The 71,839-nt window shown below is 43.3% G+C and overlaps 4 protein-coding genes and 1 pseudogene across 5 annotated transcripts in view; 1 reads left to right on the forward strand and 4 right to left on the reverse strand.

Moving 5' to 3' along the window:
* Positions 1-12,634, reverse strand: part of LOC143527643 (transcription factor COE1-A-like) — a 17,729-nt gene extending 5,095 nt beyond the window's left edge. The window contains exons 1-4 of the mRNA XM_077022950.1: positions 11,736-12,634; positions 10,695-10,851; positions 9,671-9,734; positions 8,296-8,351 (exon numbers count right to left, since the gene is read on the reverse strand). Of these exons, the coding sequence (XP_076879065.1) occupies positions 8,296-8,351; positions 9,671-9,734; positions 10,695-10,851; positions 11,736-11,869 (411 nt within the window). The 5' untranslated portion in view covers positions 11,870-12,634. The remainder of the gene's footprint in view (positions 1-8,295; positions 8,352-9,670; positions 9,735-10,694; positions 10,852-11,735) is intronic.
* Positions 12,635-17,502: 4,868 nt separating this feature from the next.
* On the reverse strand, positions 17,503-33,013 carry LOC143527033 (RING finger protein 145-like). Its single transcript, XM_077021931.1, has 11 exons — positions 32,723-33,013; positions 31,371-31,583; positions 27,106-27,214; positions 24,167-24,258; positions 22,162-22,397; positions 21,627-21,802; positions 21,259-21,399; positions 20,898-21,080; positions 20,450-20,597; positions 19,224-19,580; positions 17,503-19,120 (listed from the first exon to the last, which is right to left on the reverse strand). The coding sequence occupies exons 2-11, from the start codon at positions 31,552-31,554 to the stop codon at positions 18,788-18,790; spliced, it is 1,959 nt and encodes a 652-aa protein (XP_076878046.1). The 5' UTR covers positions 31,555-31,583; positions 32,723-33,013; the 3' UTR covers positions 17,503-18,787.
* Positions 33,014-35,153: 2,140 nt separating this feature from the next.
* On the reverse strand, positions 35,154-39,042 carry il12ba (interleukin 12Ba). The gene is made up of 8 exons (XM_077021932.1): positions 38,997-39,042; positions 38,749-38,845; positions 38,116-38,385; positions 37,829-37,931; positions 37,198-37,376; positions 36,827-36,990; positions 36,570-36,679; positions 35,154-36,443 (listed from the first exon to the last, which is right to left on the reverse strand). Exons 2-8 carry the CDS (start codon positions 38,843-38,845, stop codon positions 36,389-36,391), a joined length of 978 nt encoding a protein of 325 aa, XP_076878047.1. The 5' UTR covers positions 38,997-39,042; the 3' UTR covers positions 35,154-36,388.
* Positions 39,043-59,610: 20,568 nt separating this feature from the next.
* Positions 59,611-67,432, forward strand: LOC143527614 (integrin alpha-6-like; annotated as a pseudogene). The gene is made up of 23 exons (XR_013134194.1): positions 59,611-59,931; positions 60,126-60,227; positions 60,326-60,414; positions 60,601-60,826; positions 61,006-61,115; positions 61,430-61,648; positions 61,861-62,042; positions 62,236-62,340; positions 62,680-62,791; positions 62,867-62,956; positions 63,065-63,129; positions 63,240-63,385; positions 63,534-63,653; positions 63,957-64,036; positions 64,136-64,215; positions 64,433-64,507; positions 65,116-65,218; positions 65,625-65,804; positions 66,034-66,136; positions 66,383-66,484; positions 66,655-66,760; positions 66,888-67,006; positions 67,316-67,432. The product of XR_013134194.1 is annotated as an integrin alpha-6-like (transcript).
* On the reverse strand, positions 66,918-71,364 carry chrnb3b (cholinergic receptor nicotinic beta 3 subunit b). Its single transcript, XM_077021933.1, has 6 exons — positions 71,083-71,364; positions 70,451-70,602; positions 69,814-69,858; positions 69,488-69,597; positions 68,503-69,379; positions 66,918-67,760 (listed from the first exon to the last, which is right to left on the reverse strand). The coding sequence occupies exons 1-6, from the start codon at positions 71,144-71,146 to the stop codon at positions 67,614-67,616; spliced, it is 1,395 nt and encodes a 464-aa protein (XP_076878048.1). The 5' UTR covers positions 71,147-71,364; the 3' UTR covers positions 66,918-67,613.
* Positions 71,365-71,839: the final 475 nt, after the last annotated feature.

Here is a 71,839-nt window from a genome sequence, read left to right on the forward strand (position 1 = left end):
GAATATTTGCAGTTTCACTCAGTCTGAAATGGTTCATTGAAAGAGATGGGCTAATGCAAACTGTATGGGGTAAAGCTTGTGCGTGTGTGTGCGTGCGTGTGTGTGTGTGTGTGTGTGTGTGTGTGTGTGTGTGTGTGTGTGTGTGTGTGTGTGTGTGTGTGTGTGTGTGTGTGTGTGTGTGAGTGTGTGTGGCTGTGTGTGTGTGTGTGTGTGTGTGTGTGTGAGTCAGCACATGCATGTGCTAGCGTGTGTGTGTGTGCGTGTGTGTGTGGTGAGCAGTTGGGCTGCCAGACTGGAACATAGCAAGCCATCTGGCCAAGTCAACACTTCATCCAAAAAACCTCAGCTTATTTCCAGCCGCCCATTCCACACAACATGTCTTCCCAAGCCGTGAATCACTTACCCTAGTCCAAACATACACACACACACACACACACACACACACATACACACACACACACACACACACACACACACACACACACCTCCACAGTGCTGCCCATTACCACCATCCCCACAGCATACACACACTCGCAGACACCCGTACACACATTCACACACATACACTCGCAGAAACAAACTGACAGTCATTAACAAGAAATGGTTCCAATCACAAGTGCACAAGCTTTTTTCACTTAGCCACAGAACACTTGTTTGAAAACAGAACGGGCCACAAGATTTTTAATCTATCAAAAGAAGCTTCATTCGTATGTGAATGTTTTCCATGTGCCATTGCTATGGTTGGAGGACACTGGTGATCAAGAACATGTGTTTGTTTAGTTCCCCATTGCGGAAATGAGGGTCAAGGTCCTCTAAAAGTGTGCTAGCATGCATCACTGTCTGAGCCCAGAGCCCCAACCCTCAGGCTCTGAGAAAAGGGGGGGGGGGGGGGGGGGGGGGGGAGAGTTAGAGAGTTGTGAGGGGGGAGAGAGGAGGAGAGGTGGAGATAGAGAGAGGGGGGGGAGAAAGGAGGGAGAGAAGAGAGGAAGAGAAAGAGGGAGAGAATGAAAGACAGAGAGGGTAGAGAGAGGGAGAAAGGAAGATAGAGAAAGAGAGAGATGGAGAGAGATAGAGAGGGTAGAGAGAGTGGGGTAGAGAGAGAGAGAGAGAGAGAGAGAGAGAGAGAGAGAGAGCAGGACAGGATACACTGAAATGTCCTCTACCCCACATACATTAGTTTCATATGTAAGGTCTGCCATTTATCACACATTGCCTTTCCCAGGCTCTGAATAACACTACAGAACACATAGTACTCTAGTGCTGGACACAGCTCCGAAAATAGTTCCACAATTTTTCCTTGTAGGTCCAGTTCGGGCAACTGAAACAATGGCTGCGTAACCTTCTGTAGGGAGACAGCAGTGTGCGGTGAGCTCCACAGACAAGCACATTATTCAGCCCTTTACTGACAACACCTCTGACACTCTCCTCCACTGAAAACTAATCACTGTGAAACCAAACTTGGGAAGAGTATTACAGCACGATCCTTACAGCCTAAAGCACCATCAACGTGACTTTTTCTTTAGTTTCTTATTCTTGTTCATAAAACTTTTAAGTTTGGTTAGGTATAAACCAACAACCCTCTCTCTCTCTCTCTCTCTCTCTCTCTCTCTCTCTCTCTCTTTCTCTCTGTCTCATTCTCAATTCAATTCAATTCAGTTAAATTCAATGGTGCTTCATTGGTATGACAAATATGCACATTTGTATTGCCTAAGCTATTCATATATATATATATATATATATATATATATATCATAACTGTACTTCTAATAACATTATTAGTTCCACCATTGCCTCTATAACTGATATTTATAGTAATAATAAAAGTATTACTAATAACAATAATAATAGCATTAATTGTGGTAGTAAAAAAAATTACAAGAGTAACAACAACAACAATAATGACTAATGATAACACCAATAATAATAATAATGATGAAACTCTATGGTGTCTGACATGGTTCCTCACTGTCCCTTAGACTATAGCAGGAGTGGACGCACAGCACTGTGTTATATGGTCTATGTTGAGCATGTGTAGAGGTAGTGTGTGTTAGTGTGTGTTAGTGTGTGTTAGAGTAGTGTTAGTGTATGTTAGTGCTGAACTGTGTGTGAAGACTGGATGAGTGAGGGAACTGTTCTCTTTTTTGTGTGTTAGTGTGTGTTAGAGTGTGTTAGAGTGTGTTAATGTGTGTTAGAGTGTGTTAATGTGTGTTAGAGTGTGTTGGTGCTGAACTGTGTGTGAGGACCAGCTGAGTGAGGGGCCTGTTCTGGTCTTGTGTGTTAGTGTGTGTTAATGTGTGTTAGAGTGTGTTGGTGCTGAACTGTGTGTGAGGACCAGCTAAGTGAGGGGCCTGTTCTGGTCTTGTGTGTTAGTGTGTGTTAGTGTGTGTTAGAGTGTGTTAATGTGTGTTAGAGTGTGTTGGTGCTGAACTGTGTGTGAGGACCAGCTGAGTGAGGGGCCTGTTCTGGTCTTGTGTGTTAGTGTGTGTTAATGTGTGTTAGAGTGTGTTAATGTGTGTTAGAGTGTGTTGGTGCTGAACTGTGTGTGAGGACCAGCTGAGTGACGGGCCTCTCCTGCCAGTCTTGCTACTGCAGAGCATTAGACTGATATGAGTGGCGGTCACTGTGTTGTTAATGTATCCAGAGTTTGAATGCCCTTTATGTATCTTCATTACTAATGTTTATCTGCCTAAATCTGCCTGGCATGCGTTATTAGTGGTGCTCCTGTGTGCCTTTAAAATAGTTTTACAAAACTCTGCATGCACTTAATTGTATGTTTGTCCCATTTGCTGAGTTCCTGATTGGTATGTGGGCAGATTCTAATATTTGTAGCCATATTTTGATTGGGATTTCTATCGACATGTGTTGTTTAAGGGCACTGAAATCCCTGCATGCTATTCCTCTCAGTTAATTCACTGCCAAGTTCAAATGTCCAGAAGAACTCATTTTGATCCCTAAATAATTGTACTTGTTTTAGTATTCATTATTGTTGGATCCTAATGCAAATGTGGGTTGATCTTCTGGAATCTTTCTTTGTTGGGACTGCTCTAGCAGGTCCAGTTTCTGCTGTAGACCCTGTGCAGTGATGTACAGCAGAACCAGGTCATCTGTGTATAGCAGGAATTTAATCTCATACAGAGTGAGAGCAGGAGTTGTAGACTCGTCTAGTATTGTTCCCAATTAATTAGATATTAAAAAGTGTTGGACTTAGAAAGCAGCCTTGTGTCACTCCACGTTCCTGAGAGGAAATTTGTTTATAGCCAGTTTTTTTCTGCACCTATTTCCAGTGTACATTGACAGATCAGATCATATGTTTTACCCCTACACCATTTTCCATAATATTGTAAAATAAACCTTGGTGCCAGATGCCTTTTTAAGTCTATAAAGTATTTTATTTTGGACTACATATTTATTAATTAGGTTGTGTAGGGTGAAAACGTGCAACTGTGGTGTGGTAATTTGGAAGGAATCCAACTTGACTTCTTCTAAGGACATTGTGCTTAGTAAGGAAGTTCATAAATCTAGAATTTAAAATGATACACATGAACTTCCCAAGATTACTATTCATACAGATGCCCTCTGTATTTGTTAGGGTTGAATTTATCTCCAGATTTAAAGATTGGTGTTATTAGTCCTTGATTCCAGATTTTAGGGAAGAAACCTCCACTCAGAACTAGGTTAAACAGTTCTAGAATAGCCAAATGAACTTTAGAGCTTGAGATTTTGATCAATTTCATTCAGTGCACCATCAGGACGGCATTCTTTCTTTGATCTCTGTTAATTTTCTCCTTGAGTTCCTGTTCAGTAATTGAGAAGTCTAACGTGTTCTGATAATCTTTAATTGCCATTTTGAGCTCCTCCAGTTTTGTGTTCATGTTTTTGTTGAGGATTTGGTAATGTTTTTTGGAAGAGGGTTTAGAAATGCATTGTCCAGATATCCTTATTTTGTATCGTTAGTTTTTCCGGTCTCTTTTTTTAAGCTTGTTCCAATTGTCCCAAAATTGGTTTGTTTTGAATGACTTCTCAAATAGAGTCTGCTGCTTGAAAGTGTCGGCTACTGTGTGTTTTTGGTTCTGAGTGAATGCTGATATTCCTTTATTGCCTCACAGTAGAGAAGAAGCATGTTGGTGTTGTTTGGATCACTATGTTTTTGATTTGATAATTTCCTAATTTCCTTCCATATTAATATTATTCTGTATTATCTCTCTCTCTTTCTTTCTCTCTCTATCTCATTCTCTCTTACTTTATCTCTCTCTATGTTTCTCTCTCTCATCCTCTCTCTCTCTCTCTCTCTCTCTCTCTAACACACACACCCACAAACCTACCCACCCACCCACCTACACACACACACACACACACACAACACACACACACACACACACACACACACACACACGTTACAAAGTAACCCTTTTGTTTGGGGCCCCATAAGTGCATGTGTATAAATATTTGCATACGAGTGGTGTTAAGTGTTCAGATGGCTACAGGGCGTGAAAACACGGAGACACTCAGACACTCTGAGACTCTCAGTCAGACATCACCGATGTCTCCAAACAGCTCCTGAAATGTCTTATATTGGAGATGTATCGCTTTGTCGTGATGTGTTGACTTTGGTCAAGTGTTTCTGGTGCCCAAGCTCCACGGTGGCATGCTGTCCACCGCCCTGTCCACTACTGAGTAGGAAGACAACACACAGGCGGGGAAGAACCTTAAATCTCCGAGACGTTGCTGTCCAGAGAGGACACTTTCAACTTCCTTCCTACACACGCTCACTGAGGGGCACTGCCTCTGGCCTGGCTCTCAACACACAAACACACACACCCCCCCCCCCCCCCCCCCCCCCCCCCCCCCACACACACACACACACACTCACACACACACACCTACATTCAACAAGCAACAGGGCAGTCGGGGTATACCTGCCAACTCCTGCTCAATGCCTTGTGAACAAAGAGGTCCTTAAGGAAGGCTAGCGAGATCATGAAACATGCATGCCGTGTCCTCGCCGAGCCCTCTGTCAAGCTTTCATTAGGCCCCAACGCAGCTTTTAATACATATTTCATTCGGCTAGAGCTGAGCTTCATAGCTCGTTTGGGACCTGCCGTCGCCACCTTGAAGTGACAACTGCATCTGAAACATGTAAACAAACCACTCTAAATACATGAGAGCACGTTTCCCTCTGTGTTAGTGTCACCAGCCAACGTGTCAGGCACGGGGCGCCGCTCTATGTGTGTGGATGTCTGTGTGTGATTTGTCTTTGTTCTGTAACTCAGCTGTTGTACAACAGTGAGAGTGAGAAAAAGGTAGAGACAGAGAGACAGAGAGAGAGAGAGAGAGAGAGAGAGAGAGAGGCATTTTTTGCACTGCCTTTATCAGATATGTCTCAGACTATGGCACTGATCACAGATAGGGTTTGTCAGCCTGACACCCAGGTCCCACTCTCCTCTCCTCCCCTCTCCGCTCTTCTCCTCCCCTATCCTCTCCTCTCTCCTTTTCCCCTCCCTCCTCCCGTCTCCTCTCTTCTCCTCCCCTATCCTCTCCTCTCTCCTCTTCCCCTCCCTCCTCCCGTCTCCTCTCTTCTCCTCTCCTCTCCTTCAGCGGCTCACTGGGAGTGCGTTTGGGAGCCAGTATAAGACACGGTACACTGGGTCAAGTCTTGATCAGGTTTATAGTGTGTGTTATCATCCACATTCCCGTGCTAATGTTTCCCTCATTCACACCTTTCACGTCTCTCTTCCTAACGCTGCCTGTTTCCCACTTCCATATGCAGTCCCACACGTTCCCTCCGCTCCCAGGAGTCAGGACTCCCCCATTGCTAATGAGAAGTGTGTGTCGAACAACTCCATAAACCTGCTCTGGAGCACCGGCGTGCCGCTGGGTCCAAGCCAGCCTGCATGGGCCCGGTGCTGCAGTAGCCCTTCTGTGCCGAGTTACGGGCTTTTAATGGGAAATCTTACACATGTCCCAAGCACTGGGCAGCCGGAGTAGGCACGATCCTCACCACAGTGAGGTTTAGAGGGTTTGGTGAACCTGGCTTAAAGACGCGCCTCACCGCTACCCAAAGCACGTCTGCTCCTTGGGCCAATGGGGATGAATGGGGATGATTTCAACACCATCCTTTAGGGGGAGAATAGAAATGGTATTATATGGAAATCTGTGGAGTTGATGGGGTTCAGCTTGCTGAAAGGAATACTGGGAAATGTAGTGAAAGGCTCTTTGTTGCAAAGAGACCTGAGGGTCTTGAGCCTCCACGACTCCACGAGTCTCCACGAGGGAGAGCAGTGTACTACTGTATTATGCCAGCGTGTCTACATGTGTGCCAAACTACCCAGACTCCCTCCCTCTCTCCCTCCTTCTCTCTCTCCCTCCATCTCTCCCTCCCTCCCTCTCTCCCTCCCTCTCTCTCTCCCTCCATCTCTCCCTCCCTCCCTCTCTCCCTCACCCTCTCTCCTTCCCTCTTTTTTTCGTTGCCCTCCACATCATTAAGAGGTAATGCCATGGCCTTTGCTGTGGTTCACAGAAATAGCCTGTAAATCACACGGTGAAATATGCGTTTGTGGGGGGACAGTGCTGGCGAGATAAACGGCCTGTTATTGAGGCGCAGTTCTGACAACGCAATCGTTGGGCCTGTCCTCCAACCACTGTGTTTCCTCCTCCAGCGTAACACCCCTGCCTTTCACCCGCCTTCCTAAATCTGCCTCGCCACACACCACCCAAACTGCTCTGTGCAGTGACAACCACAGCTGGCATCAGCAGCTCCACAGAACTAGTGCAACACACACACACACACACACACACACACACACACACACACACACACACACACAGAGCAGAGGCACAGACATGTGGTTCACACAGCTGAGGAACACTATGGACTTGTGCCTGTGACCCTGACACAGCTAAATGACTACATCGCCGAACCCTTCCATTATGACTTTCTAGAGTGGCACGCAAAGGCCTCTATTGCGGCTTGCAAGCACAATTTAGCACGTTAAAGTGACAGGCGTGCGTGGTGATTTAGTAGTAATCGAGAATGGCAGTGTAAAGGGGAAAACAAACAAGCATCACTGCAGTTTGTGACGTGTGAAATAAAAGATGACACGTGCAGCTACAGAGCTGTACAACATGCGGATCTCACGAACGTGCACGTGCACTTTGCTGGCATCACGATACAGTAAGGGTTGGCTACTCCCCGAGTGTCACGGGGCTGTGACACTTAACGCCGTCACCTGCTCGTTCCCTGACATCTTTACACGCTTCACCCGGCACTGCTAGACATGTAACACCTACCCCACACCGCGAGTAGCAAAGGATTCATGTTTGGCATCATTACGCTGCAAAAGTCCTTTACCTAATTTCACCTCTAATATAACGATAATCAAAGTGTTCTAGTAACGTGTTCACATTCTAGTGATGTTCCAAAAACTCACTTTTACACATTCAAACTTGAGTTCCTCCAGATGGGCATTCATGCTGGAATAAACCACAACACGGAAACCAATAAGAAGGGAAAGCAGCCTATCACAGAGAGTCCCACAGCGATCAGATGGAAAAATAAGTGAGAGGTCCTGGTGCCCGAGCACATTGGGAAACACGGGTCCTTCTTCCACTCACTCAGCTGTTAGTGGTTTAAGGCCTCACTTTCCCGGCTGCTCCAGTTTCCAGTAGGACACGCACTTTAACACACACAGAGATGTTGCTGATTGGCTGACACAGAGAGTGAAGCTCGGGCAATTCAAACGACTGCCTGGAACCCTGCATGCATTCCGTGGTAAAGAACCCAACATGGAAAACATGGATATTGCATTGATTCTCCATGGAAAACCTACCAGTGCAACCACACTTCCTACCAAACATGCACTTCCTGAATAAACCCAACTGCACGCACACAAACAGGTATACAAGGTATGCAGGCTCACACACGCTCCTTGTACAGGACACTACACACACTCACACACGCCAATCAAAATTGTTTAAACATCTTAAATGCTTAATCATGGACTCAATGTCATATTTAGATATTAGCATGCCACATGCCCCAAAGCACACTGTACAACATGACCCCAAAGTCAATAGGTTCAAGGAAACATACATAGCAACCCCTAACACACACACACACAGGCACGCAGCACACAGTCCTGAATGCACGCACGTGCACGCATGTGCATGTACGCACACACACACACACACACACACACACACACAAAACACAAATCTGGCAGAACAATATGAATAATATTTATTACTATTATTCAAGTAATTGTAGTTACTATATTAGCTTTTAATACAAGGCCTTACCTGTTTAGTCATAGAATCAATCAAGCGTACGTAGAAATCTTGTTCTGTCCTTATGCCTGTGGTAAAGAAAATGTTTATTTACTAAAATCAAGAATTCACAATTACAGAGTTAAAGCAGATGCTTTTCCAAATGTGTTCTGATATTGGACGAACACCCAGTAGAAGTCACCAGAGCGCCTAGTCACGCATAATATAGTAATCATTTATCCAGTTTCAAAAGAACACACTGAGACACCTGAATGACAACAAGTATCTTTAATTCACCTAGATTCATAGGTTATACGTATCCAAATAACTTTAATCGGCTTTGTGAAATTATTTTAATTTCGTCGTTTTAAAAACCAAACTTTGGCAACTGTGGGGAGGCCGCGCGTTACGAAACAAACAAGCAAATAAACAAAATTAACACTTTAATTTTATTTTGTAAGCTGAGTTAATTCAGCAAACGGAGCGTGCATTTATTTGTACACTATTTCAAATACGTATAGTGACAAACAGGAAATAGCGACATACATTAAAAAATTCCAGCTTTTGCTTCGCATTAACAGCCTACTAAACAGAAAACGTCACTAGGGAGCGCAATAAAATTTAAACTCATCTGACCACGTTAGGAAGCAGTAACAAATAATAAGGTTAGGCCATTAACTTCCTCATCTAGAACGAGGAACATCATTTTCATGACAGCTCTAAACCGGAAATATTTATTGATGTCGCTTTTAAAACTGAACGTCTATAACACCTAATGCGTTTGTAAATTGTTTTAAACAGTGCTTTTTAACGATTCGAGAAAAGGTTCTTATATGTGTTTGCTGTTCGACAATTAGTCTATGTAAAGGGCATGTTTGCGGAATTATTATTATTATTGTTATTATTATTATTATTATTATTATTATTATTATTATTATTATTATTATTATTCGTAGTAGTAGTAGTAGTAGTAACAGTATTAACAATAAAAGCAACAAGAACAATAATAATAACAATAATTCTAATAATAATAATAATAATAATAAAGCTGTTTATATTGTATTAAAAGTTTAGAAAAACTAGACGCATATACTTAAAATTTTGAAAATGTGTATTGTACTGATATATTGATCATTACCTCATAAAATAATAACAACAATACTATTCCTATAGTACTACTACAACTACTACTGCTACAAATAATAAATATAATAATAATAATAATAATAATAATAATAATTAGCATTTTTTTATAACAACAACAGCAATAATAATAACTCCACAGTGTGACATATTTCAAGTCAGCTATCTGTCTCCTTATCTCAGATGCTGGTTGTAGCTCAATTCCCCAGAGAGATATTTTCCTTGCAAAGTTAAACCGCTTTAAAATGAATGTGAGGAAACTTACCATTGCTGTAGAGAAGCTGCAATCTGTAATGTATCCCATTGTTTGTCTTTTCCCCGGTAGGTTCCTACAAAAATAAATGTACACATTAGCAAAACTCCGGTCCCCCCCCCCTTCTGCAGGCCCAGCGCGGCCGCACACGGGACAATTCCCCTGTGGAATAACGGAAGGCCAAAGTTAAACTCTCGGACGCACAACATATGACAGAGTAAATCAAGGCAACTCCCAGCTGTGTTCAAGTAAATAAACGTTTTTTTTAGTTCATTTATTTATTTTTGCTATAGCGATATTGCAGTGTAGACTAATTATTGGCTGTCACCTCTTACTAATTACTCTGTGTCACGTCTGTGTTGCACAGTCTGATAACAAGCAAAGGCAAGACACAGGTGCATATGGACGAGTATTCAAAACACAGGTGTATATGGAAGAAGAATCGGATACAGACTCATAAAATAAATCTTTGAGCGCATATGAACATTTACTTTTCTATGACTTTTTAATCGTTGTAATTAACCAGAGTAGGTCTATACTGCCTAATAGTCATATAACAGTATAGGGGCATAAACACACGTTTTATTGTTAATTAATTGAGGAAATATATCATAATTAAAAAGTGAATTGGAGATTTTAAACTTTGATCTTCCGCAACAACTGTGCCTTCATTTACTTTTTTTTCTATGCACAGAAACTTACAGAAATTTACAGAACGCTGGGCGGTATGTGACAAACAGCTAAAACAGCTTTGATGAAAGCTACATTTTGCGCTTGGCTAATAAATCATTAATATGGCAAAAAGAATCAAATTACAGCTCTGACAGCAAACCTTCAGCAAAGGGAGCCCAAAATAATTGGAGGAAAGACTGTTTTACAGCACTGTCTGTGGACACGTAGCGCGTTTGAAGTGGGTGCAATACAAACTTTTTGTTTTATCTGTTGTTATGCCTTTTCCTCGTGTAAAATTACTCATCGAAATTAAGAATGATCTTGCACACTCGCCAAAGTGCCGGGCCTACGGAACCACACTTGCCTTTTCCTTCTCCACAAATCCAACAAAAGACGTTCTTTCGATTTCCACTGGCTGTCCTTGTCTGTCGTATAGAGCCAAAACGAAATGGAAGAAATTGGATTTCCGTAGATTTGAAGGGGGTTGCTTCTCGAAGTGTGCCCGGGCAAGACCGACACCACTACATGGGGATGACAGAAAGACACGGAGAGGGTCATGGGGTGTAATAGCAAAGCCCATTTGAAAACTGTAAGAAATATTTATATAAAATGTAGGTCTATGAATTCACAATTTTATCATAAAAATATATATTTGAAGCTTTTGATTTAAATACATGTTATGCAGATTACAGTGTTTTGTCTATTACGTTTTAGAATAAGTTATTCTAAAATATTAATACTAAATCCAAATTTCAAAAAAAAAATCTCAAGTCAGAACAGTTATAAGTAATCAATGTTTACAGCTGTGTGGAAGCTGTAGGTGTTTTGATGTGTGTGTAAATGCATGTTCTAGTTTGCAATGATATATAATCATCCCAATTTGAGTTGTGTTTTTATTAATAAAAGCAATTAAACACGTTCATGTTTTAGAGAGAACGAGTAAAACGAACGAGCAGTCAGGTTTGGATATAACCAAGTGTGGCACATATTGATATAACACGCAAAACATGTATTTTAAATTATGATATGATCTCATTAGGATGGCTGCTGAAATGTCATTTTAAGTTTAAATCAAAACGTGGGTGGGTTGTGACCCTAGTGGATGTTCTCATTTTAATTTATTTATTTCATATTTAAACAATTGAACTCTATTCTGTTTTGAAACATCGAGAAAAGACACGAGGGAAAAATCAGCATTTGGTTGATCGCGACTCTAAATCTATTTCATCTTTAGGTCTTCATCTTTTATCACCAGAATCTCAAAAAACGCTTGATAGTTTACGGATTACGGTGTCCAACAATCGTATGAGCCACTTTTGTGTCCTCTTGCGATGATGAGATGGGAAGTAGCGGTTCGGGTTTTCTATAAGGTAACGTGGTGATCTGGATGCTGTCTCCGTCTTACCTCTGAGCGGCTGTGTTCGCATCCAACACCCCGGCACCCTGCATCCATGTCCGGACAGCGTTCATCCCAGCACCGATGGGCTCCTCTTTCATACTACTCCCACTCCTTTGAATACTCTCTTGAATCCCAAACATGAAAACGGACTTTTCCTGTCACTCTCGCAGTTTGCCTCAAGTCTTTTCTTCTTTAGATCGCTCGGTACAAAAAAAAGACAGTCAGAGAGGTCTGCGATGGGCAGGTGTCTCTGCGTTTGACTGTATTACCGCTTCCTTTATGAAATAGAAAACAAAAAAATCAACGTGTCACAAGAAACGCAAGGTGTCAACATCCAGATCTGGGAGCAGCGCGCAGCAAACAGCGGAGCTGAGAGAGAGGCGCGTTCACTCGGTCGGTCTCTTCTGGAGAGCGCAGCTTGTCAAAAAACACTCTAATGTCACGTTAAGTAACAATAGGATCAAAACAGCCTTTGCAGCCGGCTAGATCAAATGTCATTATCCAAAGACTTCCTTTTTCTTTATTTGCTTTTCTTTTCTTTTTCCCCCCCACACAAAGCTTTTTTTCTCTGATCAAATCAAATGAATGAGCAATATGAAATCAAGAAAGAGAGGTGGACCCTTGTGGCGGCGGATCGCTCGTTGCTCCCCTTGTTCAAACGGGAGTGATTTGTGTTCTTTCCCAAAGGAATCCGATTTGACTATCTCTGGGAACTAAACACAAGCAAACTAACCCCAAAGGGAAGAGGGAGTGACTGTGTGTACGTAGGGCCGCCCCCAAACACAGACGAGCCCGCACTCCCATTAGCTGTCCACCCAACCACGGAGGACGCGGCCTAATTACATATCACAGCCCGCCCTCGCCACTTAGTGCGCGGCGCGTTCGGAGAGGAAACCCACGAGAAGTTCGAGGTGTAACCCGCCAGCGCGCGCAGGATGCAGCTCCGCGCTCCGCTCCGTGTCTGCTTCGATTGAGGACGCTATCTTGTTGACAAATAACCAAAAGCACAACCGGTTCGAGTCTTTGAAACGTTCCTTGCAGATGCAGAAAACAAACACGTCTCGCAACACTGTATAATCATACAGAATATATTCATACAGAGATCTGATTGCCCGCAAAGATCAATCTGACAGCACAATTCAGCTCAAATGTGCGGAATAGATAGTTGGCTACACTGATAGTCGAAGATGATATATCCAGTAACGTCGATAATGAGTAAAATAAATAATAACTAATCACTCCCCACGTTCAGGAGTGAGTTAAGTAACGTTGGAAATAATGTTAATAATACATAGTGCTATAACACTACAAAATATTTCATAGCGAGTATAGAAACCTTTACCAGGTTTAATTTTGCCTAGGGAGAAATAGATTACAAGTTAATTTTAGTTATGGATACAGCTTTAGTTAGTTCTCTTTAGTTACGCAGAGAACGCGAGAAATAAGTTGTATTTTTCTAGCGCTTCTAAAAACTGACCATAAATGGCACTTAACTCTTGAAAAGGGGGAAATATAGCCTTTAAGAAAACATCGTGTTTCTGGTCATCAGTTCAAAAGCAATAAGACAAGAGATTTTATAAATCAATAGTCTTTTCCTCTGCTTAGACCAACAATCAAGTTTTCTCTCAAGCCCTGTCGTTTTACAATATTACAGAGCAAGTTTCCCCCGTGAGTCACAATTACGCACAACCTATAATCTATTTTCAAAGCAAATGATTTACATACACAATCTCCCTCTCTCTCTCTCTCTCTCTCTCTCTCTCTCTCTCTCTCTCTCTCTCTCTCTCTCTCTCTCTCTCTCTCTCTCTCTCTCTCTCTCAATGTGTGTGTTTACCTGTTTACCATATTCAATATGATGAATTCTGAAACCATGTTGGTTCCAGTTTTGTTAACCTATATGACATGTATGTCTGCGGCCTGGTCCGTGTATTCGCTGTCAGTAACGTTAGCGGTCAGTGGCGCTCTTCTGCACGGCACCACGTGCACTTACACACCTGCAAGATCAGCCATGCTCGTTTTTATATACTGCACATTTTACTACCTGTTATTTTTTAGTTATTTGCCATTCGTTTAGTATAGTTTGTACGTACGTGCGCATGTGTGTGTGTGTGTGTGTGTGTGTGTGTGTGTGTGTGTGTGTGTGTGTGTGTGGTTGTGTGTGTGCGTGAGTATGTCTGTAAGCGCGTACGTGCGATTGTGGGTATTAGAAGTATTTCCAGAGGACTTGAAAAATAATTTTAAATATCCTGAATTGGATGAGTTAATGTTTTAGAAATTGTCTTTGTGCTCATGCGATTCTAAACGGCGCTTCAGATTAAATAGGCAATGTCTATCTGGCAACGTTATTCAGTGTTTATCAAACATATATTAATAAAAAATATGTTTTTAAACGGAATATTATAGGCCTGGGTCCAAATATAAACTTAACTATAAATGTAAATGAATTGATGATTCGTAACGCGAATAATAAGAAACAGAAAACAATATTTCATACTATCATACAATACATTTTGGTGGTTTATGAACAGTTCAGCGTGTATAAAGATCTTGAACATGGTGACAGTGGTAACGAAACACCCGAGGCTACAACCCCGTAACCGGGTAACCCGTTAGCGCTGGGATCCTTTGTGTTCTCACAATGTCTTGTCTTTTACAAAAAAATCTGAGTTTACAGAAAATCTGATTTTACCACCTGTTCATTAATGCTGGTTGCAATTACACTGATGCAGAAAATGAGGTTATTATATCTTACCTTTGGAAAGCCAGCGTGCTTTCAAACGGGGGTTTGTTGTTTCATAAAATGCAAACATGTACTTGATTAGTTCTTTATAGCCTTCAGAGGACATTATTCAAACTCTTGTTTACATGTAAAAATATCTAAGACGTCAAGTCTTTGGCCGACCAAGAACAAGTTCTATGGGGAAACAAAATGTGTGCATGCTTGAAAACACCACATTGCCATCTTGTGGTCACTGCTGGAAACGTACATTGAACTAATATGGTTCATTGGTCTGTCAAATGCATGTAAAAGCAGGTATATTGCTTAGTTTGTGGCTAGACAGCTCTTGACATATTATCAGTCTATCAAGAATATTTATTACACATTAATCTAAATGTGATATTATATGTGATATTAATGATGCGTTTTGAAAGTTAAATATAAACCAGCAAACATTTTTCTCCATTGTTGAATTCAGTGTTGGAAAAACTCAGACTGCAACATATGCAATAACACAGCAAAGTAGTTTGTTAGCTGTTTTCTGCAAGAGAGAGAGGAAGAGAGAGCGGTGTGGGGGGTGGAGTCATGGAGAGAGACAGGAAGAGAGAGCAGTGTGGGGGTGGAGTCATGGAGAGAGACAGGAAGAGAGAGCGGTGTGGGGGGGTGGAGTCATGGAGAGAGACAGGAAGAGAGAGCGGTGTGGGGGTTGGAGTCGTGGAGAGAGACAGGAAGAGAGAGCGGTGTGGGGGGTGGAGTCGTGGAGAGAGACAGGAAGAGAGAGCGGTGTGGGGGGTGGAGTCCTGGAGAGAGACAGGAAGAGAGAGCGGTGTGGGGGGTGGAGTCGTGGAGAGAGACAGGAAGAGAGAGCGGTGTGGGGGGTGGAGTCATGGAGAGAGACAGGAAGAGAGAGCGGTGTGGGGGGGGTGGAGTCATGGAGAGAGACAGGAAGAGAGAGCGGTGTGGGGGGCTGGAGTCATGGAGAGAGACAGGAAGAGAGAGCGGTGTGGGGGGTGGAGTCGTGGAGAGAGACAGGAAGAGAGAGCGGTGTGGGGGGTGGAGTCGTGGAGAGAGACAGGAAGAGAGAGCGGTGTGGGGGTGGAGTCGTGGAGAGAGACAGGAAGAGAGAGCGGTGTGGGGGGTGGAGTCGTGGAGAGAGACAGGAAGAGAGAGCGGTGTGGGGGGGTGGAGTCATGGAGAGAGACAGGAAGAGAGAGCGGTGTGGGGGGTGGAGTCATGGAGAGAGACAGGAAGAGAGAGCGGTGTGGGGGGTGGAGTCGTGGAGAGAGACAGGAAGAGAGAGCGGTGTGGGGGGTGGAGTCGTGGAGAGAGACAGGAAGAAAGAGCGGTGTGGGGGGGGGGGGGTGGAGTCATGGAGAGAGACAGGAAGAGAGAGCGGTGTGGGGGGGGTGGAGTCATGGAGAGAGACAGGAAGAGAGAGCGGTGTGGGGGGTGGAGTCGTGGAGAGAGACAGGAAGAGAGAGCGGTGTGGGGGGTGGAGTCATGAAGAGAGACAGGAAGAGAGAGCGGTGTGGGGGGGTGGAGTCATGGAGAGAGACAGGAAGAGAGAGCGGTGTGGGGGGTGGAGTCGTGGAGAGAGACAGGAAGAGAGAGCGGTGTGGGGGGTGGAGTCATGGAGAGAGACAGGAAGAGAGAGCGGTGTGGGGGGGTGGAGTCATGGAGAGAGACAGGAAGAGAGAGCGGTGTGGGGGGGTGGAGTCATGGAGAGAGACAGGAAGAGAGAGCGGTGTGGGGGGTGGAGTCGTGGAGAGAGACAGGAAGAGAGAGCGGTGTGGGGGGGTGGAGTCGTGGAGAGAGACAGGAAGAGAGAGCGGTGTGGGGGGTGGAGTCGTGGAGAGACACAGGAAGAGAGAGCGGTGTGGGGGGTGGAGTCGTGGAGAGAGAGAGAAAGAGAAGGAGAGTGGGAAGGGGGTAGATACCCCAGAGAAGACCCCAGACTGTGAGGACAACATAATTTATATGCTGTTTCCGTGAGAAACAAAACAGACATTGGGAATATCTGTCCTAGCCAGATTGAGAGATGGCTTTGTTCGTCTCCTTCACATATTTTGACTTTTTTTTTACAGAGGTCAGAGTTCAAGGCTACCCTTGATCATGTGGACGGAGCAGGGTGAAGGGGGCCTGCACTGCTTTGATTTGCTAATGTTTCCTCCATTCTCTTTTCCTGCCCCACACTAAAGGGACTTCAAGCAATCACACAGGAAGACCTGCTCCACACACTCCCTGCTCCTGCCATCGAGACCACACTCGCGTGCACACACACACACACACACACACACACACACACACACACACACACACACACACACACACGCACACACACGCACATGCACACACACACACACACACACACACACACACACACACACACACACACACACACACACACACACACACACACATACACACTTCCGTACTCAAGTGCATGCAAAAAATATATAGGTGGAGATTGAAAACATGATTCTGTAAGTAATCAGTCAGGGGATTGTGAGATGCTATATTACATATCATTATATATATATATATATATATATATATATATATATATATATATATATATATATATATATATATATATATATATATATATATATAGAGAGAGAGAGAGAGAGAGAGAGAGAGAGAGAGAGAGGGGGAGCTAGAGTGAGAGAGAGAGAGAGGGAGATTCCCTGCCGTTTGAAGGATGGTGACGGGTCATATCAGGAAATGAGTGCATATATCCTGTCTTCTTCTCTCCATTAGATGGTTTTGATGGTTTCTACAGACTGACATTACCTCAACACTTGGGGGTAGAAGGTGTGTGTGTGTGTGTGTGTGTGTGTGTGTGTGTGTGTGTGTGTGTGTGTGTGTGTGTGTGTGTGTGTGTGTGTGTGTGTGTGTGTGTGTGACAGAGTCTGCTCAATTCATCACTCATGCAGGTTAAAGTGTCCACTAGGACCTGTTATACTTTCAAAATGCCTTTCTAAGAGACATAAGAGCTTTCTAAGATATGCACAAGCTTTCGAAGCACATAAAGAAGGCTGTAGAATAAAAAGGTTTCACACAGTAGGCTTTGATTTATTCTGACATTCAGTTATAGTTATATCAAACTTCAGGCAACTTTTACTGAGCTCAGCTGTGGTACAAACAGCACACAGCTTTCTCAGGACATCATTTCACATGTTCATGTAGTAAAAGAGTTGAACAAGGGAACCAAACCAGAATGCTGCAACAATCAGGCTCGTCATTCTCAGTCAAAGTTAGATTCAAATGGCAAAATATATTGAAAACATTCTGTTAAAAAATCGCCCCAACAATAAATGTAAAAATTATGTTTCCACTAAAGCCAAGCATCTTTTCCTTAAGTAAATATGTGAAAATTCATTCAGTTGCTAAATAAATAAATAAAAATAGGCATTTGCCAAGTTTGTTCATACATTGTTAAATGTATTCATGCTTACAAATGCAGTAAATGCCAAGTAATACTGATGAGAGATGTTTGATCTTCTACCAGCACCAGTACAAATCCATGGCCATCAGCTGTTCCCACTCTTACCATTAGAGGTCACTAAAGTGTTCATACAAGCTTAAGGCCACTTCACGCAAAGTCTGGTGCTGCATTACACTGTATTTCAGCATATCAAAACCTTTTTGTACACAGCTATAATTAGTATTTATGACTTGTTTCAATGCATACACACCAAAATATTTGGTACCTGACAAGACAACTTTGGAGCATTGCTTTATGTTACATTAGTGCAAATGCAGTGGCATATACATATAAGAAATAACAAATAAATATGAATAATTGGGAGAAAAATCTGGCTACCACAGAAACGTGCTGGGGGCTTACAGAGCCCCCAAGTGCTGTCATTATGGGTCACATGATTCATGAATTCAGGTGGGTCTAGACTGATCTAGACCTTAAGATCTTGCAGTCCAATGCTGAGGAAGGGTGTAGACTTGCGTTGAGCTGGTGGAGGTGTGCAGGCTGATGTTAACAGGCGTGTTGAGTTCAGTGTTCCTTCATTCAGCTAAGGCATCCACGTAAGCCAAACGCCCGTGTAATGCACCGCAACGGAAATGATGAACGCACGACACAGCAGCTGGGAAGGTCACAGAGTGGGACAGAGGGCCTAGTGTTTGGTGGTGGGTTGATTGTAATTGTGCCTGATGATTATAGAGTTCCTACAGCAGGATGTACGTCACCCAGCGAGTGACACGGCGGCCCGCCATAGGCCAGTCCGTGTCACCTTGGCCAGCATTGGGTAAGGTGAGTATGACATCACAGAAGGGTGGTTCCCACGGGAGGCCGGGCAGGGGCCAGTCGGGGGGGCAGGTGCTACCCAGTGGAAGTGGAGAGGGGGACCCCTCCGTTGCTCGTGGGAGGGCAGACCCCCTTCGTTTGCAGCTCAGCTGTGCACTCGGCGCTCGAGCCCCAGATAGATGCCTTTGCCTGGGCTTCCCGGGGGCCGCCCCCTGGCTGTGGGGGCGTGTGGTCCGGGCTGACCTCTGTGCTTGCGGGCGTCTGGGGGCCCGGCGGGTCCTGGGCTGTGCCCGAGCCCTTCAGTTGGCTGTGGCACAGAGGACAGGTCTCCTGCACATACAGCCACTTCTTCAGGCAACCGGCGTGGAAAAGGTGACTGCAGGGCGTGATGACGGCTGACGACATATCCTACAGGCAAGGCGGGGGGCATTAAGGAGGGATCGAGCAGACACGGGGAAACACACAACAATAAGAGCAACCGTGATTCGCCCCCACCTCCCACTACACTCACCTGGTAGCAGATGGAGCAGACGTCGTTGTGCTGCTGCAGCTGCAGGGCGGAGGCCGTGGGCAGGTTCTTGATCTTGTTTACGGCATCCCGCCGCAGCAGGAAGCTCTGCCAGCCCAGCTGGGCCCGCAGCCACACGTTGTAGTAGGAGTGCACCAGCACGATGGTGGAGCCCATCACCGTCCACTCGCCGAACACCGTCTCCGACACGCCGTAGGCCACCACGCACAGCGCCACCAGGAACTCCAGCAGGCGGTAGGTGCCGTTCACGCAGTAGATCACGTCGTCCATGTTCTCCACCGGAGCCTTACGTAGCTCCTCCACCATGAAGAGCACATAGATGAGCAGAGTGCCCAGGACCTGAGAGAGAAAGAGGGAGGGGGGTGAATAATGAGGGAGACAGAAAATGAGTGTGAGAGAGGAAGAGAGAACGAGTGGGTGAGAAAAGAGAGAAAAGAGGGAGAAAGAGGGTGAGAGAGATAATTCCCGGCCATTTTTGCGCCTCTAAATGTCAGCAAATGTCAGTCAAACATGTTGGTATGTGGTGGCATTACTATGGGAGCCAATTTGCAAGTATTACACCCTCAAACAGAGAAGCCTGTAAGCAGATGTGCATTCAGAAACAACGTAGCATAGTGAACAGTGCAAACAGCCAATCAGCTGTTTTACATTCCCAATATCCAAAATCTCATTACTAATGATGAGTTTGATGGTAAGGAGAGGGAATTTTTATTTTTTTACTTTAAAGCTCACTAAACAAGGCATTGTGGAACAAAACATTATAAATAAAAATATCAAAAAGAAAGAAAAGAGACCAATGAGGCACCAAACAGTTGACAAACTATATTCTTCCTGCTCGTCTAAAGCATCTAATACAGGTCTGCTAAGGCACCTAATGAACACTGTTAAGGTTACGGATGTAGTCTGAGTAGGTTAATGATCTATAACCTGCCAAACGCGGGCGAGGAAGATTTATATTAATCCTCAGTGTCACCGGGAGCAGGCAGTACAGTAATGGTTGGACTGTAGCCAGGGGAGGCTGTTTCTGCCTGAGGTCAGCAGGAACATCTCAAAGTACCACTGCAACACAGTCTTTCTATAAATGTACTTCTAGTCTTCTGTGCAACACTGGCCACCCTAAATGTGTTTAATATATACTTACGATACTGTGTGTGTGTGTGTGTGTGTGTGTGTGTGTGTGTGTGTGTGTGTGTGTGTGTGTAGGACACCTGCAGAGAGGTGAGGATGCTGGAAGAGATGATGATGAGGAGCCAGAAGTCCATGTGAAAGAACTGGCAGATCATGTAGGACATGTAGGCGGGGAAGACGAGCAGGAAGAGACACAGGCTCACGGCCCGGAAGTGCTTCCATAAGCTCCTGCACGGCAGAGGAAACACAGCAGTCCACGAAGAATGAGAGATTCCCAGGAGATCCGTGCGCCACCATATACGTGATTGGCAGAAGAACAAAGTGGAAGTGATTTATTAAAGTGCCTTGATAATAATAGACTCGCCTGGTAGTGGAAATACAGGCTCGTCAAAACCATGTTGACAAAATCTGAAATCTATGAACGCTTGTTCACAATGCGTTACTGAGTTTTGATCTCTTTGACAAAAAGATTTTAAATGGACACATTCAAAGAAATGGTGGAGTGCGGAAGAGCTGATAGGCTCTCACTTGTCCCTGGACGCCCCCAGTGCCAGCACGATGGGGTCAGCGATCTCCAGCATGGACTGCAGGATGGAGGCCACCACGATGAAGAGGATGATGCTGAGGAGGAAGGCTCGGTGGATGACCTGCAGCTCGATCAGACCCGTCTGGACAGCCAGGATCAACAGAGTGATGCCTTCGGTCATTCCCCTGAAGAGAGAGGGAGACAGTGAAAGAGAAAAAGCAGACATGTCATTACGATTATTGATAGATGAGTCAGTTAGAACAAAAGAGGTTTGAGAGAAAAAGAGAGGAAGAGATGGAGGAACAGAGAGAAAGAGAGAGAAAGAGAGAGGGAAAGAGAAAGATATAGCAGAGGGCTCTTTACCTGTGCATGGTGTTGTCATTCATGAATGCCCTGTAACCCTGGAGATAGAACTTACAGAGTGTGAGCACCCCAAGTGCCACAAACGATACGGTGAACACCAGTCCCAGCAGAGAGTACGGAGTACTGCAACACTCCGCAATACTGGAACACACACACACACACACACACACACACACACACACACACACACACACACACACACACACACACACACACACACACACACACACACACACACACCAAGACACCTGCCCTAAAATAACACGCACTGGTTCCTTTCACGCTTTCTTAACAACCCCGTAAAATGCCAAGAGTTAACCCTCTTTTAACTTTAAAAGTCGCACGGCTTGTCGGTCGAGCCCGTTCACCTGGTGAGGAAGAGGAAGAGCAGTCTCTCCCTGGACGTCGGCTGGTCTCGCGTGCTGAAGTAGGTGTAGATCTGCAGGGCGAAGAGCACCAGCCAGAAGCTCATGAACAGCACGGGCAGCACCAGCTGGTTCCAGAGGGACATCCCCAACGCCAGCAGCCCGTACACCTCCACCACCTAAAGGGCCCGCACAGAGCACAGGGGCCACACACGTCCCACTTCACTGACAGCAGAGCCCGCACGTCCGACCGCACAGCATGCTGGGGAGGTAGGCGGCACCAAACTGGGACCGCGAGTAAGTTCTCTACGCTGTTCTCGGCAGATTGAAGGGTTGACTTACACCTGAATGCGACGTGTTAGTGCAGAAATAACAGTAAACGGTGAAGGGCTGTTGCAGAATGGGACAATATGTTATTAGGTGTGAGGTGTGAATGTAAGTGTGAGGTCACCAGAGCAAAGTCTAAAGTGGAAGAAGACTGAATTAATACTTCAGTCTGTGAAGACAGACAAGCACGTTGGTGTACGTGTTTCCTGACCTGAGCTAGTTCCCTGTATGCAGTCTTGGCCAGGTTGAAGGGCACCAGCAGATTGGAGGCGAGGAAGTAAATGACTTCAAGGCCAGTGAAGATCATGGCAAAGCGGTTCACAAACACAATGGTCTCAAGGGGGACGAGGCACAGCCTGGCCACCAGAGGGAGCAAGTGAGCTGAAAATAGCCAGATGCGTTTTGTCTGCATAACACAGGAACACAGAGTGCACACCACCAACTGGCCTACATGCCCACAAACACACACACACACACACACACACACACACACACACACACACACACACACAGAAATTAAGGATGATGACTGAATCATCAATCATTTGTACATTTATCAATAAAGTACCAATAATCAAACAGATAAAGATTTATGAAGGAAGCAATGAAATTGCACAATAGCTCTGAAATTGTTGGTATAACTGCTAAAGTCTCACACAAACCAGTGAGACCTCAGAGCCCAACTAAAGAGATCAAGAAAGCATTAGAGAGCAAGAGAGGGAAAGAGAGAGAGAGGGAGAGATAGAGAGAGATGCAGAGCTTGCATCTGTGTTTGAGTGCGGCTGCAGTTGGTGTCCAGGACCTGAGGGTTGGGTGTAATTTTCTAGGGAGGGGCTTTAGCTCTCTGGGGAGGACCTTAACTCAGGATTCTGGAGAAGCCTCTCGCTGCAGCCTGCAGGAAGGCGGAGTTGGACATCCAACCCCACCCACATCCAACTCCACCCTCTTCTCAAGTACGAAGCCACGCCCATGTTACGTTCGAAACTCGGATTGTTTTTGCTCCCAGTAAACAGAACTGCCAGAACTATTTACGTGTGTTTTATAAGGGTTTTAAGTGCAGAAGTGCATTTTAAGTGCATTTTGAAGTACTTTAGCCTAAATTCCAGCACTTTTCAAATCTGAAACACAATACAACATTAAAATTGGTCAGGTAAATGTTCCTTCCCCTGTGTTTGAGGGGTGTTTCTTTATACTACCACATATCGTTTCAGGAGGACACTGCAAAGAATGTGACGCGCGCGAGGTGTGCGGAGTCGCGCGCTACGGTCACTCACGAAAGTATAACTAGCTTTATAGGGGAGACACGGAAAGGCATCGCTAAAAAGGAGAGCTCTTATGTGATTTAGGAATGTGGATCTTGTGTTTAAAAATGTCTTTTATAGAATTATTTGTTCAATTAATTGGTTCAACGCAGACAGATTTCTTCATAACTTATAATTAGTAGGCTTGAAAGTTACCGGAACGCACCCTTCAAAATGAAAGAGTTCCCGGATCCTGTTCCGGCAGGATCCGGTTCAAATTAAGCCCTGATTACACCCCTTCTCCATTACCAACATTACCAACATACCCCTTCTCTATCACCAACATTATCAGTAAACATTACCATTTTAATTGTGTACTTATAGTAGCAGAGTTGCCAACTCTCACGCATTGAGCATGAGACACACGCATTTGACCGTCTTCACACGCTCTCACGCCACACATCCGATTTCTCACGCCGAAAAAAATCTAGTTTATTTACCTCTGATCTACATCTATGATTCAATGAGTTACTAGTTCGCTCTGGCGCCAACCACCGGCAATCGATCTATCGCGATATAATACTTTATTTGTGTCCATTTTACACCCCCCCCCCGTCAACATTTTACGTTCGCCACCCAATAAATAAAAATAATGAATAACATACGTGGAACGATACACAAAGTAAACGAGGTATGTGTCAATTAAGCGCAACGACGTGTCTCTTGAACACTTGTGAGTTATTATGTGTATTTTCAAGTACCACACAGTTATTCTCGAATGAAGAAGTAGTGGGTTGGCGCACGACAGCGCATTAGAGGGTGGAGTTGGATGTGGGCGGGGTTGGATGTCCAACTCTGCCTTCCTGCAGGCTGCAGCGAGACATACTTGGGATTCTGAGCATGAGGGTAGGAGGAGCATGCAGTGGTGAGACATTACAACGTTCCGCCCAGAGTAGGCGGGGCATCAAGGCTTACAGGCGAGCGCCGTTGTGAAGCGCTTCATGGACAGGGGCTCCAGGTACAGCGGCCCCTCGTAGCCAGACTCCAGCTCCCCGCGCACGTAGTCCCTGCAGCAGAGAAACAGGCAGCGTGAGGCGACCCGGGGGCCAGGCGGGGCTGAGCGGAGGAGGGGGGCACGGCCGTGTTCTGCCTGCCGCGAAGACACTCACACACACTCTGTTCTGGAAGTGTCTGCTTTAGCTCACTCTCCGGTTTAGGGCCGCAGTGTCGGCACACATCTCATACAAAACTTTGAAACTGTATTAGTTTAAATTGGTAATAAACTTTACAGGCATATTTTTACAGTTTCTGTGTTCAGCCATGGCCAGATCATAAACCCTCTCTCTCTCTCTCTCTCTCTCTCTCTCTCTCACACACACACACACACACACACACGCACAGGCAGCAACCACAGCAGACAGAGATAGAGGGGTCGGTTTTCGCGCCAACCATAATGACTTTGTCACACTTGGCTGATCCTCACTTGAGCGATCGCTGCCTCACTACACACACACACACACACACACACACACACACACACACACACACACACACACACACACACACACACACACACACACACACACACACACGTGTTACAGCGAGACAGGCAGGAAAGGCTTGCTCTTAATCGGACACTAAACGGTCACCAGTCAGCCGTGAAACATCACTCGTTAATCACACGCACGACAGTGCCGGAGAAGGACTCCCCCCCTCTGCTCCGGGTGACACCTGAGCCCTCCTGCTCACGACGGCTCTGACCTCCTAAGGACTCATGTCATTACGCGATGCATTATTATGCTGGTACAATACACACCCACTCTTACCGTTTTCTACAACCGTCTGCTGTTTGTGCTGCCTGCTTACTGAAGCCTAATTATCTCATACTGTTCTGAGATTATATAGTACTGTGCTGTCTTGTCTAATCACACTGGGTATAATGCTTGTGTCTGGCGTGCCACTGTTGACTCGTATGACGTACATATCCCGTGTTTTCTATGCTGCACTGAGGCCCAGGAGGAATGTTATTTTGTCCCATTATGTACTTAAACGCATTAAATGCATAACTCACATTGCCAGCAGCTCATGACCTCATTTGCCCCTGCTCATTGTTATCTGCCCATTCTACCTCATTTACCCCAACTCTACCTCATTTACCCCAACTCTACGTCATCTGCCCCTGCTCTACCTCATACCACTCTATGATTCCTCAACATTCAATTATTGAATCTTTTATTTGTTGAAAACTGAAAACGTTTAGTTATGTTTTAGTTAATTCATATTCTGTGTTGTACACATTTTTTCGACTATCATGCCACTTTGTAGATCAGTTTGGTGGAGTTATCGCTAACAGCCAGAGATGTCCACTCAGAAACTCACGTCTGTAAGCGATGAAGATGGAATGAGTTCCAGTCAGGTTTGTTTGAGCAGAGACAGCTCAAAAACGGACATGGCATGGGGACAGCTCAAAAACCGACATGGCATGGGGACAGCTCAAAAACCGACATGGCATACCTACATCTGGGACGTCAACTGCAACTGCAATCAGTGTACATTGCCTTGGGGATTTCTTTAATAACAGGCTCTTTATTACATCCTCCTTTATAAAACATTATGTAATATGAACCAAAGCAATGTTCCTGTCAGTTCCACTTCATTTATATTGTATGTGCAGCAAACATTTGAATCACAAATGCAGTATTCAGCATCGATACACTAGGACACACTCTTAAGGTGGGTTCTAGTACACTAGGACACACTCTCTTAATGTGGGTTCTACTTTAGTACATTAGGACACACTCTTAAGGTGGGTTCTAGTACACTAGGGCACACTCTTAAGGTGGGTTCTAGTCAGAGGTGGGTAGGAACGCATTACATTTACTCCGTTACATTTACTCAAGTAGCTTTTTGGACAAAAATGTACTTGTATGAGTAGTTTTAATATGAAAGACTTCTACTTTTACTTGAGTAAATATGTGCTAAGAAAAACGTGACTTTTACTCTGTTACAATCGGATTTGCGCTGCGCGCTACCGTTACTTTAGTTTTGTAAATAATTCATCTTTTCAGTGAGAAGACTGACCAACGTCTCGTCACCTGAGTATGTGTGACCAATCAAATGAAGCCGGTCAGTCACGTGATCACATACGCAAACTTTCTCCACTGTAGCAAGAAAGTATGGTGACAGAAAAACCTCCCGAGCATCCCTGCCCTCACATACAGCCAATGTTTACATTACAAACATGTAAAAGGACAGTTATATAATGCGCTGTCAGTTGTGTCTGCCAAACGTGTGGACATTTCAGCCTAATAATGCTATATCTCTGAGGCCAAACGTTTGTATGATGTAATTATTAAATGTAACGCAGTGCAATACTAAAAACCAGTTCACACTCCGAGTGTACACACTAGCAGTATACAATGATTAGGTTTGCTACAAATTGATTCAGTTGGCGTCAATTTGTAGCTATACGTATTGGCTGACAGTCTCATCAGTTACTGCCTTTGTGGAACACATTAAAGTTACACAGGCTTAATAATTAGGAACAAACAAAAATACATGTTATTTATAATAAATCATTTTTATATATTATATTTATTTATAATACATTTTTTTGTTATCATTAAGTCATTGTTTCCAGTAATTCAATTTCCCATGATGTAATTTATTGACACAAGACAGTACTCACTGTCTCACGACTTGAGTAGCTTTTAATCAAAGTACTTTTTTACTTTTACTCAAGTAAATTTTTGGATGCATACTTTTACTTTTACTTTAGTAACATTTGGTTCAAGTAACAGTACTTTTACTTGAGTAAATTTGTTGAATACTCTACCCACCTCTGGTTCTAGTACACTAGGACACACTCTTAATGTGGGTTCTAGGGTGGTATTGAGTGTGTTGCAGAGACTCACCTGGAAATTTGGTGTCCAGCAAAGAGTAGCAGAGCAGTGAGGACGTACAGGTAGAGCTGGACAAGACGCTGCCGGGGTAAGGTGAGCAGAACCAGACTCAGGATGTAGCCTGAGAGAGAGAGAAAGAGAGAGAGAGAGAGAGAGAGAGAGAGATAGTGGGGGGGAGAGGGAGGGAGAGAGAGAGGGAGAGAGAGAGAGAGTGGGGGTGAGAGGGAGAAGGAGAGGGAGAACAAGAGAGGGAATGAGAGGGAGATAAAGAGAGGGAGAGAGGGAAAGAGAGAAAGACAGAAGAAAGAGCGAGAGGATGAGAGAGAGAGAGAGAGAGAGAGAGAGAGAGAGAGAGAGAGAGACTGCTGTTGGACCACTGTGCAATGTGAACTGTTCCTGCACCCAAGCGTGAGAGCTCTCAGGGTGGCTCTCCCAGTACATCTGTCGAGACAGGGAACACATTCGTACGGGAATCATGGGACATTCAGCATAGGGAAAAATGGAAGAAACTGATAAGTGAAGCAGCAGGACAACAGGATGTAAGAGCAGGACACTGTGGAGGCAGACAAGACCATTTAGGAGGATGCAAAAGCACAGAGAAAAGACTGGGAAAATCCTGCGGGCAGAAGATAAAGAACACTGCACTACAGACAGAAGGCCAAAGGGTGTAAAATGAAACCACTTCATTCAAAGGAACAGGGCACACAGGATTCTGTTACACACATCTAAATGAGAGCATCTCAGTATTCAGATGAATTGCAGTGATCTATAGGGACACATATGACAATGATTATTTACCATTATCCTTTGTCTTTGATGGGCAAAACTACACTACTAAAGAATAACAGGATTATCAGTGTGCATGAAGGCTAATGCATAATGATGAGAGAACGTGTATCTGTGTGTGTGTGTGTGTGTGTGTGTGTGTGTGTGTGTGTGTGTGTGTGTGTGTGTGTGTGTGTGTGTGTGTGTGTGTGTGTGTGTGTGTGTGTGTGAGTGTGTGAATGGCTGCATGTGTGTGTTTGTGTGTGTGTGTGTGTGTGTGTGTGTGTGTGTGTGTGTGTGTGTTGCCTGTTGCATAAGCCTACAGCACTCTATCCATTTACCACCACTTAACCCATCACACTCTGTCTTCTGTCATTCACAAAATCACAACACCATCACACATTCACACACTCTCTCTTACAGACACACACACACACACACACACACACACACACATACAGGAAGGGGAAAGGTAAGGGAAGCACTGAGCAGGCAAGGCTAAAATGAGAAAACGGATGGGAGACCCAGCTCAGCCATGATGGCACTGCTGGATCATATTCAGACAGGGACGGCTCATGGATGGAAGTAGCACAGTGTATCCTGGATGGCAGAGAAACCTGCTAGCATGACAAAATAACACTGCCAAAAATAGCCCGCAGTAAAAGAAACTGATCCTATGATGGGGGATAATACTGGATATTACAGCTCACATGCAAAGCACACACTGGACTTGTCCTGCTTCTAAAAAAAACTGGAAACAATACACTAAAGTTTTTCAGAACATTCTTGGGAATACACAGGAGTACTGAAACACAAACAGACCCCAGGCCTCCAGAGATCACCACCGTTAAGCACAGCACGACACTGCGGTTGTGCTGACCGGGAGGTCTTCTCCGTGGCTGTGAAGCCATCCCGCACGTCGCCATGTGACCCTCCTCTTCCAGCTCTGCAATTCATCCTGTCTGCCCTAAACGTGTTATTAGGAAGAGGACGACGGATGGGAAGCGCTTCCATAAAACATCTCCTCCGACCTGTTCGCACAAATGGGCCCCAGCCAAGAGCACATTGATATTAACAGCCTTAGAAGCAAGGGTGAGCGCTGCAGCAGCGGGGCCCCGGAGCCCGTCTGCATCCGCGAAGGCCGTCTCTATTAGTCCCAGTGGCCTCTGGACACGCTGGTTTGGCTCGATGGTCTGTGCTCAGCAGAGTAGAAAGAAGCGTTCTTGCTGCATTGTTATTATAGGCTGAAGGTCTTGGAAATGTGCCGAGCGATTTTTTCCCACCTTTACCAGAAAGGCCAATGTGATATTAAAGTAGACGCTCGTTAAAAGTCGCAAGGGTAGCAGCTGTGTCTCTCGCACTCTTCCTAGGGGACTTGTTTCACGAATGCGGAGGGCTATTTATAGTTGGCCCAGCGTAAAACCAGTTTCACTTTTGTGGACAGATCACTGGAGGCTAATTAAACAAGTGCTTATGGTCAAAAGCATACCTCCAAATTTGTAGCTCTTTAAGGAAAAAAATTGTCAGAATGTGCATACAATAATGCACAAAGTTGTCACGCTGACCTACGACCTTAGCCATCATAACTCCTGTTCCCACAATGCCTTGGGAAACCACTGCATCTCTGGAATACTGCTTGTTCTTACCTAACTCACATTAATCTTATTGTGACTTTTTCTCATTGCAAAGTATTGCTTCAATCTAGTATGCATACAGAGCGTTTTTCCTGGATTGCTTATCTGGTATTTTTAACTTCACATTCTCTAGGTTATGTTTTGTTTGCTTTTCCCTTTAAGCAGATTTCTTGTATTTTGTCACTCTGGTCCCAATCTACACATTTCTGACTTGAATTTGGAAAACCCTGTGTTGTTTTGATAGCTTTGTAGAGAATTGGACTTACACCTGTCTCCTGATAACGTTGTGGGCTTACCCATCCCCTAGCAAACTTATATACTGGACCTTAATCCATGAACATCCGAATTCAAATCCAACCTTACAAGTGGAAGTCAATCACATAAGAAGTGAGCACTTTTCAAAATAACAATATGGCACAATTTGATGCATATTTCAGTAACTCGGAGCACTGAGAGGATGACATTTGCATATAATGTCTGTCTATAATGCATCTTGCATTTAAAATGGTATTTCTGAGCATATAGGCATAATCATTCGGTGGACATAAAGCTGATGGTCAAGTAATAACCCATAAAATGGTCAGGTGTACACAGGGTCAGGGATATATTTTGATTTTCTCCTCTGACAACAGCAGAAATGTTTGTAGTAAAAACAATGATTTCTAGAGTGTATTTTGCTTGCTGTGTGAATCCATCACAGATTAATCATGGATTAAACAGATTAAACAGAGGAGCGAATAAGCCTGAAACTAGGGCACTTTCCACCCTGTTCTCCAACAGTCTGAACAGTCTTGCCAAAAGCAAACACACACACACACACACACACACACACACACACACACACACACACACACACACACACACACACAACATGGATCTGTTTAAAAAGACAGAGGAAAATAAAGTCATTCACACAGTTCACCCAAACATTCCTTCCAATTCCAATGGCAAACACACTGAAATGCGCATGTGCGGACGCACACACACACACACTCACACACACACACACACACACTGTAAATAAGCCATGAGCCATGGTTGTGTGTATGGGCAGCAATTGAATAGCACTAGAAGCTACGCTCTGATGAGCCCATTTAAAGCTCAGGACGGGAGTGGAGGAGAGTCACAGCCTAAGCCAGACACAGAGTCACGGCCTAAGCCAGCCGGAAACAGCAGCACCAAATCCCCAAAATGCCAGAGAGTCACACACACAGACAGGCAGTGTGGGTTTGGATGTATATGAGAGAGAGAGAGAGAGAGAGAGAGAGAGAGAGAGAGAGAAAGGAAAAGAAAGAGATAGAGGGCTCTCACCAAAACACATACAGAAATGATGCCCTGACCTTGTTTGAAGGCTGTTTTTATTTTATTTTTCCCCTTTTAAAAGTCTGGCATGACGCCAGCCCCTTTTTTCTCATTTCCTGCTCACTTGTTTCCCTTTGACTCAGTCTACATGTCATGATAAACTCGCTGCTGGCCTGATGACCTTGATCGTTCCGTCTAACCTTTAAGCCCTTGTATGAATGGCGGTCATACACCTCATGCTGCACATGGACCTCCCTCAAACGTCCAACTCAAACACCCACCGGGACAGTGCTGCACCCAACGCTCTCTACTCCCGCAGGCAGACCGAGCGAGTAGAGACAAGCAGCATGACTCGGGCGTGACCGGAGAGGTTCCGCCCAACTCCCCATCACTGTGTCCATGCCCTGCGGCCAATCCGCTTCCCCATCTCCGGACACTCCGGACCCGGCTTGTCCAAGAACACTCGGCGGATTCAATCTGGCGTGCTAGAGCGCGGCCAAATAAACCGGCGCGGCACCGGTGCCGGACTCACCCCTGCTGAGTGGACACAAGGAGTGAGCCAGGAGTGAGACTTACCCACGTAGTGCAGGTAGAGGGCCAGGTACTTGTACTGGAAGAGGGGGTTGTTGCTCAGGCTGCTCCTCTGGATCTTCTGGAAGAAGGAGCTGACGTCCCAGCGGTACAGCACCTCCAGGAGCATGATGCTGGGCACGCGCAGGCCTACGTTCAGCACGGCCTCCACACGCTCCTTCACCGGCATCACAGCTTCTGGGTCGCACCACCACTGAACTGCCCCACACAGAGCACCGTGAGGGACACAAGAGGGAGTAAGGTTCAGGCACAGTTTCCAGACCTCAGACTGTACCCAGCAGAAAGTAGAGGTGATGGTGCATATGTAACATTCAAACACATTCCAGCTTTACTACATTTGGCTATCCAGTCCCTGGAGAGGAGATACTGTCTATCAATGTTGACTCGGATGTATGATTAATTTAGGAGGAGTGGCAATAAGGGATTGTATTCACAGGATGAACGCTGAAGAAAATGCCAAACGGCTCGGCCTCTAAGGAAAAGTCCCAGAAAGGTGCGAACAGAGGCAGTGAGACCAGCTGAGAGACGCTCGGAGCCAAACCATCACACAAATACAACCAGCAGCAGTGGTTTACGTTTGATGTTAATGAAAGGTAGAAACGCAAGAAAAGGGAAATTGAAAAACGAATTTGAGAATTTCGAGTTTTGGCGCATCTCAGCAGGGGGAAGCATTCGTGTGGACTTTCAACATGCGAAAGTCGGTGACTGGAAGTGGTTATATAACGTCAAATCCGACTCAGTTCCACTGTTAACACACACGAGAGCTCCATGTTATAACAGCCACACGCCTAATAGTGAACTATCCTGTCATCTACAGCGCTATCTGCCGCTCGCGAGCACCTGAGCTCGAGCCGTCGCGTGCCGTGAACTACAGTAACCCCGAACTCATTGAAAATTCATTGTGTGCGACTGTCCAATCACATGGGCAGCAGGAGAAGAGAAAGCCTGTTGCAATATTTTAAACAAAAAAAAAGCAGCGTATATCGCCTACACCAGCCAAATATTAAACACCGGTTCAAGATTCAAATGCATTTATGTTTTAGACTGGTCAATGAGCTCGTTGTCGTGACATCCAGTTGCTGAGTCTAACATGAAGACACAATCTTCGAATCTGTGATAAGAGTATTTATACATTATTGGTTATAGGTTGTATAATAACGCATAAGTAAAATCGCAGAACCACGTCCAGACATAGAATACGCGTCCTCTCCTGAGATGCTCATCTGAACTATAGTAACCCAACCGGCTCGCCAGTCGGAAAATAAACCCGTTCATGGGACCGCTGATAGTCCCTGCTGAATCAACCGCAATTTGCAGAACAAAAATAGTCCACTTACAGAACCAAAACTATCACAACTGCTCTTCGCTACGATTCGAGACGTTTCTCCGGTCGAATGTCAGCCATGCTGGCGGAGGAACGTAGCTTGTGGCGGACTCAGGAAAACTGTATCCCCACCAAGAAGACACGGCACCTGGACTCGTATCACTTCATCCCGCAGCCATTACAGATAGAGTGATCGGTACTGAGCATGTGCGCAGCTGAAAGGGGATTACAGCGTGAGCGCAGTAGCATCGTGAGGAGGACACACTCCGAGTGATGGAGAGCGAGAGGGAGAGCTCTTAGGAATGGGGAGGTTGTTGGAGTAACTGGAGGAGTATACAAGCGGCAAGTTATTAGCCTTGAGGACGTGTGTTTCTGTGATCACTCTGTGAGTGAAAAATAGTATACAATGGGTAAAAGGCATCTCTCTCTCTCTCTCTCTCTCTCTCTCTCTCTCTCTCTCTCTCTCTCTCTCTCTCTCTCCCTTCCTCCCACACAAACCCACAACAGCGCATATAATATGCTACACAAAATGCAAAAAAGCAGTAGCTACATGTCAGTACATATACTGACATAACATGCTTGCCTTGTTTATATGTGCTTGAAGTGTCAAGCTATCTGGAAAACAAATTATCGTCGGTAATGAAATGTGCATGCGCATCAGTGGATTTGGTGGGCTTTCAAGTTCGCACAAAAAATATTCTTCAACAAGTAATACTTTGAACGCATAAATCAAGCACTGGCAAAAACCGTTAGGTAAGCACAGGAACTAACAGGACTTTACCATGTCACATGGCTTCCCCACAGCACCATAGGTAATTCCACAACTAAGGGTTTCTGTATCTCAGAATTCACCCAAATCTCAGGTCTGACCTAGTTTGCAATTAAACCCTCCATGGACGGTCTCTATGTGATGTACCATGGACAATATTTGATTGTCGTTTGGTTTAGTTGCAAACCCAAAGTCCTTAAGCTGTTGTCCTTTACAAATCCTAAGGTTGTTTTACAAGAGCAGGTATGATTTTATCTCATGGGCCCACAAAATAAATGAGTGAATTTCCTATTGTGGGTTGATATTCCTTATGTTAGACCTCATTAAATATAGCTTCATTCATTTATAGTAAAAAAAAATGCCTTAAAAGAAATCACCTTGGAACTGACTCATTTTATGTTAAGTGCTCCTGAGTCCATTCTTATTAACACCACTTTACCATCATAGAACCACGTATACATAACCATCTCATGATGAGAATGAACCTCTTACTGCTTGGTCTGGATGAACCAGCTCATTTTCTGCATCTCTGCAATTAAACTGGGTCAACACAAGGTCCATACATGCCTGCCTGCCAGTCACAGTGACCTTAGGGAAACTGTGAAAGATTTCACCTTTTTAACTCTTTCTGGGCAGGCGTGGAGCCCTGAAAACAATGATAAGGATGGATCGTGAACTTTCAAGGGAAGTAAGATGTCGTCCTGCTCTGGAGGACGTTGAATGACTCAGCAATGTCTATGGTAGTTCTCTTCAAATTACTGTCAGTGGACAAGGTCTCGATGATCTCATCTGAGCATAGAGAAGGTTATTGCCAGATTTGAATCACAGTAAACTAAAATACATTTGCGAATTAATGACAATGGTCAATATATAATTTAGACCATTTACGTCTATTGAGTTTGCTGACAGAGGTTGGAAATCGACATTATTTTCATTTGGTTATCACTGTATACAATTTAATATATGATTGCAAATAGGCCAATTGGCTTTTATTCATAATTTTGTAGCTTTATTAAGCAGATATTTCATCCTGATGTTTTTCTAGTAACAGGGTCATAGTGTGTTTATTTACTTTCCTCAATCAGCATTGCACAGTGGAATTTAAGTAAACAACTGTTGTTAAGAATAATCAAATAACCCTTTAACTAATGATTTTTAGCTAGTACTGCATGCTAAATTTCCTTCGGGATCAATAAAGTATGTATGTATGTATGTATGTATGTATCTATCTATTTATCTATCTATCTATCTATCTATCTATCTATCTATCTATCTATCTATTTAATATGAAACGTAAGTAATCAGATCATCAATTATCAAAACAGTGTTGCATTTTTAAAAGGACACTGACGCCACAGTAATTACTATGGGTGTGACTAACCAACAGAAACCATCCCAAATTATCAGTGCCTTCTATCCTGTTTGATCTGGTAACATATAACAGGAAAAGAACTGAAAGATTCTAATTATTTAATTGGATTAAAAACAGTGCACAAAATAAAACATTGTGCATATGAAATCTCAATGTCTTTAATTTCGGCATGTGCAATACGCACTACATGAGGTCTCTTTGAGAACAAATGATATGTATCTTTAAGAACCACTGATACTTCTCTTTGAGAACAATATTACATCTCATTGAAACAAATGATAAAATACTTCTTAAAAGATAACAAAGAGCAATCTCCAGTTCACATTTCTAACATAGGCAGGAAAAAATTATGTTTCAGATTCTCAAACACCAGATCATTATCATTATTATGCACACCAAAACAAAATTTGATGGATCCCTGAGCAGTAGAACTCTGAGGGGTCAGTGAGCTGTATAACTCTGAGGGGTTACTGAGCAGTAGAACCATGAGGGGTTACTGAGCAGTAGAACTCTGAGGGATTACTGAGCAGTAGAACTGCACTTCACTGATTCAACAGCTCTATGCTGAACATGCCACTTTCATTTACAGGGAGACTATGTTAAATAAACTAGGTTAAACAACCAGTTCTAAAAATGTTTCCTTTGTCAAAAATACCCTTTTCTTTAAAAATGTCACTAATCTGAAGGTATCTGTACCATATTTCTATGAGCTATTTTTCAATCCAGAAATTCAGTTCACAGTGATTGAATTAGATATTATTCAGATTTTTCAGAGTTGCATGTATATAGTATTAATATTTTCATTATTATGCCTATGACTAATCAATTAGCTAGTTTGCTATAAAGTGTGAGTATGTGATGTTAGAGCTTTAAATGTCAAAGGTCAGCATCGCAGGTGAAGTGAGACTTAACACTGTAGACTGCTGAATTCCTGGAAAACTACATGTTAACACTTTACATTATGTGTTTACTTACTAATGTGAATAATTAACTAACGTTAAGTAAACATGTAACAGTTGCAGTTCCTTTTGGCTCTTTGTTGCTTGCACTTTTTTTGGAGCGACCTTAAAGGAATATATTACATTGTAGTGATTTACCTACATAAGTAATGGGTAACTTGGAAACTGTTACATGTTTACTTAACATTAGTTAATTATTGTTAATGTGTTACTTCACATGGTGTTCATGTTAACTAATGCATTACTTCATGTTAGTAAGTAAACACTTAATGTAAAGTGTTACCAAATACATTTTGGAGTTCCCTATTCAACAATTGGTACTGGTTTTACTTTCACTGAACTTCCAGTTTGCCAAGAACTTTTGGACAGTAACATTGTACCAGAACAATTACTTAAAGGAAATACTAAGTAGCATGATACCATCTGCTGCCCCAGGGATAACATTTCACCAAACTACACCCTCATCTGTGGGAAGCCAGTAGTGAATTACAATAGTGATATAGTTATGAATAATAATAAATAGTAAGCATAATTTAACATAAGCATGAACACAAAACATTCATTTGGAAAAGGGTGACATCACTCTTCTTTTTGACGTCCCCTTCTTCTATTCTTTTTCTTGTTTTTCATGCATCTAAACAACAGAAAAGATACGAGTTGTCTTACGTATCCCACAGTCTTACTTAGTCTGATGTGTATTAATCCTAATTCAATAGGATTAATAAGGACTTGTCAAAGTGTTCATGGCAGACTAACTCACCTGAACCGGCTCCATTCACTCCAAGAGGAGTTGCACAGGTCATCCTGCGCTCTCACACACACGGTCACGCCTTCTTTTAGTGGCCACTCTCGCCCCTGAGTCAGGTGCACCTGGGCAAAACAGACCGTTCATCACAACATATTACATACCAGGAAACAGTGCTGCCGCAGACATCCGAGCGCATGTTCATTCGGTTGGTGAGGTGCTCTGTTAATTCGTGGTTTCTCTGGCAGGTCTGCGGATCCAGGTGGCCGTACCTTCCGTGGTCTGTGTTTTGAGCAGTCACAGTTTTTCTTGCGACATCGAATCTCTTTCACTTGGAAGGTGAGGGGGAAATAGGAGAAGGGGGTGCTCCACGTCTCTGGGTACTGCAACTCCAGAGTTGTGGTGTTTTTTTTTATATGCACCATGTCTGGTCTCACTATGGTCAAAGAGACACACTATCACCAGAACGCTCTATCCTACAAATCAATGTATTTCTGAAGCTTTACCATGCTAACTGTCAGGCTATTTCTGCATCTCTTTTCTTTTAAAGAAACATATATCTGTGTTTGTTTAATGAAAATTTAAACAATTTAACACTTAATACTAAAATTCTTGATCTTCAAAGTGCAGTGTGGATCTTTACCTATGTCTGAGATCTGAAACTGCAGATGATAGGTCTCGATGACGTAGTTACTTTGGAAATAAACAGTGAAGTTGATGTTATCCCACTCCTCAGCATAGGGACAGTAGGCTTGGTCCTGGCACGTGACCCCTTGGCCATTGGAGGTCATTCTGCAGGTGATGATGCCTTCTTGGTTAGAGCTGTAAGAGAAACCAGTGAAATCACACTTCCTATCTCTAACTTTACCTTTGGCCAGTCATGGGGATTCCGCACAACACACGTTTTTTGCCTTTTCATGGCTCTGAACACACCACAGCTGGCTGCGTAGGGTTCGTTTGCTAAGAACATTGGGAGGACTGTCAGGTGTGTTAGCAAAACCCCATGTAACCAGGAAAGGAAGCCAAGAGCAAACTCCCAAAGTTGCCCTTCTAAATGCCTACTTGGATAATATGCATACAAAAAAGTGTACAAAAAAGAACACACAGTATCCAAAATCCCTAAATGAAGGCAACATTGTGTACAATACCTGAGATACCGCACTGGACACATATACTGTTACGTGTGTGTTGTTGCTAGAGCAGAGTGTGACAATTGGAATGTGTGCATGTGATTTCTGGTCCAGGATGAAGGGAGAAAGGTTCATGAAGCTCACCGTGTTACTTTAATAAGTACAACTTTTCCTGCTCTCTTTTCATCCCAGGTCCAGGAACACTGAAAGGAGCCACTGTAGCTCTTTGCTGAACAGTAGATGTAACCTTGACATCAAATATGCAAAATAAATAAATGTAAAATATTATTTATTTATTCATTTTTAATTTACTTTTTTAATTACGTTTTAATGTTCATAAATGGTTTCTTTGAATGCACAATTCTTAGCAAATAAACCCTTTAACCCTTTGTTTTAAGACCTCTTCCAAAAGCATGGTGAATGCACTGTACCTTTCTCAGGTGTTCCTTTTATAATCTTCCGGTATGGCCACCGCACCAGTACGAGAGTGTGATTCAGGTAGGAGCCTTCCCTGCTGTAGCAGCTGTAATTGCCTCCCTGCCTCTCTTCCACCATAACTAGTATTCTGTTGCCCTTCTGCTGGAGCTCATCTCCACCTTCTCTCCTCCACGTGATGTCCTGCCCTTCAAACGCCTCCCCACACACCAGCGGAACCAGGAACTTGCTGCCATATTTGGCTATGTCTTCATCCACCACCAGCTCTATCAACGTGGGAGCACAGAATGTGTAAATGAGGATGATGAACCAAGAGCTCAGAGATACCAGATGTCTGGTATGGCCACACAGTTTGTTTTTGTTTGTTTGTTTGTTTTCACAAATGACAACAAGATGTAACATGTATGAATCTCTAAAGTAAGACTATTTCTTGCAGTGTGCAAATTCTTTCAATGTCAAGATGAAACTGTTCATCATTGCATTAGAATTTACTTGGTAGTATTTTGTTCTTTTCTACGGTGAAAATAAATCAGTTTACTAATTTAATGAACTAAGTTAAATAGCACTTAAACAAATATTTGAAGTTTGCACTACCAAATTTCATTAAATCTAGAGCAGTCCAGACAAACCATTTGCTTTAAGAGTCCAATAACTTTCAGCCACTTTGATGGATTCCATAGTGGCATATGGAACAGCAAACAGGACTCCAAACACAAGAAAAATCATCTGTTGGAACAAAATTTGAACAAGATAAAATTTCTTAGCTTAAGACCAAAACATTTGGTTGGTCAGTTGTTAGATCAATGCTGTATGAGCCTGATCTGTTTTTACCATTCATAACTTTAACACTCAGCCCTTTTCATATGCCTAGACTTACCTCTCTTAAATGCACCAAAAACTAATGGAGTCAGACTCTTTCAGACTTATATACAGACTTTCAAGTATTATGCACAGACACAACTTTTAAAAGATGTCAGCGAGAGAGGATTTCCCCACCCAGGAAAAGTACAGCCCAATCAGGTTAGAGGAACTAGTCAGAGTCCAGGGCCACTGGAACTAAAGCATTCCAACCATGAACATGCATCTCACTTCCACCTCCGGAACTAGCTGAAGCGTCCCCGTGGCCATAGGGGCAGTCCCTTCTCTCGGACGCTCTACTGTGTACATAGATAAGAGCCTATTCATGATGGAGTAATATGATGACGAAGCACTTTGATTACGATTAGGTGTTTTTTGTTGAGTGTCCCAAAGCCTTCTGAATAAATACAGAAGGAGAAAGTAATGTCATCATATATTCCTGTTGTTGATTTAGGAGTATCACGGGTGTCTGGACACAACGTCATTGTTATCACCAGTTGGATGTTGTTTCATAGAGATGTTTCCATGATTCTTTCACACCTGTTTTGCCCCATCTTTTTAGGTTTTTCCAGTTCAGATGCACCACAGCACAATAAGGGAACTCCCCACTTTTTTGGCTAGTTTGTGCAGTTCAGTACTATAAATAATAACTAATAACATGACTAAAACAATAATTGTTAAATTTCTTTCACTAATAAACTGTAATCAGGACTGGGAAAATGGATGTGTGTGTGTGTGTGTGATGGAAACCAGCACTCTCTGGAGGAAAGTTGCATGCAGAGGGACATGTAGACAGTGTCAAGCAAAGGGCATTCCTTGAAGGTGAATGCAGTGTGACAGAAATGTTAATCTCCAGAGGGGAAAATGGTTCTCTGAGTGGTCTACCAAAGGCCTGTCTCTTTGGTCCAGTGATCACTTCTCCTGCTTACCTCCATTTGGATCTGGGTTCAAGTCCGGGGTGGAGTGGCTCCCTTCTGCTATTCTTTATATATATATATATATATATATATATATATATATATATATATGAAATTCATTCTGATTGAGAGGATATGTGACTGAACCCAAAATACAATCATGGCTGGTTGATTACAGTTTTGTGTTTACCCTACAAGGTCAGTTCAACATCTGTAATGATGTATGGGAGAAACTTGATGATCTTATCCCCACACGCACCCCATTAACTAGCGTTTCTGTGCACAGCCACTTCCCATGGGGTGCTGCTTATTAACATACAAGAAGAATGGCATGAAGTATAAATAATTTTCCTATATATTATATGACATTATATTATATTATAGGTCGTGGTTTTGTTTATAACACAGCATCATGTGATTTTTTTTCCTTTATCTGCAGTTGAACTTCAAGAGTGTCTGGGGAGACCTCGGCCAAACCGTGTTCTAGTAGCTTCCTCTGCAGAGCGTTTCAACACATTCAGACAAAATCAAGCATAACAGACAGAGAGCCTGGCTGTTGGTGTGCCAGTCAAAAAAGGAGACCTAGAAATTCAGGAGAAACTGGACAGTGAGAAAAGCACAAAACATCAAGAAGAAAAGACAGGTTTGGCAGACACACAGACGTTTCAGTCCCACAGGAAGTAACAGAGGGCACTTCCTCTACACATGAGATCCAAGTACCTCCTCAAATAGTATATGCCAATGAAAATGAATAAATCAGAACCTTTTGCAGTGTTGGCGGGTGACAGTCCAAGAGTCATGTTCTTCTGACAGGAAATGTGACACATGAATGAAATCAAACAGTAGGCGAACTGCTCTGCGGCTCTAGGCTACTGGGAAGTTTCATCCCTGAAAAAGAGCGTCTGCTTGTATGGACATGAGAGAGCAGAGCTGCGCTGGCCTACAGGCACAACCACAGGATTAGAGCAGTAATATGATTTAGAGTGAACTATTTTTTGCAAACATTATTCATATACATATATAATCTCACTTAAAATTCACAAATTTTACTGCCTAACTGTATATTAGCAGTTTTAATTTGGTGCACCAAGGAATTGTATTGTCACTTTTCCCCCCAAGGACTCGTTCGCACTCCGAAACTGCACACAGCTACCGTGACGAATGAAAACACTGCATAAATCTACATCTTACTAGCTACATGGCTATTCAAATGACAACGCGTACGTACAGATACTGGAATATCAAAGTTAGTTAAGGTGAGCTAGATAGTGACAACTTTGTAGCAGTTAGCTAGCCGATTGTTATTTCAAGCGACTACAACAGCTTGATTCTCAACGTTAGTACGGCCAGGCCCGTTGACAGTCTTGCTGGGGCCCAGGACAAGAAAGTTTCATGTGCCCCCCCCCCCCCCCCCCCCCCCCCCCCCCCCCGCGCACGTCATTTGAATTTCCTCTGTAGCAGACAATCCTTCTGTTAGGTCATATAGTATATAATATAGCCACACATCAAAGCTGTTTCTGACAGCTGACTGGTTTATACTTGACGCGTCGCCAGCGGCGCGAGGGTTCGCGCGAAAATGATGTAATCGCAGTGGCTCCGCCCGTACGGGAGGGCCTCGCGCGCTGTCGGTTCGCGAGGTCGTGCACCTCTCGAATTTTGTAACTTCGCGCGCGCCGCGCTTCAGCGCCATGAACAAAGTCATGTTTGTAGGGTTCATACACCTTTACAAGGTGGAATTCAAGCACGTGTACGTCACTTTAAAGGTCCATTTCAATATTTTCCAGCACGTTAAACTTAATTAAGTTAAATATTTCTACATATACTCGAAATGATTCGAAATAATTCGCTTTTTATCACATTATTTAATGGTTGTTTATTTTCAAAACGCCCAATCTTAACGTCTTCACGAGAACTGTTCAGTCAGACAGCTATTTGTTGTGAAACGAAGTAGTTACAATTTCAAGCATTTTCAAGTACTTTAGCCTAAATTCCAGCACTTTTCAAACCTGGAACACAATGCAACTTTAAAATTCGTCAGGTAAATGTTTTTCCTTTCTTTTCTGCGCTCCAGATTTCTGTATTTACTTTAACTATCCACCACTGTATTTCCCGCAGTTGGGCCAGTACCAGCCGGCTACGGTCGGTGCTGGATCAAACCATTTTCCAGTGGGAGGCGGGGGTGTATGCACTTAATGGAAAATATGCAGATAGGTAAAAAACATATATATTTGAGCCATTGAGGTTATTATGAGTACATAATTTTATATTAATGAAAGATTTCAAGATTGTTTAAAAATTATAGACTTTAAATAAAAAATAAATTGCTGGGCTCTTTGATGGGCCCCCCTGGCCCTAGGGCCCGGGACAACAGACCCGGTTGTCCCCCCCTGTCGACGGGGCTGTGCACGGCTATTTTAGCATACATTACTGTTAGAATGTGGTGGCGAAGGCGCATCCTAAACTTAATATAAACTACTATAACATATATAAATATAATTTTATCAGGAGGAGGATTTGTATAATTTGAATATGAATTGGATTATAAATGTAATTGGGTTTTGTTTGCAACTGTATAGGCTACTATTTGTGACTATATACTTGTGAAGAGAAAGCTGACTTTTTGTTGTTCTCTGTCATTAAGTGATTTTGTATTTCCATAGTATTCTTATGTTGGCCTAAATCCACTGTAATTGTTTTCTTATGTTGAATGTTCAAAGGACAATTTGTTTTGTTCAGTTGTAAACTTTAGTTTTTTGTTTATTTGACATGTGGGCTTAGTGTAATTCACGTTTTATGGCTTTTACTTTTTTCAGTAGTTTTGAATAAGCAAAAATTCCTGGGTCTTTTGGTTCCTCATAGGTGCCAGTGGGTTTGAAGAGCTGGTGTCTGTGGGTTGACTCGCAGGAGCCAAGCCATGAGTAGCCTTGGTTGAGGAGTGAAACAGTGTACAGTGAGAGGGTCTGGGAGGAGCTTTACATGGTTCCTAATTCTTCCTTCACCTTGGGGAAGGAAGTCAACTAGGCCTACATATTCATTTAGCAAAGTAGTTTCCAAAGCTGCTTCCAGTCTCTTTGACATCTGACTTCAAGCTGACTTCAGTCATTACTTTGTATATTATCATGTTAAAGGTTACTAGCACTATATTTGAAATGAAAAAATCTAACGACATAATTTTAAAGGTTAGTTCATGACATAATGACCTATGACATACATTAAAGGCTAGAAGTACAGTTTGCCATTGGCTTACCAGGAGCAGGGGACTTTATTTTGAGGAATTAACACAAACTTTTTTTTACACATGTGCTGAGTGACTTTAACCTTCAAATAAAGTCAACTCTGAAGCACTATTAAAGAGCAATTCTGTGAGGACCATACATGCACACACACACAGGCACAGAGAGAGTGAAGGTTCAAAACACTATAAATTATCATGGCTTCTTTAGTATTTATATAAATGAACAGCAATTAGTTCAACCTCATACATGTGTCCTAAATGCCTGATGCACATATTTACATGTACCCGTCACTATAGGTCTAAAAATTTGAGCGTCCAGGTCTTTGAGGGTTTCTAGATCTCCTCCCTTATGGTCCAAGTTTGAGTTGCTTGGTGTCCCAGGAGAACATCTATTGCAGTACCTTACATCGGGTATGAGAGGGCAGTAGAATAAAAACAATCCTAAAAAACAGCAAATGAGAGATAGAGAGACTTTGAATAATACAGGCAGACTGTGCCCTCCAGCTCTCTGTGCCTTGATGTAACTGTTGGTCTGCAAAGACGGCGGTGTCTCTAGGGGTCTCATGACTAGGGTGCTGTCTTGGTTACTTTGGTCTCAAAGGTCATCTGGGTCACTGTGGGCTTGCTTCTTGATCATGTTGAGAGGGTCGGGCTGAGAGGGTTGGTTGAGTGGCAGGCAAACAGGTCACCCCTTTCGTCACAATATTCAGCATGGCCATTCATACATCTCTTAGCTCCCCTCCATAGCTCTTATCTACTCTTAACTTGTTCTTTGTTGTTTATTTATTGCATTATTATTTATATTACCTTAATTATATACCTGTTAACAGTCTGCATGCTTGTCAGGTCTGCTTAGTATGTTACAAACATGTACGCACTCACCAAGACAAAAACCCGTTGTTTGGATAACATACTTGGTGAAATAAATCAACTGTGATTGAGATTCTGATTTGCACATCTGAGAAATGAGGAGAGATGAATAGAGGCATAGAGAAAAAAGACACAGAGAAACCATGATCTGAGGGGTCAAATATGAATTGCTATGGATTTCTGAACACCTAACTTTTATTCACGTGCTGCTTGGTGAAAGGTCAGACTCTTACGTAGATGATGGAGCAGAGGGGCAGGGGACGCGTGTCCCAAATCATCACCGAGACACAAGCTGCACTTTTCCAGGAAGTCACCAAGCAATGTTAATGTGAAGCCTTTACCCAGGTCCCACTCTAATTACTATTGAAACTTACCTCCTGAAATGAAGGAATCTTGTAAAAGACGAGGAATGGGTTGCAGTCTTATAATTACTGACTGGATAAGAGTGCTGGCTTTCATAACGAGTGTCAGACAATAAAATGCCAAAGGACGAGGGCCTAGGGGTGTAGAAGCAGCGAGAGGTGTAGTGAAACTGCACGTAGCGTCTCCTCATGCTTCAGTGTCAATCATTAACTAGCAACACTGAAAACAGGAAGAAAACTCGCTCAGAAGTGCTGACATCTCCCCACTCACTTTACACTTACTGGAATATCCCCGTTACAACAGCAAACTCAAATGTCAGTGCTACGGCTTTGGGGGAATAACTAACATCATATGGCAACCACTAGAGGGCAGTGTAATGTTTAAATATTAATAAAAAATTAACCAGTGAGGTTATTTCAAATATGTAATGTCTATAGAACGTCACTTTAGAATATCTTTGGAAAGTTTGATAATAAATCCGCCAAGGTGATTTTACTTTCAGGTTTTCTGTTATATCTGAGGAAGACCCTACTGTATTAAGAAATCGCCATATATAAAGCCTGTCACTGCCTTCCCCACTCAGGATGGCACGAATGATGTATTTAATTACAACATACTTGTAATGTAATCATTAGGAATAGAAACAAGTCTGTTGCCAAGTTGTGCTTATATGAGGGGGAAAAACTCAAACCTTCAGGAGTCCAGTTCACAGAGCAGAGTTTAAAAACGTCTCTTAAAGCAGGTCCACTGAGCCATGACAGTATCTGAAATCCATGTGGTTTCAACACAGTTTAATTCAATGACATTCAACAAACACAAAAAAAAACAAAAATTCCCACATTGTTCATAAAATATAAGCATAATCAAATCAAATCAGTCCACTTATCCAACAGGCAATTCATAGGCAGTAACCACAGTAACCTGGCATTCAGATTGTGTATCCATGCCAAAAGCTTCACACCATGTCCTGGTCAGCACCTCACCAGTAATTGAGTGAAGGGAGGACAAAACACACATATTAACCAATCACATTCTCTTATTATGACACACCTGTCAATCACTCTCCTGGTCTCAATTACCAGAACGCTAATTACCAGTCACTCATTACCCTTATTTAATCCCACAGGTCCCTGTTTTCAGTGATTCATATTAGCCACCTACTGAGACTGAGCCTTGCTGTGGTTAGCAGGCAGCTCTGGTGATGCTGTTGTTATTCCGTGTCTTGCTTCTCTTGTTTGTGTTATTTTTTGTCTGGAGTATCTTAATAAACTCTGCTGCAACCCCCACTGGCTCCCAGCTCGTCTGCCTCACCCTGAATGTCACGCTTCATTAACATGCGCACAATTAGGCAAACGCTGCATTACTCAGAGTTCAAAGAGAGTAGCAGATAGTACTGGGAAAAGCAGTGTTGTCTTTGTGATTATTGGGCAGATGGATTACAAGATCTTTGATCATATTGGGGTCATTATGGGATGGGGTGGGGTGGGGTGGGATGGGGGGGTGGTGGTGGTTAAAGTACAGTATGTGAATCAGGGAAGATTTGCTCCTCTCCAAACATCTATGTGAAATTACATGCACTGTGTGCAGGATGTAGAGGACATCAATCCCATGCATGCACATGCATGCACACATGCATATAAACCCAAGTATAGGTACTGATAGACATGACATGCTTCAAGGATTTTAAAATCCATGGATTTTACTGATTAAGGCTCATCACCAGCTGTTATATTCCACAAGGTCCCAAAGCAGTGGTCTTCTATTAGTGGTTGGATGAAATGCAACAAGCTTGTAGCAGTTTGTGTGTGTGTGTGTGTGTGTGTGTGTGTGTGTGTGTGTGTGTGTGTGTGTGTGTGTGTGTGTGTGTGTGTGTGTGTGTGTGTGTGTGTGTGTTGTTTTCTGGCAATTTGTTTACTCATGCAGATAGCAAACTACTACATTTGCTATGAACCTCCATATACTTCTGTTTATTTGCTGATGGTAGACAATCCACCATCCAACAGTCTCAATACAGAATATCTTGACAAAATGCGCAATGACTGATAAACATTTCCATGAACTTCCTGTTATTCACTACTCCTTGCAGAGTTAAAGGTAACCGTCATACTATTTTCTTAGAATTTATGAATTCCTTGTTTAGCCCACTTTGTAGCAAACAAAAGTGATTAGAATGCAACTACAGTCACCATGCCACCACCCACAGGTGCATCAGGTCAGTCCGAATGACAGCAGAAGCCATGGCACCTTTTGACCCCGCTGATGACATCGCAGTGTGGTCACTTTACTCTTTATTAAGGGCGTTCTCAGGGAAAAGTGCATGGACATGATGGCCATTAAATGGCAGGGTGATTACTAATAGAACAAACCATTTCTTCTTGCTATAAGGATCTGGCATAGCTTCATGCTGCTGACAGAGGTATCTGTGACCCACTGAGTATTTTATTGTAAGAAACACTGGGAGATAAATGGGTAGCTCTGGAAGAACGTGGTCTCTGTGAAAGAAGGTGATCTCTTTGGAAGAAGGCAAAATGTCTCTTCGCTTGAGATGAAGGTGCTAAACATAGAGAAGGTCAATGATACGGCCTGCTCATTCATTATTCATATGGCTGTGTGCGTCTACGTGGGGGGGGAGGGGGGGGGGGGGGAGACGCTGTGGCTGTGTTTGTGTGTGTTTGTGTCTGTGAGAGTGTATGCGTGTGACCTGCCAGTGCAGTTTTAATGCGCAGACTCATCACACACACACACACACACACACACACACACACACACACACACACACACACACACAATGACAGCATAATTAATCTAGGTACAGTGTTTACGCTTGTTATGTGGCTGACTGTGGAATAATTTCTTTTGATTAAGTGCTCTATTCATTGTCTCTAGATCCTGAAATAAGTCTACAACAGCCAACTTAGGAAACGTCTGTGACACAAGGTGCAAATATGGGCTAGGGGCTTCCTATGCCGCATCTCAGGAGAGACAAGAGATTTAGCTTTAGCAAAAGATGGCTATATTTAGAACACATTCCATACTCTCATATGATCACACTAACCATAACTCATGTGCTCCCCTAAACTCTGACATCTTACGAGAGGAGCCTGTAAAATTTAGCCTAGGAAATACCATAAAGCAAGTGTCCCCCCTCCCAACACACACATTTTATTTTCCTGTAAAGAAGAGGGGGATATGAGACAGAAGCAGGTGTCTGGCAGCTGGAGAGGAAATGCTTCATAACACCAAACCTGAAAGACAGCGATAAAATGTGTTATACCATTTAAAAACCACAGAAACTAATTTTACTGGTGGCATGTCCAGGCCCGGTGAACAGGGCAACGGTGAGCGAGCTACGACCACAGTGTGAGGTCACCAAAGAAATGTGTACACAGGAAAAATGATCATGTGTAAGACACCAATCAAGTACATTCTAGGTATGTATGTATGTATGTGTGTGTGTGTGTGTGTGTGTGTGTGTGTGTGTGTGTGTGTGTGTGTGTGTGTGTGTGTGTGTGTGTTTCATATGAACTTTCCAAGAACTCCACATATCGCAGCTCTGTGAAATCGTATCGCAGTGATAATAATTATAAACCAGTATCGTTCAGCCCTGGTGTGCACTTGTAGCAGAAGCTGGAGTTGCCATGCGGCAGGGTGATGCTGGCTTGGTCAGGACTGGAATGAAGCGCCTCGTCATCGCCACCCTGCAGGGAGCTTCAGAAGAAGCACATGATATGATGTATGATGATATGATGTTTAGATCTTCCCAAGAGAAAAATGCATAAAACTTAACAATTATTCATACTTTATACAATGTTTATAGTTGACTCAGTTAAACATCTTTTTTTTTATTTTAAAGCCTCATGTTTTAATGAATTTGCAAGAAGCTATTTAACATGTTGCTCCTGCCTGTCCAGTATGGGTCAGACATAGGTCAGTCATGGATTATTCCATTATGGTTTTTAAAGGTTAAGAAAGAACAAAACACTTGAGAAATGTAATAAGGAAACCCTCTCAATATGAATCAATTACTTCCAGTTTTCTTTAATGGGGACTAGGGAAAATTTTATTCTCACTAAATGCAGTGTTGGTTCAGTCTTTTAAACCCACTAATAGAGTCATTCTAGAATCCCGCCAGATCTCTGAACCGCTGCAACCTCTGTCAAGCTTGTGAAAATCTGTCCTAATCAGAAGCGCTGGATGAACAAGCTTCACCTCCCGCTGAAGACCAATGGCACTGCCAGTAATGCTGAGACTTGCAGTATGCAGTATGAACCTGAAAAGGTGCATTAGGCAAGCCAAACACACCTACAAACAGTGTTAAGGAGCACTTCCACAACTCTGACCTCTACGGCATGGGGATGGCCGTTAGGACTATCCTGGAAAACAGACCATCTTGGACTACAGACCATCCCATACGACACTCCCATCTAGCAATGCTTCTCTCCTGGACCAGTGTATTCAGTCAGGCTTGTGGTTTATAACACTAGAATTATAAAGTAGTTTTGTAAAGTGTTTGACATTATCACATCTTTCTTCCACGTATGGTAATCCTTAACCTGCAAGACTCAAATTACATGAAAAAGTCTACCCAGACATATTAATGTGGACAAAAGACTAGAAATTTTAGATATTTGAAAGATTATTCAGAAAATAAAAGTATGTTATTCATCTCTTTATGTCATGTGCTTGTATTATGAAAAAATGTGTTAAGTGTGAGGGAAACTGAATCTGGACTTTAATCCAGTGTATGTGGTTAATATAGTTGGAAGTAGTGAGGTTGGCATTCAGTCCAGTATACAATACATCAATGCATTTGCTCATAATTTATATGATAATAAATGTATTACTTAATGCATTAATGTATTTATATTATAATTTATATGAGCAAATTTATATAACTTAATTCATAATAAAATTTCATTTATGAATATCCCTAGTAGCTTGCAAATCACTTGTGACCAATTGTACCAAATGATCTGAAAAGCAATGGTACTTATCGTACTCTAAATGGCTTGATTGGTCTTCACGTGACCATATGATTCTGACTTTTACACATTTCTATGAATCTGTGGAAAGTAGTTCATATAACAAGCATTAAAGAAGATAAAATGCACATGTGTAAACATAAAACAAAAACAATAACCAAACAAACACACCACTGGGCTGTGTAAAAAAATAACAAGTCATTGGCACACCTTGCACCTCCTTCTTAAGACATTTCCATGGCAACAGGCCTCATGTGACGGTGGTAGGGAGGGTGTGAGACGCGGGTGCAGTTGTGGAGTTTCCTTATTATCCATCATAGTAAATGGCAGAATAAACAAGGAAGAGATGGTGGGCAGTACAGCCAGAACAGGGACGCAGTGCACAGAGACGGACGCACTGCACCTGTGGGCTTGATGTGGACAACAAGATTAAGTGCACAGGTGATGAGTGTTTGGCTGACTGGGAACAGGAGGTGTGTGTGTGTGTATCCCTCTGGCTGGGTGCCCAGCACAGTGTGACATCTCAGTCCATTCTGGAACAGGAAAGCTAGAAATGTTCAGCTTGATGCTTAAAATATTATTCAATGACAACAATAACAATAATAATAAATAGTAATAATCACAATGATGATGATGATTATAACAGTGATGTAGATGATAATGACAACAATGAAGTATATGTATAATGGCGTGAAGTACAGTGTAATATAGCAACAATATGTGTGTTTGAAACAGAAGGGACATAGTATAGATAATAACATTTAAAAATACAATATATTGAAGATGAATTAAGTGTTTGAGGTTGAGGGAGCATGTAGTGGAGAGTTTGGGAGATATTGGATTGATATTGCACCCACACTGGACAATTTACAGGTCAGTCAATGTAATGGCAAGCAGCCATTGCCAGAGGATCTACATGAACTCAATGGAGTCTAAGGGTGAAGATATTCAGAGATGAGAGGGAGCAAGACCTTTGATTTGACTATAAAGAATAGACCAGTGAACGAGAAAACATCGGCCAATATGGCGAATCAATGGGACTTGGAGTATGTAATAAATATTAGAAACTGGATGCTAAGACATTTCCTCCTATTTAATTCGGATTAAACTAAAGTACTTTAACTCAGTATAAGCTGACAGAAGGAATCTAACAGACAGCATGTTGTCAAGGTGTATGGCCTTTCAGATGGTGCTGGGGTAGCTGTGAATACTCTTGGTCTAACTTCTGACTCTGACCTTTCATTTGATGGTCACGTGGACATCATGACTAGAGTGCCCATTGCCACTCAACACTGTCTTGTCCTTGTCCTGTTATATCACCATCATTCTCAACAAGCCATCAATGATTTCATACTTAGAAGCAATTTACCTCACATTTCATATTATGACCACTGGACCACTGACGTATAATAAGGAAAATGTTCTTTAGATAGAATAATGGTCATATGATTCATGGTAATATCACCTACTGCCAACACTTCCATGAATAAGAATGAGCTTCCATACTTCACTCACTCACTTACTCACACTCACTCACCAACATACACACACCCACCAACACTCACCCACTCACCAACACTTACTCTCACTCACACTCACCAACACTCAATCACTCTCACTCACACTCACCAACACTCACTCACTCTCACTCACCCACACTCACCCACACTCACCCACACTCACTCACACTCACCCACACTCACCCACACTCACTCACCAACACTCACTCATTCACCAACACTCACTCACTCACCAACACTCACTCACTAACACTCACTCACTAACACTAACACTCACTCACTAACACTCACTCACTCACTAACACTCATTAACAGTCACACATTCACTCACTCAGTCAGTCACTGAGTCACTCACTCACTAACTCACTCACACTCACTAACACTCACTCACTCACTAACACATTCACTCACTCAGTCAGTCAGTCACTGAGTCACTCACTCACTAACTCACTCAGTCACTCACTAACTCACTCACTCACACCACAGTCACACGCTCACTTACTCACACACTCACTCACTCATACACTCACTCACTCATAATCTCACTCACTCACTCACCTTTACCAGAGATTCTCCATAAGGAGGCACCCCTGGCCTTTATCAGGACCAACAGGATATTGGGGGTTTTTTTTGTATTGCAGCACATATGTTTAAAGTCACAAATCAATGTTTACTTCATTATATTACACAAAAGAACCTAATCATGCCCTACACTAGTTCATACATGTAGGAAACATCACACTTTGCTGCTGTTGCTGTACCAAATCAGAAACATTTATTTGCACTGACCAGGGTAGTGATATAAAATTTAATCCGCCCATCTTATCTGCTGTTTGCTGGTCCTACATTCACTATTCATTTGGCTATAATATGGCTGACATGAGTAAAGGTGAACTTTTTCCATCATGCTGGATGTGGAAAAAAGAATTTCCCCAAGTCATTTCAGTATTAAGATCATCTTAAATTAGAGAACATGCCCTACTGTTTATAGATGATCTTTGTTTTACAATGCTTGAGGGAATCCCAGGCCAGTGCATCAAGGGTGCTGTAATCTCCCAGCCCTCAGCTGGGTTGCCCACTAGACCACCACAGGCCACCAGGGGGAGGCATAGAGCCCCTGCACCTGTGTCTAGTCCTACTTAAAGAAAGCACATGTGCTGTTTTTGTCTGGCTAAAACAAGGCTGGTGTTTCAGGAAGAGACATCAAGGGCTGTGTCTGGAGTCTCTCTCCCTCTTACCCTCTTTCCCTTATATAGTTGCCCTTTTCGCTTTGTGAAGTCCCTCCCAGCTCTTGGGCTCCCCCTGGCTTTCCCCTTCTCCAGTGTCACTTTTTGAGTCGGCCTGCTCTCCCCTGACTGCCGCAGCTCTTTCCACCGAGCTCTTTTTTCTGCCTCTGGGAGTTGGGGGCTTTACTTTGGCGTTCTGTCTCCAGTTGGTGCCCAGATCCAGCCAGCGCTAGGTTGGCCTGCTCTTTTGTTTACATTTCCTTCTTGAGTTTTTCAAGCTCCTCGGCTGCTCTGTGGCTGCTGATCCCAGATCAGGTGGTGGCTCAGCCAGTTTGCAATGGCCTCCTATGCTCAGTCTCCCCCAGGATTGACTTGACCTTTGAGAGAGCACCTTTACAGGATACTATTCTAAATGCAGTTTATATAGTGCTGCTTACAATAGATATTATCTCAAAGCAGCTTTACAGGAAACAGTTAAACGTCCCTGATGAGCAATCCAGAGTAAAAAATGATAAGGAGCAATGTATTGGTCCATGAGGATGTGCAAGGTGATGTGACACTTGAACATGCATCCAAAACTACCTTTACTGTAAATGCTCCATGTGTAACGTTGCATAAAACGCATGAGCAGAGGAGGACACAAGTGCCGAGTAGAGCACACTTTATAAAAGACTTTACAACTCACGTGACAGTATCACATACAACAGCAAACATCCAGACAACGTGAAGACAGCTAGGCATAATGAACAGAGTATACATAGATTAAACCACTGACCACGGACAAGTATCACGAAGAAGGACAAAACACATAGAGCATACAGAACGACAAAACAACGTAATGAACCACGAAGACAGACAGCGAACAAGGAACCTAAATACCATTACTAACGAAGACTAGACAAGATACAGCTGACAAGAGTTAGTAACAAAACAAATCACAATGAACTAATCATGATTGACACGGAAGGCGGAGCCAACTGTGACACCATGTCATGAACTTTGTAATCAGCTAAATAAACAAATAAATAAATAAACTAAAATGAAAAAAATAAATAAATTAAACCCAATCTAGTTATACTAACTTGTCATAAAAAGTCCCCACAAAGCAGTGCCCCATGCTGCCTGTCAGGTATTTAGCATGTACACACCACATTAGATAGGTGACCTAAGCACCATGTAGCACCCGGAGAAGATTTGGAGAAAGGTCTGGAAGTAGAGTGTGGGATTAGAGTCAGGACTGATGGCAGAACTTTAACAAGAACCTCAAAATCAATTACAGCTGCTTTGGTACTTTGTGATTGGTTGTCAGATGATTTATTTTTTTCAACACAACATCTAAAGCCAGGGCGATGTGCTATTTTCATGACGTCGTTAGACGTCACGTCAGATGGTAACAAAAAACCTAGTGCAAATCTGAAGTGAATTACGGTGGGCTACACATTTTTGTTTCCCAAATATACTGTACTACTCGTGTTGGATATCTATTTTTAGAATTTTTCTATCACATATGGTTTATATGTGACAGCGCAATTAAACTATACATTAAATATACTGTATATTAGATGTTCAGATCTAATGTTCAGAATGATTCTTGCCTATATCTGGCTTCAGTGTTCAGCAAGTCTGAACACATAGGAGATCCTCTTTCCTTGGTAACACTTTTTCATTCTATCCATAATTTATATTGAGGTGCATGTATATTGATTGATGTATGTTGAGGGAAAAACATAGTTGATGGAGAAATTATGAAAATATATTCAACATGCAAAAAAAAAAAAAACATTTATTTTATCGCATTGTAAACACATTGTACTGGAAATGTAAAAAATTGATGAAAAGTGGAACATACCAGTTGAACATTTCAAACTTTTGAGGGGAAAACTTGCTGGGGTTTAACAGTGTGGCTGTCACAAATGTTTGAAGTCTGGAATAATTCACAGAGTAAAGTGCTTGTAAATCTGCAAAATAATCTACTAAATATGGCCAAAGCAATGGAACAATTACCCTGTGGTTATGATGGTCAGATCTTCCCTGCACACATGAGCCACCTAGTGGTAATAGAAGGAAATGCTCTCGCAGTATCATATGAACTGGAATGTGAGTTGTTGGCTACTCAAAACATTTGCCTCTCATATATTCCTGATTTTTGAACGCACTGATTCACCACAATGACCGCGGGCCTACTGAACCTAATTGCACTCGTGCTGAAAAGTCGTATCGATTAGCAGCATGTTGGGTGCATATTCAGCTGGTTTTTGTTACTGTAATTATTTATCATGTATCAGTGTTTATGTACATTTACATTTAAATGAATATAGACTATATTCATATGACTATATTTAAATGAATATAGTCAATCTAAAACATTTAAACGCAAAACTGTCAAACGAGTAGAAGACATACATCTGAACGAGTTGAAGAGAGAGACTGGAAGCCACCGTGAGACTACACAGAGGTCAAAGACTGGTCACACAGAGGATGATGGAACATTCACACCAGCCAAGAATAGACGAGGAGCAAGCACTTTTTTTTTGCAATGCACAAGACGATAGGACAGAAGGAGCGTTCTGAGGAGGGGTAGGGCACTAGCAGCTCAGAGGCTTTCTTTTGGCAGGCCTGTTTGCTTGCAGCCCAGATTGCATGCAGCCACTGAGCACCACTGGTATGTGCTGTCAGATCCACATGGGACACTCTACCGCACGGCGTACAGTGAGAGGATGCACGCTGAGCTCAGCATAGGCTTGTGTTAGGGGAGGAGAGGCATAGGATGTCCTGTGAAACTGCTTCTTTTCATAATATTTCTGAAATATTTCTCTTCATAAACCAGAACTTCCCAGCCATGTGTAAAGAGAAGCAGCCACGATAATCCAGGAGCCTCTCCGTGTGTGTTCAGTGTGTATTCAAATATCTGATCTTGATTTTCTTATATTTAATCGTTTGTGGATTTTAAGGATTTTAAATGCATAGATGGTTATATCTATTTGGACAGTATTATATAGACCTACTCATGTCTTTATTTATACATTTGCAAAAGAGCTTAAGTATAATCGCCAAATCCAGACTGGAAAACTTTCTAATCTTCTCAAGCACTATTTCTTATGACTTGCACTATTTTCTTTTACCATTTTACAATCACGTTAACATGTTAACAGTAATATGTTTTCATTTTTCTGCCGCGTGGCTTTCTTCTGTTCCCAGGGTTGCTCCTGCCCCCTGCTGGCTGTGTGATGCTGGTGCTGATGGGACAGAGACGGGCTGCTCCTTTATGCGTGCGCTCCAGTGGAACCAGTGCTGGGGGGGGGTCTCCTCCTGCATGCCTGAATGTGCCATGGCAGAAAACAGAAATCCCCAGCTGTATTCTCTCCCACACGCCCTCCCTGTGGTACCACACCTAGTGACAACCCCACACTACCATCACACACAAATTCCTAATTCCTCCTCCGAATCACTGATGCTAGCCCTTTTCTGTCCTTTATTTTCAACTAGGATTTAAGAAGTCTTGTTTACACCAGCATATATTCAACAGCAGCAGGAACAACTACACCTGCAGCACCAAACTCTGGAGTGATTCATCTCCTTTGGGAATGTTGTTGCACACCATCTTATCGTTTGTACCTTATTCATATCCACAACTACAGGAAGGCAGAAAGGAGTCTCTCCGTTTTCCGGAATTTGAAGCTGTCCAGAAGGGGAATTTTTTTTGTGTGGGGTACACTGTTCAAATTTAACTTTGCTAGACTCCCCAAGCTCAGCTAAAAACCAGCTACAGTTTATGATCAGATTAGATCAGTGTCACACCGCTCCACAGTTCAGAACTCCATTTCCCAGATGCCCCGGGGAAGCCAAGTAGAGCTGATCTTACCATCATTACCTAATCAGAGCTGCTCTTCAGATCATCATCCTCCCCTGGACTATTTCACCTGTTCCCAATTTCACTTCACATACATAAACTATCTGCTTCCTTTTTCTCGCTGCAAAATATTGACATTTATCAAACGTGTACAGCGCAGTTAGATTGTTTTTTCACTCTGCTGTGGGATTTTCCCATTGGTCTTGTGGCTGACGTGTTTCTGTCTCTGGTCTCTCACCTGTTCCGGCCCCGTTTCACTTTCTGGGTATTTCCCCGGTTTGTTTATCACCTTGTGCTGGTTTCCATCTGGACACAATCTTTCGATCTTGAATTGCCATTTTATCAGTAAAGCTCCACCTTCTTTTATCCACAAGAATTTGTCTGGTTCTGTAACACTGTAACAAACACCGGTTTGATTTTATACTGACTTTTTCTGAAGTGTTGGTTGTGATTTTATATCTGCTTGAATTACAGTTTGCTCTCCCACATCTCTCCAAACGTTCATTTACGTCAATAGACAGCAATCCAATAAACACAAATCATGGTTTTTCAGCATCACAAAATAATTCACATTATTATTCATATTATACCATGGACGTAGTTTTGATTTCATAAGTGGGGGGGACACAACCTGGGGTGGCGAACTGTTGAGCGGGGGGGGGGGTTGAATGAAAATTGTTGAGCGCTGTGAACAAAAATTGTTGAGCGGGGGGGGGGGGGGGGGGGGGGAGCTCGGAGCTGCATGATCCTAGTGCTAGATTTGTCGCTATTTGGATATTGTTTTTTTAACCGTTAAAAAGTGGGGGGGACATGACTTCGTCGCTACTTAAATATTTGGTTTTAACTGTAAAAACTGGGGGGGACCAAAACCAGCTTTTGAAAAAGTGGGGGGGACATGTCCCCCCCGTCCCCCCCCAAAACTACGTCCGTGTATTATACATACTTGAGCATATCGCTGTATAATACACATTACATAGCATAATTTTGTCATCACTACGTGTTCTTTTCCTCACCAAATGCTAAATCTATATAACCTATCTATAAGCTATAATTCATCTGTAATCTTCTGTACATTGTTTTGCATATATTGTCTATATTACAATCTGTTAGTATGATTCCTATTGTTAAGAAAAGGTAGCTGTGGTTAACCTTTACTGAGAACAGGGACCTTCTGTGACAATAGAGTGTTACTGCTGTTAGTTTTATATTCATTTTTATATTCACTGGTGCCCAATATGTAATTAAAGGCTATATTACATGGGCTCTGTTGTTTGTTGGTGAACAAACACTGCTACTGTCCAGATGCTGTCCTCGAGGTCATATGAAGCATGAATATGCAGGTCTTTTAATCCACTGTGTGAAGCTAGTCATGGATTATAACAGCATCGTCATGCCAAGGGTTTGTACACACGTGTAATGAACGGAAAGGCCAGACTGGACGTAAATGCAGGAGACTAACGATTTAGAGATAATAAATAAAACAGAAATATCAAAGATAAACACCCACAGCTAATAGGTGAAGTAAACACATGGAGCAAAATGCTAACGGGAGACATAAACAAAAGGGGGCATAACCAAACAGAACCTAAACACAATATCTAACACAATGAGGGAAACACTAAAGGCACCGAACTGAATATGGATACCGACATGGACCAGGGGGCAATACAACATGGAGGGAACGAGACTGGCAAATATAATACTATGAAACACAGAACAAACCTGTATTCAGGATTCCCAAGGGAGGCAGCGAGAACAAGGAACATACTAACGTACATAAACAATAACCAACAACACTGGACCAAACACATGGTTTAAATACAAGACACTGACAAGCAACTTAACAAGGAACACATAAGACAGACGAGAGGCGGGGCTACAAATCAGAAGGCGGGCCAAACAGCACAGAAAAATAGTAGCACATGGAACAGGACAACAGAGACTTGACAGCTAGTGGGGGAGAGGAGGAATCATGCTCCTTTCACCTGTGTAGTTAGTGTATATTTTTTCTTCATCTTTTAGTGTATTTTTAATATTTATTGTAGGGTAAGTAGGTGAGGGGGGCCTGTGGGTGAGCTCTGATTTCAGATTATCATCCCTTATCCCCTCTGCTCATGTGCGTGCTAACGTCCTCAGGTTCAGTGTAGGTGACGGCCCGAGTGTAAGGGCCCTCCTTACATCTGGCTGAGGTCCAGCAGAAGCCGAAACACCAGCCTGAACGCGCGGCAGAGTGTCTCTAGTCTCCTGGCCTGAGCTTCTCTCTGCAGGCTCCTGCATGCCACCCGATCCCTCAAAAGCCATTGAAGAACTCTTACAGGCTGCCTGCTGCCAATGTAAACTACTGCTGTATAAGCCAAATATGTGTGGGCCCCATCAAAACACATTGAGGTGCCGGGTGTATTTTATGTCTCTTAACACAGTGTGTATGCCTCCTGTCTCCCATGTCCTCTCTGTTCCTCTCAGGTCTCTGTACATATACCAGCTGTGATGGCAGCAGAGGGAGAGAGATTTGCACGTGCACTTCTGGAATGTCTTCGTAATAAAGAACCCAGAGGAGCATGGAAAGAACAGTACTGGCAGATCGAACCTGAGGTGCTGTGATGCAGGAGAGCAGAAGGAAACACTCGTCTATGGTGGCGTCTAGTCCACAGAAGTGTAGGAGCAGCTCCCAGCGTGGGACGGGCCCTCCTGCGGGCTTTAACCAATCAATAATGAGGAGATTGGGAATGGTGAAGGTACTGTTTGTGTGTGCGCGCGCGTGTGTGCGTGTGTGTGTGTGTGTGTGTGTGTGTGTGTGTGTGTGTGTGTGTGTGTGTGTGTGTGTGTGTGTGTGGCAGTGGTTGTATTCCTTGAGCTGGCAGAGGCAGGTGGATGTCACCTTTGACCTCAAGCCAAGGTCTCCGCTGCACTCAGTCAAGGAGGCCTTTTATTTTCAAATGTCTGTAGGTTTTGTGTAAAAATCTGCATTTGAGCTGCTGCCCAGATCACTCTGTCCTGCTAAAAAGGTCCGTCCTGCTATGTCTTGCTTAAAAGGTCCTGCTCTGTACTGCTAAAAGACTAATGCTCTGTCCTGCAAAATGGTTCTACTCTGTCCTGCTAAAAAGGTCCTTCTCAGTCCTTTTGAAAAGGTTCTACTCAGTCCTGCCACACAGCAACAGTGTTGCTGCCAGCGTTTTCTGGATGTGTTGCCTGCAGTGTTTTAATTCTCCTTTTTTCCATGTTGACATGAGCATTTCAACATCATTCATTTCTCACTTCTGCTGATGGAGAGACACATTTGTTAACCCTTTCTCTACCACAGCATGCTTCTAATCTCTGTTCATATAGCACTGGCTCCTTCTAATGCCATAGCTCTTGTTCTCTCTGCCCTGTTCTTACCTTTCCCTGTATCCTCAGGACTAGAGTGTGACATGACAGCACGTCTGGAGAGCGCGCAATTGATCTGGCCGTGGCATGAGAAAACATGCTACAGTCTTTTATTCACAGTACGCCACCATGTCAGTTACTAACGCATGCCCCCACAAAACACGTTTTGAAATATAAAAATAACGTTGCCTATTAGGGAACAAATCAAGACCAAAGGGCACGCAAGGCTGCCATGTCTCTGCATGGTAAACATTAACTCGCTTTATCTGAAGATACGTTTATTCACAGTCGGCCCACGCCTGTGTTTAGCACAGAGACTGACGGATCCTGGGTGTCCCTGCTGTGCCACGCCCCACGCTTCATCCAAAGCTGCAGGCTTCGCTTCCTGTCAGTCCCGCACAGGCAGGAGTCCCGACGTGCATCCGGAGTGTCTTCAGGTCGGCAGCGGCAGCATGATGTCTGGGGGACGCCCATGTCTCTGGCTACTGGGCATCGTTCACCTACGGCAGGCCTCCACCTTCAACCTGGATGAGACGGAGGTGCTGAGGAAGAACGGGGAGGCGGAAAGCCGGTTTGGGTTCTCCCTGGCGATGCACCACCAGCTCAGACCCACCGACCAGCAGTTGTAAGTTCCTTTTCTGTGACATTGCAAACACAGACCTGAGAGGGGTGGAATGTTTGCAGGCCACACAGATTTGCACCTTTTTTTGGTTTTGTAGTCATTTTGGTTGTGAATTAATTGTTGTATTGTCTTCAGTTATTGTCATGTTCCACACCCTGGATTGTCTTTAAAAAATACGTCTGAATTATCAACTCCAGCTTGTTGATTGGTGGAGAAAGCCACCATATCCGGGGGTCTGTTACGCTGTGAGTTCACCACAGAGACAGACGACTGTGTGCGAATCCCTGTGGACATTGATGGTGGGTGTTGGTCTCCATCTTTTCTGAGTGGATGCATTAGGACCAGTGCCAGGTTGAGTGCAGGTCGCTCTTTATTTGGTGGTAACTCCCAATTCCAGATGCAAAATCAGGGGATGGACAGGATCACAGGGAAAACCAGTGGCTGGGGGTGTGTGGGCAAAGCCAAGACCCAGGGGGCAGAGTAGTGGTAAGGACTCTCATAGATTTCCCATTTGTTATAGTATGACACTCATTGCTGTTTTGTTAACACAAGTTTTGATTGCTCTGAATAAAGCTCGGCCTTCAAATGACCTCTTTTTCGTTTTTTACATGTCACCATTGATTTTGTTTGTAATAGAGGAACAAATCAAATGATCACTGAGCCTCTACGTAGGTGTGTGCCCACCGCTACCAGCAGTGGGTTCACAGCAGTCAGCTGCACCTGGGGAGGTGCTTCATCCTGGAGGAGGACCTGAATGTGGAGGACACCAGGATGTTTTGTCGGAACCGGCCCAGGGACAAAGACATGTTCGGCTACTGCCAGCAGGGTTTGTCTGTGGCCTTTACCAACGACAGTGACTATGTTGTCTTTGGTGCTCCAGGTGCTTATGATTGGGAAGGTAATACACTTCCACACAGGATGAGTCTTGGGAGCGTTATCCAGCTTGTAGCATAGTCCTGGATGGTATAAGCCATGTGTTTATGTGACATGCTTCATTTCAGCGAATCTTTACTGTCTTTACTGAGATCTGTCTTTTATGGGTGCACAGGGCGTTTCGTTTTCCTTCTTTGTTTAAAGTTACTGTGTGCATGGAACCTGTTGAAGACTTCTCACTGGAGTTTACGAAACTGGAGACCAAAATGTGTTTAAAGAAGAGTTCATTCCTCTGGGTCTCAGCAGCTATTTAGGTGATCATGGCATTAGTTCTGATTGATGATACCTGATGTGTATTTAACAGGGGCACATATAGACATCTTCCACTCCTCAGCAAATATAACATGATAAAATATTTGTTTACATTAAGTACACTTTATATAACACAATGTGATTTGTGTCATAGGACACCTGTGTCTTTAGTACCACAACCAATGAGGTCATAGCATCTAAAACACAGATAATTTGCCTGAACATTCCCATAAGCCTGGAAGGACCCGTTCCTCCACCTCCTAAGCGTATGGATCTCCTTGGACGGGATTGTCACTTCATCTCTGCTCTGTTTCAGGCTTTGCTTTGGACTCTGGGCTGAGTCTCCTCAGGAAGGGGGAGCGTATTATAGTGGCAGGAGCATCACGCTCCAGCCTCAGCGGTGAGGTTGTGCTGCTGAGACCACAAACCTCGGGAGGCATAAGGACTCTGAGAGCGTGCCTCACATCCTCACAGGCCCTGTCCTAGCATCCTCCTTTGGCTACTCCCTCGCCCTCCTCGACCTTAATGCAGATGGGTGAGTCCTCCAGAACTGGGCTAATCTAACCTTCTAAAAGGTTACCTTGATCCTGCATGTTCAGAAATGTTCTAAAGACCTTGAATAACTGAAAGATTGATGAGTAGTATTGTAAATAAATGATGCCAATGGTAGCTCTCTGCGAGCAGGACAGGGCATGTGTAGGAAATTCCTGCATATACGCCAACAGCTGGATTATCCTTCACCCCAAGGATGGCTTTTATGGTGGTGGACATGGACAGTGACGTGGGAGGGGCTGTGTACGTCTACATCAACCGCGTCATCGGCCTTGACTGGGACCACATGAGACCAGAGGCTCTTTTTGGCAGCACCGGCTCCATGTTTGGACTAGCAGTGACGAGCATTGGCGATGTCAATCACGACAATTATCACGGTTCGCCCGAGAAATCCCCTCAAGAAATACTCTCCCGAGAAACACTCTCAAACTCAGTATAACGGGCACTACAGCGGCAACAGCCCTCTTCATTTGTCGTACTTATTTAACTATTACCCGTGCTTCGACTCAAACAATCACCCTATGAGTTTACAAAGAAGCATTATCCAATCAGTCTGTTCCTTTTCGTCAGACTTTGCAGTTGGAGCCCCTTATGAGAATAGTGGTGCAGTGTACATTTACCTTGGCTCAGCAAATGACTTTTCAAAAACACCGTATCAGGTCAGTGAAAATCCCTTTTTCCCCTTTCAGGGACACAAACACATTTACAGTATGTGAAACCTGTCAAAAGATGACAGAAACGATTCATTTGGTTTGTGTCCTTCTGTTTGTGTAGATTTTGTATGGCAAAACCCAGAACACCCAGTTATTTGGCTATTCCCCAGAACACCCAGTTATTTGGCTATTCCCCAGAACACCCAGTTATTTGGCTATTCCCCAGAAAACCCAGTTATTTGGCTATTCCTCAGAACACCCAGTTATTTGGCTATTCCCCAGAACACCCAGTTATTTGGCTATTCCCCAGAACACCCAGTTATTTGGCTATTCCCCAGAACACCCAGTTATTTGGCTATTCCCCAGAACACCCAGTTATTTGGCTATTCCTCAGCTGGAAACACGGACATTGATGGGAACGGGTACCCAGACTTGGCTGTGGGTTCACTCTCTCACAGCATATGTGTTTACAGGTACTCATACGCTATAATGCTCATCCTCCTGCTCATCCACTATAATGTCCTGCTAATGTTTTGCATATTATTTAGGGCTAAACCAGTGATAAGCATAAAGAAATCTTTGAAATTAATGCCAAGTGAGATTGATTTCCAGGCAAAGGACTGCCAGAGAGGGCACTGGTGAGAAGAGCTTCCTAACTCTTTGTGGACAAAATTGTTCATTGGCTTTACACATTGTGATTACATTTGTAGTATTTTATTACTGACCCATAAATGCTATTTGATCAGGATCATCACTGCAGAATCCTGCCTTTCCTACACTACTTATCCAGAGACATATGACCCCAAGCTGCGTGAGTGATTTACCATTTGATCCCAGTATATGTCAATTAAGCCACAGCATCAGATCACTGTCTTATGTCATTGGCTGCACATTCACTTATGCAAATCTAATTTTTTGTAGAGATTTTATACAAACTGGATGCTGATAAAAACAGCCTGCTGTATGATCAGCTGCCCCGGATGGTCTTCCAGACGCCCGCAGAGGGCAGCCTCACGTTCCACAGACAGGCCCAGACACAGTGCGTTCAGACGCATCGCCGGCTCTTGGTAAACCAGACAAGTTCCTCTGGCTCTTTTGACATACACATGTCCATAACTCCCACTACATTGCCAGTAATTCCATCATATGCTCTTCTGCAGCAGATTGACAGCAGTCTTAGAGATCTGTTTAAAATGATCCATTGCATGTGTTCAGGGCCACATTGAGGACAGACTAATAAACATCCTAATTAGTGTGTCAGTGTCACTGCCATCGGACGGCCCCGCTCAGACCCTGAACCCAAGTGCCCTTCCTGCTTTAAAGCCAGTTCTCGATGCCCTATAACCCAACATTATGAGATATGACTGATTTAAATTAATGAGAGTACCATAACAGCCTGGTAACAGTGTGTTTAGTATAAGACAATCACTCCAAGTACCTCTGCTGACAGAGAATGACACAAGCCAAAATAATATTTAGTTGTTCTGAACCTTGAAGAATATAGCAGTTGCTTAATATAAAGCTGTTGCTTACATTGTATAGATAAGCCTTATTTTAGAGCTATATGTTTGAGTTATTTTATAGCTATTTGTTTGAGTTATACAGCTTCCATCTATTTCTTTCATTGATTTCATGCAGAAAGTGAATGTGCAGTGTACATTGGATGGGAATCAAACTGAGGCATCTTGCCAGGGAACCCTTTCAGGAGGGACGCAGAGGTAAGGAGTCCGTCGGGGCTCCTCAGAGCTCACCGGTCTCTCACCGTTATCTGCTGTTTGCAGCCTGACCCTCCTAACCTGAAGATTGCTCTCCTTCAGGTGACTCTTTATCTCATGTTGAGCTCTGAACAGCTGTCTCTAAGCTTAACAGACATCAGTGTGACACTGCGGCTTGAGACGTAAGAAGTGTTATTTACCATATGGTGTCGTTTTACTTATATTTACTGTGTGCTATTCTGTCTTTCTGTGTCTTTGACCTTCAGTTTTTTATTTGTTGTTGTTGAATTGTTTGTCTGTCTGTCTGTCTGCTTGCCTTCTGGCTGATAGCATTGGCTGTAATGTTTACATCCATTACATTTACTTCCATTTTACATTCACATGTGTTTCTTACTGTAGGATCAGTGCACAAAATATTTCAAGAATTATTGCTGAGGCGAAAGTAATCTTTGAGATGGAACTACAAGTTTTAGGGTAAGTATAGCTGTTCGTTGTATGAATAAAAACTCATTTTTGTCTAATGTAAAAAAATGTAAATGTGCCATATTTGTCAATTAGGATTTTTTTTCACCACAATCGAAATTTGTCCTCCACTTTTACCCATATGTACAGTTAGAACACACACAAACACACTAGTGATTACTAGGGGGCTGTGGTGCACACGTGACCACAGCAGTGGGCAGCCTTAGCCCGGCACTCAGAGAGCAGTTGGGGTTAGGTGTCTTGCTCAAGGGCACCTCAGTCATGGCTTCAGGCCTGGGAATCGAACCCACAACCCTTCGGTCACAAGACCAGTTCCCTACCATCAGACCATGACTGCCCCCATGTGTGGTCAAAAAGCAAAAGAACAAAAGACAAAAAGTAAATACATAAAGCAGAATACAAATGTGGTCTTTTGTAACCTCTTCTCAAAACACAGAGGTCCCAACACACTGCCTGTCATTGCAGTTTATGATGTTTATGTAACAGTACACGCCACCACGGCCATGCTGCTCCCTTTCAGAGCGAGTGAGAGCAGAATTAGTCATCTCGTCCCATGCTTCAGTCTGCCAGGTGGTGGCGATGTTGTCTTGTGTCTGCAGGATGGCTCGACCTTCCCAGGTGTACTTTGGAGGAACAGCAAGACAACCGGCGGCAGTGACGTTAGAGGAAGATATTGGTTCACCTGTAGAGTACGAGTTCAGGGTTAGTCCATATGTTGCCATTCTGCTAGATGCGGTTGTGTAAAAGCTCTGCCTTCATAAATTCACATACTATTATAAACATCACATCCTTTAATTCACATCCTTAATGCACTGATATAAAGTATTATGTAAAAGACCTCTGCCATCTAAAAGTCTGAACAGGTCGACCCAAAGCCCATGCTGGATGTTAACTTTTTGTATCAGATCATTTATGTAGAGATGAAAATTACATCCTACACAATCAGGTTAACAAGATTCAAGGAGATTATACATCTGATCAGTAAAGAGGTCCTTGAAATAAGAAACATGTGCCTGTATCACTACCTGAGAGTCCTATATTACTTATGTACATGCATTTACCTGCTAACTCTAGCCTGTGTGCTGCTGCATTGCTATGCTGAATTCAGATCAGCAACATAGGCCGTCCTCTGAAGTCATTCGCCACGGTGACCCTGAATGTCCAGTGGCCCAAAGAGAATGTGCAAGGCAAGCAGCTCCTGTACCTGCTGCAGATCACTGGTCAGAACAAACAGGCCATCCCATGCACACCAGCCACTGAAATCAACCCACTCAAATATAGCAAGGTAGTGTGCATTAAAGAACTCTTATTGTAGCCAGTGCTTATAAGTTTAAACTCGTTAAAGTTTATAGTGTAGCTTCTTCACAAATGCAGTGAAACGCTTCCCTAATCCCCCATCTTTGAGATGACGCTGCGAAGCCAGCCATAATTACGTTACTAGAGAATTCTGTGACCTGGATGACCGAAAGCTTTTGCACCCATGTATGTTGTGCACTGAGCTGATTGGCTCTGTGCAGGGGGAGTCCAGGGGGAAGCGACAGGCAGGAAGTGAAGCTGGAGGCACTTACCACTGACAGAATCATCTTCTTATTTGGAGGCCGAAGATACTATCAGTTCCTGGTAAATGTGTTCTCCACACCATCATGGCGCCATGGGCGGGTCATAAATGGGACGGGCCAAGCCTCTGTCAGTTGGTCAGCTCAATCACAGATGTACGCTCACTGTTTATGTCTGGAAACAAGAACTTTGTGTATGTTTTCGCAGCATTACAGAAAGGAGATGTGGCTGGGCTGGTTGGTTTGATTGTGTATTTATTTATTTTCATGAAATGAAAATTTATTTTAATTGTTTTGATTGTTGTTCCAGACATGTGCTGATCAGTTGAAGTGTGTGAAACTAAAATGCCCCCTTGAGGCTGTTGACAATACTGCACTCCTGTCACGACTAAGGAACAGCACATTTCTTGAAGTAACTTCTTCTATTTGGTAGTTTTTCATTGTAGTCAGAATGCATTCTTAGAAGTCCTCATCCATCCAGACGTGACTGCATGGCATGTATCATATGTTTAAAGTAATTGATTATTAGTGGTAGTAGTAAATAGTATGAGGCATGAATACTGAGAGTATTTTGTGTGACAGGAATACAGCTCCCTGAGTTATCTGGACATTGTCTTGAATGCCTCTCTAAGTCTTGAAGGATCTCAGAAGAATATCAGGCTTAGGGAGACACACAGGTACTGAAAGCTAAATGAAAGCATAACTGTCTGTGTTTGTCCATGCATGTGCCTTTGTTAGACAGTACAATGTCATACTCCATCAACAGGATACATTACATCACTTGTGATGTCACACCACCACTCTGCTTTGTGGTGTGACGGTGTTCCCAGAGAAGAAGCCTACTCTCCTCAGCAGAGTTCCCTGGTGGGTGATTCTGCTCAGTGTTGTGCTGGCACTCTTCTTAGTCACTCTCCTGATGTACTGCCTGTCAAAGGTAACCGCACTGCACATATACACAGAAACACTCAATCACAGTTTACGTAACTACGTGATCTCACACTCACAAAGACTCAGCACATCCTGAAACCCAACTCACACAATCTCGTACTTTATTCCATGATCTACATATGGTCTGAATATTGGTGCTGAAGTGGTTAAGTATTGTATTTCATAAACAGCGTAACGTTTTTGTGGTGATAGTTCACATATCTTCACCCAAGGTCTCCGTCATGTACACTGCTGCTGTGCTCACTGTAGGAGGCGCTAGCGGCTCTAGACCTCTAATGTTTCTTCTGCCCCTCAGCTTGGCTGCTTCGAATGTGCAATGTGTACTGAAGATTACAAAGGATATTATGACCTTAAAAATGCCAATACTGCAGCATGGATAGAAAGTGGACATACGAGACTTGAGCTTCTGTGAAATATTCAACACTACACAGGTCAACATTTTAATCTTGAATTCTGGATCAACATGGTGAAAGCAAAGGAAAAATATCCTCCATAAAAGGTGGTGGTCCTGCAGCTGTGGTTTGGCCTTTGTGCATCTGTCTGCCTGCCTGTCTATCTGTTTCTATGTGTAATGTTGTTCAAAAGCATCTTCTCTATGGTGCTAGAGCAGAAGGGGTGAGGAGGAACATTCTCAGGGCAGGAGTAAATATAAGGATGGTTCCCAACACAGAAACAGCGAGGAAGACCCAGAGGAAGATTCTGTCCAGCACCTGAGCCACAAACTTCCAGTCCTGCACCACCTAGAACAGAGAACACAACCATCCTCTCCAAAATCAATCCTAACATTTCCATGAGTGCCACCACTACTGTTTAATAATCCATCATTATCACGTTCATCTTTTTCTTATTCACAATCTCCATAATCAGTGGCAATCCTTCATATTTACTGCATCACTATTTTTCTGCAAAGAACTTTGTTCTCATGTTTATTTTTATGTAACTTACCATGCATTTGGTACCATGCATGACTTATCATGCATATTTTCGAATTAGCTGTATTTATCATGCTTTTTTTCATAACAGTGGATATTCTGTGTCTGGTAACAAAGGGGCTAGAGTCTGAAACTCTACACATATGTTGAGCTCAGTAAGGTTTGTCTACATGCGCAGTAATTGTAGGTGCATGGTAGGTGTTTCGAACAAAGTTTTTTTTATGCCTATGCATTGTATTTCAAAATACTGCTAGTAATTTGTAACTTGTGAAATTTCCTTCATTTAAATTTTGTAAAAAAATAATCATCAACTTTGTATATGTACAGTAAATTTTACCCTAACCCTGCAATTCTAATGTTCAATAAATGCTTCTTCTCAGTGCTGCTCTCTCATAATGACATCTTTAAGGCAACCCAGATACTTCCTCTAGCTGTAAGTGTAGGCTATACTTACCAGTTCCCCAACATGCTTTACTGAGTCTGAACAATGTTTTCACACTAGCACAATTGTTGCAACCCCCCCTAAACATGAAAAGCTTGGTTCCTGTACCTCTCTGATAAAATGCTCCTTACGGATGTGGTGTGAGATGTAGCGGACAGAGCAAGTGGCTTTCTCCAGCAAGTTAACCAGGGCTTGTCCCTCTCCCTCAGGGCCTGGCGGAGTCTTCCTGATGCGGGGTTTCAGCCCGGGGCTGCTGGGCTCCAGGTCTGGGTTCTGGTAGCGGTCCGCATGATCCTGCATGCAGAGCAGGCGTGGCAGCTGCTGCAGGAAGAGCGTGCGCACCCACGGCGCCATCGGGTGGTAGGTGGAGGAGGAGCGGTGATGCACGTTTATCACGAACACAGTCACGACGATGGACAGGGTGACGAAGATCATGATGAAGAGCAGGTACTCGCCAATGAGCGGGATGACCTTGGAGGAGGATGGGATGATCTCTTCGATGACCAGCAGGAAGACGGTGAGGGAGACGAGCACGGAGGTGGAGAGGGAGACCTTCTCTCCCTCATCTGATGGGAGGTAGAAGACCAGAACGGTGAGGAAGGACAAACCCAGGCATGGGATGATGAGGAACAGCGTGTAGAAGAGAGGAAGACGTTTGAGGATGAAGGAGTATGTGATGAAGGGGTAGGACAGCATGCCATCCCGTCTGCTGCCCTTAATACCAGTGGCGCTCAGAATCTCCCACTCCCCGTTGTCAAACAAGTCACTGCGGTCAACCTCAGAGCTGATGAGCACCAGGTCCACCATGGTCCCATCATAGGTCCAGGAGCCAAATTTCATGGAGCAGTTTTGCCGGTCGAATGGGAAGAAGGTCACATCCATGGTGCAGGCAGACTTGTAGCTGGCAGGAGGGGTCCAGGTAACGGCTCCATTGTATTTTACGATTGCTTTGGTCATTAGTGAGCCCTCAAAACGACCATCAGCACTACAGTGGATTTAAGGTAAAAACTGGATAAGATACTTTAATTCATCTGACCTATATTTATTTATATTTTAAGATTTTCTTGAAGTAATCCCCCATCGGCATACATACTTCTCATACAGAACGATGTCTGGCAGCCAAATGCTTTCTGAGGGGACCCGGATGAAAGTTATACCACCGTAATCCTCTGGATTCCATCTCAGTTTATAATCTTCCCATTCCTACATACCCAGAATTACAGAAGTGTAGCAGTGTTTGTAATTGGTGAGTCATCACATCAGCCAGAAAGTTGTAACTTCATATACAGGTAACATATACAGCTTATGCCAAGGCACATTGTTCTATTATATTATGATGTTTGTAAAAAACATCTTTCAGAAAAGGAAATAATAATTAGTGATCATGTCAACAAAGCTGAACTAATATTTGAAACAAACCTGCCACAGCCATACATTAGTAGTCATAAGCTGGTTCTTCTCATCCTAGATTGAAAAATAATTCAATTAAAGAAGAGACCAAACTGAACTGTATTATATAAAGTCTGCATCTGTTACCACTTATCACTCTTTACTGGTCTTTCTGGCTCTGTCTTAGAAGGCTAGCATAAGCCTTTGTTGCAGAAAATGCTTAATAACTACTTTGCTTAATATTTGATATATATTTGTGTGTGTGTGTGTGTGTGTGTGTGTGTGTGTGTGTGTGTGTGTGTGTGTGTGTGTGTGTGTGTGTGTGTGTGTGTGTGTGTGTGTGTGTGTGTGTGTGCATCATAGAAAATATAGTTAGCTTCTTTCCTGTTAATAATTCACCATCAGTTGAGCCTGCTTCTCAAAATAAACAACAAAAAGCTCTTAGAGCAAGAGATAACAATATTTTTGGAAAACCATTAAATGCATATCTGGAATAACCGTTAAGCTCTGCTGTACAGACATAGATTTCAGCACCATGGACAGTAACGGAATTCTGTTTCAGCACTATGGACAGACACATCGATATTGTTTGTAAACAAGGCCAAGGTTTGCTATGTAATATATGTACTATTCACAGAGTGTGAATAAATGTGTGCACATGTTTTACCACATCCACAAGCTGCGATATATTCAGGCCAAAGCGAACTTTAATTGTGCTATTGGCATGCTGGGTGGGCCGCACCCATCTCTGGTAGCCCAGAAACAGGTGTCTCAGTAGGGCATCTTCCCTTTCTGCCAAAGAGACAAACTGTCCAGGAGCTAAAACCCCCAGACACACACACACACACACACACACACACACACAAAGACAATGGACAGAATAAACTTATTCCAATGCGATGATATAAGGGTATCAGCATATTGAACTATAAAACACGCAGAATCATTGAAATACAATGAAGGACGGATAGAAACCCGACCCTTATTAGTCAGTCAGCATAACTGGTGACCGCGACATCCGTCAAAATGTGTTTACTGAGCTCGGCTGAAGCCGCGCATGCTCGCCAAAATAATGGAATTAGGCATCCTCTTCAAAGAAAAACCTTCCACACAGCCAAGCGTTAAAGGTGTTTTTAGTATTAACGTTTCGGATGACAAGTTCGCGAAGTGTAATTTGCTCTTGAAGACTCAAAGATTGGAAAAACGCGAATGGAAAAAGCAAGTTAATTTTGCCAAAAACAAAATAATCAAGCAATAAACATTTTTTATAAAGAATTATAATGTTGCTACTATACTCACCTTTTGGGTTGGCGGCGACGACGACCGCGATTACAACAAAAAGAGCGGAGACTGACAACTTCATTTTGCTCAAGTGAAAATTTAAAATAAGCGCCTAAGCACTAAACACTTCATGGCAAAGAGGCAAGGAGAAAGACCCAAAACACTGAAAATAGCACATTCATTTGTGATTTAAAAAAATTGCAGCAACACAACGACTGCTAAGGTTAGGAAGTGTGTTTGGAGCGCTAACCTGTGGTGCGCGTGTACACGCGCGTGGCTGCCATATCTGAAGAGAACGGAGGGGGGGGGGCGACTGAGCGCGTGGCTTAAAGCGACACATAAAAGCTTGTCAGGTTACTGTAAAAAATAACTATCAGATGTTTTAGCTAAAGATGTCAATAACGAAGGTGAATATTTGAGTGATATTTAACCAAAGACACTAAAACACTCATGTTTGTAAACTGAGAAAAATGTCTGTGCTTCTGGTTTGACTTTTCTTCGGTTTGTAATAATCAAAATCTCAGTACCCTTATATACAATGCTGTGACGTTGAGGTAGTAGCAGGAGGCGGAGTTGGGACGTTTTTAATGTTTTAATCTCAACAAAGAGCCAAAGTCACAGCTCTCAAGGGGGGAAAATCAAAGAAAATACACACTAGTGCTACACAGTGCTAAACAGTCACACTTGGGTGGAGTAATCCGGCGGTCAGTCTAGTAAGACTCTCTCGTAAACACACAGCACTGAACGGCGGGACTTTAAAACAGGCAGGGAAATT

The sequence above is a fragment of the Brachyhypopomus gauderio genome, chromosome 11, assembly GCF_052324685.1.
Source record: "Brachyhypopomus gauderio isolate BG-103 chromosome 11, BGAUD_0.2, whole genome shotgun sequence".
In the NCBI taxonomy this organism is placed as follows: Eukaryota; Metazoa; Chordata; class Actinopteri; order Gymnotiformes; family Hypopomidae; genus Brachyhypopomus; species Brachyhypopomus gauderio.

Bases quoted from the DNA above. Each gene is read 5' to 3' on its own strand.
- LOC143527033 (XM_077021931.1), bottom strand. From the start codon at position 31,554: ATGCCGGTGAAGGAGCGTGTGGAGGCCGTGCTGAACGTAGGCCTGCGC. The intron at 21,803-22,161 runs GTCAGGAAACAC...CGGGCCCTTTAG, and splicing joins CATACAGGGAACTAGCTCAG to GTGGTGGAGGTGTACGGGCT. The intron at 19,581-20,449 runs GTGTCCTACACA...TTTCTCTCTCAG, and splicing joins GCATCCTCACCTCTCTGCAG to GTCCTGGGCACTCTGCTCAT.
- il12ba (XM_077021932.1), bottom strand. From the start codon at position 38,845: ATGATTTTTCTTGTGTTTGGAGTCCTGTTTGCTGTTCCATATGCCACT. The intron at 36,991-37,197 runs GTAAAGATCCAC...CTTTGACCATAG, and splicing joins GTTTCAGATCTCAGACATAG to TGAGACCAGACATGGTGCAT. The intron at 36,444-36,569 runs GTGAGTTAGTCT...TCTGTTGTTTAG, and splicing joins AGTGAATGGAGCCGGTTCAG to ATGCATGAAAAACAAGAAAA.
- chrnb3b (XM_077021933.1), bottom strand. From the start codon at position 71,146: ATGAAGTTGTCAGTCTCCGCTCTTTTTGTTGTAATCGCGGTCGTCGTC. The intron at 70,603-71,082 runs GTGAGTATAGTA...TGGGGGTTTTAG, and splicing joins CGTCGCCGCCAACCCAAAAG to CTCCTGGACAGTTTGTCTCT. The intron at 69,380-69,487 runs GTATGTATGCCG...AATCCACTGTAG, and splicing joins GACATCGTTCTGTATGAGAA to TGCTGATGGTCGTTTTGAGG.